The following is a 72,089-nucleotide window of genomic DNA, read 5'->3' as shown; positions in this document are numbered from 1 at the left end:
CACCTCTGTGCTGGGCTGAAGTGGGTGACACACAACTAGCTAGAGGTCAAATACCTGACAACACTCTCACCGGCCCAGAAATCATAAGAGAAACGACCGAGAGGATTGTCCAAATCCGGGAAGGACTAAAAGCTTCAAGAGACAGTCAAAAGAGTTATGCGGACAAAAGACGGAAGCCCTTGGAATTTCAGGTTGGGGACCGAGTGCTATTGAAGTTCTCTCCCTGGAAGGGATTAATACGTTTTGGAAAACGTGGGAAACTAAATCCAAGGTATATCGGACCATTTAAGATCCTTGCCAGGATCGGTCCGGTAGCATAAAAGCTTCGATTACCGCAGGAGCTCAATAATGTGCATCCTACCTTTCATGTGTCAAACTTAAAGAAGTGTTTGTCCGATGAGACCCTCGTCGTCCCTCTGGACGAAATCGAAATCAACGAGAGTCTCCACTTCGTAGAAGAACCAGTAGAAATCATGGATAGGGAAATTAAAAGAACAAAACAAAGTCGCATACCCATTGTAAAGGTCCGCTGGAATGCAAAGCGAGTACCTGAATACACATGGGAGCGCGAAGATCAGATGAAACAAAAATACCCGCATCTTTTCCCTAGTCCATAAATACTTATCTTAGAATAAATTTCGGGACGAAATTCTCTCTAACGGGAGGATGATGTGACAACCCGATATTTCAAGTCAATGTAATGACCTAAATTAAGTATTATAATCTATTTTTGAATTAATAAATAAATAAATAAAAATAGCGTCAGAAATGAAATGTTCAAAAGTCACAATTGGGATACATAAAATGATAGATATCGTGTCAAGCTTTTCAGAAACATAAAGAACACTCAAATCCGAGTTATAACGAAGAAGTTATGATCAATCAAAGATCCGCTTCAAAACCGGTAAAACACTGTTAAGCATAAAACGCAAAATTTCAATAAAATACTTTTTAGCCTTAGGTATCTAAATAAAAGTCGTATATATCATTAAACCGTAAACATACATAAAAAGAACGTCCAAATCTGACTTCGTATGAGGAAGTTATTATTTTTCTAAGTCTCAGGTATAGCAGTAGACAGCTAAAAACTCGAAATAGAGATCGAGCGACTTTTAGCCAACGCAACCTAAACGAGAATTAAAGATCTCGACAATAGTAATACAACGGTAAAAAGACAGACAAAAACAGACATCGGATGAAGAAGTTATGAATTTTTAACGGACTTTTCCTGTCCTGGCCAACTAAAAATAATATAATAAAATTTAAATTCAAAATTAGCCGACGGAGTCTAAACGAGAGTTATAGAGCATAATCTCACCTTCGCGTGGATATAAAGAACGTCGAAAATGGAGCTCGTATGCGAAAAATATGAATTTCTGAAGTTCGAGGCACGCACACCGAGGGGGGAACGCCCCGCGTTCAATTGGGGAACGCCCCACGTTCGGAGCCCAGAGCCTGTCCCGTCGCATGTCAAGTCCGAAGTTCGTAAGCCATGACGCACGGCGGAACGCGCTGCGTTCGTCCAAGGAACGCGCTGCGTTCGGAGGCCAGCCTCACCCTATAAATAGAATGTAAGGCCAGCCGAAGTTGTTTGCTAATTCCTTTCCTTTCACCCCCTTAAACCTTCTTTTGCTTGGCAAGTTATACCCCCGAAGCCCCGGTATCACCGCTAGCATACGACGCAAGTCCCGACGCCCCCGAGATTCCCGAGAAATTTTCCACTTTCCAGTCGAAGTGCTGCCCGAGAAAAGTCACGTTTTCTTCAAATCATCCCACTTACCAGGTGAGTTCATACCCCTATATTTTCACGTTTTTACTATATTTTAGGGGGAAAAATACAAGTGAAACGCAAGAAAAACTTATGTTAAAATACAAATCGTTACATACAGTTTCTAATGCTTTATCTACATTTTGTGTATAAATGTTAAATAAGTAAAATAACGTTATTACAAATGTTATACTTTACATGCAAAGTTGGTAATACACCAAGGTTTATCATTCAAATGAAACACACTTTTGAAAAACTATAATAGGTATAGTTTACGAGATATTCATGATATTTTACACTCTATAAACACTATATAAAGGAAATACTTACATTTACAAGAAAAATGGACTTTTCATACGCAAATCTATTTGATACAAACTTTTCTGAGACATTCGACTTCACGTACTTTCAAGTACACATTTAAAGTCCTGTATTATAAACTATAATCTCTTGTAAGGAGAGCGTGATACTTGTGTATAGATCTATACGGGATTGACAATCCCGCACCTAAACTGTTAGCTACAATTAGACCGGCAGGTCTGGGGTGACAAACGTCATATCATTTCAACGCCTGAAGAATGTTGTTACAGGCAGTCTGGGTCATTAGCACGGTTATAAAACTCACACAAAGTATTAGAACATTTGATTTACGGGGCTATCAAACGTCTTACTTGTTTATATATACATATATAAATCTACTTACACTATTTTAGGTATGGAAAATACTTATGCATTTCGGTTTTCGAATCTTTCAAAACTACTATACATTTATGGAAAATATTGGATTTTCTAAGAAACAAATACAGTTATTTTTACAGAAAAGCATACAATTCTAATACGAAAAAAAACGATTATGAACTCACCAACTTAATTGTTGACACTTTTTCGAAACTACTTGTATTTCTCAGGGATTCAGTAATACAGGTAAACAACAGCTTTTGGGGAAGGGACGCTAAGGCGTCAATTTCAAACTTAATATATCATCATAATGTAATTTCTTTTGAAACATGTAATACTATCAACAATGTAACTTTTTAAATTATATTTATAATGGTTGTGTTTGCTTTCTTTACTATTTACTCAACTGTTATGATATTACATGAAGTCATCCACCCTCGAACGATTCCGCCATTCTGGTTTGGGGGTGCGACAGAGCTGAGTTTATCGCCATACATAATAACGGCTTTGCCGGATGGCAGATTGACCTTATGCCAATTTCCATAAAAAGCTTCGTCGTTATCATTGGCATGGATTGGTTGAGCCCCAATCGTGTTGATATTCTTTGTTACGAAAAAGCCATAAGACTCAATCTGCCATCCGGCGAAGCCCTTATTATATATGGCGATAAACTCAGCTCGAACCTCCGTAACATTTCATGCATCAAGGCTCAGAAATATCTACGAAAGGAGTGTCATACATTCCTAGCCCATGTTGTTAATGAGAAACAGGAAGTTAAAGACCTCGAGAGTATCCCCGAAGTCTGCAACTTTCCTGATGTTTTCCCCGAAGATCTTCCTGAAATCCCTCCCGAGCGCCAAGTCGAGTTTCGTATCGACTTAATTCCCGGAGCTACTCCTGTAGCTAAATCCCCATATCGTCTAGCGCCCGCAGAAATGCAAGAGTTATCCAGCCAGCTCAATGAGCTACTCAGCAAGGGATTCATCAGACCAAGTTCCTCACCCTGGGAACCCCAGCCTTGTTTGTAAAGAAGAAAGATGGATCCTTTCGGATGTGCATAGACTACCGTGAACTGAACAAACTTACCATCAAAAACCGTTATCCCCTACCCACAATCGACGACCTCTTCGATCAACTCCAAGGAGCCAGCTATTTCTCAAAGATAGACCTGAGATCAGGGTACCACCAGTTGCGAGTCCATGAGAATGATATTCCCAAGACAACTTTTCGGACTCGGTATGGTCACTATGAGTTTGTAGTGATGCCCTTTGGTCTAACCAACGCACCCGCTGTATTCATGGATCTGATGAATCGGGTGTGCCGCCCTTTCTTAGACAAGTTTGTAATAGTATTCATTGGTGATATACTTGTCTACTCTCAGAGTGAGGAAGATCATAAACAACACTTGAGATTAGTGCTGGAAATCCTAAGGGCGGAGAAGCTTTATGCAAAGATTTCCAAGTGCGAATTTTGGATCAGAAAAGTAACTTTCCTTGGTCACGTGGTTAGCGAGGAAGGCATATACGTGGACCCTTCCAAAATCAAAGCGATTGAGAATTGGTCAGCACCGAAGACACCCACAGAAATTCGTCAATTCTTGGGTCTCGCTGGCTATTATCATAGGTTTATCCAGAACTTCTCCAGGATTGCTAAGCCCTTAACCGCCCTGACTCAGAAAGGAGTAACCTTTAGTTGGGGAGAAAAGCAAGACACTGCGTTCCAAACGTTGAAGGAGGCCTTATGCAGCGCACCTGTCTTATCCCTGCCAGAAGGGACGGAGGACTTCGTTGTCTTCTGCGATGCATCTAATCAGGGCCTAGTTTGTGTGCTCATGCAACGAGGAAAGGTTATTGTCTATGCCTCGAGACAGCTGAAAGCACATGAAATTAATTATACAACTCACGATTTGGAGTTGGGAGCAGTGGTCTTTGCATTAAAGATTTGGAGACATTATCTATACGGAACCAAGTGTACCATCTTCACCGACCACAAGAGCCTACAACATATCTTCAATCAGAAAGAGTTGAACATGAGGCAACCGCGATGGGTAGAACTACTCAACGATTATGAGTGCGAAATACGCTATCATCCCGGCAAGGCCAATGTGGTAGCTGATGCCCTCAGCCGGAAAGAGCATTCAGGTTGTAGAGTGGAGGCACTGACAATGACCATCCATTCCCATCTATCCGCTCAAATCAGAGAGGCTCAGTTGGAAGCCTTAAAACCAGAAAACATGTCGGATGAAGCTTTGAGGGGAATGGAAAAGAACCTAGAGATCAAAGGTGATGGAGTCTACTATTTCATGGACCGGATTTGGACCCCGAAGTACGGCGGTTACAGGAAGGTTGTCATGAACAAAGCTCACAAGACTAGATACTCCGTTCACCCAGGCTCAGATAAGATGTATCTGGATCTCAAACAACTCTATTGGTGGCCGAACATAAAAGCAGAGATTGATACCTTCGTGGGCAAGTGCCTGACTTGCGCCAAGGTGAAGGTGGATTATCAAAAGCCCTCAGGTCTACTTCAGCATCCAGAAATACCTGAGTGGAAGTGGGAAAGGATTACGTTCGATTTCATCACCAAGTCACCCAAGTCTCCGAGTGGGTACGATACCATCTGGGTAATTGTCGACCGATTGACCAAATCCGCCCACTTCCTGCCAATCAAAGAAAACTTCAAGATGGAGAGACTCACACGAATCTACATTCAAGAGATAGTCCCCCTGCATGGTGTGCCTGTATCCATTATCTCCGATCGGGATAGCAGGTTTACCTCGAGATTTTGGTAGTCACTGCAGAAGGCTCTTGGAACTAAGCTGGATATGAGCACAACTTACCATCCACAGACAGATGGGCGGAGTGAGAGAACCATTCAAACATTGGAAAACATGTTGAGAGCATGCGTCATTGACTTTGGCACATCGTGGGACACACATTTGCCTTTGGTCGAATTTTTCTACAACAACAGCTACCATACCAGCATCAAGGCAGCGCCGTTTGAAGCCCTCTATGGCCGAAAGTGCAGATCCCCTCTGTGCTGCGTTAAGGTGGGCGACATGCAGCTAGCCAAAAGTCAAGTCCATGATAGCACTTTTACAGGCCCAGAAATCATCCGAGAAACTATAGAAATGATCGTACAAATCCGGGAATGACTAAAAGCTTCAAGAGATAGACAAAAGAGCTACGCGGATAAGAGACGAAAACCCTTGGAATTCCAGGTTGGTGACCGCGTCCTGTTGAAGGTCTCACCCTGGAAGGGCATGATATGCTTCGGAAAGCGTGGAAAGCTAAACCCGAGATACATAGGACCATTTGAGATCCTCGCTAGGATCGGTCCCATAGCATACAAACTTCGTTTACCTCGAGAACTTAGCAACGTACATCCCGTCTTTCACGTGTCGAACCTAAAGAAGTGTCTGTCCGATGAGACACTTGCGATACCCCTCGATGAGATCGAACTAGACGAGAGCTTACACTTCGTGGAGGAACCCATAGAAATCATGGATCGGGAAGTCAAACGAACGAAACAAAGTCGCATACCGATAGTGAAGGTCCACTGGAATGCCAAGCGGGGACCTAAATTCACGTGGGAGCGCGAAGATCAGATGAAACATAAGTACCCGCATCTTTTTCCGAGTCCATAATTGTTTTCTACGTTCGAATTTCGGGACGAAATTCCCTCTATCGGGGAGATGATGTGACAACCTGAAATCTTTATCTGTAAATCAAATTCATCCAATAGAAGTCAGAATCGTTTCTATTATCACTTTATTGTATTCAGGGTCGGTTTGAGAGTCTTTAATCCAACTACACTGAAGGGTTGAATGTTGGGAAGCGTTATCTTGGAATCTATAGTTTGCAATCGAGCCTGGAACACCTTCAAAGGGAGTTCACGGCCGCAAACTAGGTTCACGGCCGTAAACCCATGCTTGGGCCGTGAACCACCCTCTATATATATATATATATATATATATATATATATATATATATATATATATATATATATATATATATATATATGTGTGTGTGTGTGTGTGTGTGATTCACACATTTTTCTCCTCATTTCTTCAAGCTCCAGCCATGAACATCCCCATTCTCTCTCAACTATCTCCAACCGTGAACACTCTTAAAGGCCTCAAAACGTAAGTATTCCATCCCTTACTTGTTAATGCTTAGAAATCCCCTTGATTCTAGCCTTGATTCATCACTTTTCATCACCATCTTCATGGTATTCAAGAGTTCACGGCCGTGAACCCTTCATAGGGCCGTGAACCCTTCTTCATGGGCCGTAAACCCTTCATAATGGGCCAAAAACCCTTCAAGTATTCATGTGTTCTTGGGCCGTGAACACATCTTGGGTCGTAAACCCTTCATGTGTTCATGGGCCGTGAACACCTCTTAGGCCGTAAACCGATGGAGGTTTGGCCGTGAACACTTCCTTGTCCTTCATTCTTGATTCTAACACTTCATTGTGAGTGTTTCCTACATCCTGAGGGTGTTTCCTATGATTGTTAGTGGTTTTAGACACTAATTGTAGGCCTATACATGTTAATATGTGCTTAATAGGACCGTATTGTGCTCGGGACTTCACTTAGCATACCAAGCATCTTGTTGTTGTTATTCATCCAAGTCACTCCTAATCAAGTGAGTTCATACCCCTATTTCTTTACAGTTTTAACGTTTTCAGGGGGAATACAAGCCAAACATCATTGATCTTGTGAAATTATACAAAACGGATTTCAAAACACTTAGAACTGATACAATTAACACAACCACACAGTTTTCATACTTTTATCAAATATTCAGATATTTCATCCCTTTTGTATATTGTTGAGCATAAGGGAGGTTTTCAACACAAATCATAGAGTTTTTCAGTGTTTAACATGAATACATTATCGAACATATAAGCTATAATAGGTATAGTTTATGGAACAATTGACTTTTCAATGTACAAACATAGATTCAATGTGATCAAACATATAAGCTATATAGAGCATAGTTTATGAGACATATATTCAGCTAGTTAAATTCAAGAATATATTTTATTCTACATGTAATCGTTAATATAGCATTTTATTAGTGAGCATTCTTCGCGTACTTACTTAAGTACTAACAAAAGTCCTGAGATTATAACCAGAGTCTCCTTACGGGAGAACGTGAGTTTGTATATAGATCTATACGGGATCGACAATCCCGCACCATAACTGTTAGTTGCAGTTAGGCCGGCAGGCCTGGGTGACAAAGTCATTTCGATTCTGACACCTGAAGAACATCGTTCAGGCAATACAATGGTCAAGTATGGTTATAACAACTCATAAATTTGGTACTAAGAATATACGATTAATGTATGAATGGTAATAACTTTAATTAGTTTTATTATAAAGTAATACAACTACTAACCACATTAAAGTTTTTCAGAGCTTTTCAAACTTACTATTCATGCTGGTGATAGCCAGGTTTTTCATGTAAAAAGGGGTTTCTCATTCTAACAAACAATGCACAACACATACAATGGTAATTAGACATATGAATTAATACATTATGAGATTCAGCAACAAAATACACATGTGAGAAAATAATGGATTTTCTTGGAAACATACAAATACATTCATTGATTCATTAACCGGTTTTCCTTACAAAAACATGTTTATGAACTCACCAGCTTTATGTTGATACTCTTTCAAAACTGCTTGTATTCTCAGAAAATCAGTAGACAGGTACCTCAAACAGATTTTGAGAAGACGGAGCGTATAGAGTCACGTCTTTTACTTTTGTTATACTATCAATGTATATATATATATATATATATATATATATGAATCAAACAGATGTAAATGTTTTACTTAATCAATGTAATGGTTGTGTTTACTTTGCTTATTATGATGTAATTGTTGTGATACTACATATGACGTCCTCCACCCCCGAACGTTTTCGCTATTCCGGTTTGGGGGTGTGACAGTATTTCTACCACTTTATAACATTTCACATGAATTTAAAATATCAAGTTAGATAATGACCATTTTGTCCTTCTTCTTCATTTTGTAGGGTTTTAATTCTGACAATTGGTTGGCTAATATTCCTTTCGTGTTATATTCATGTGCATGTGCTATTAAAAGGGCATGATAAGATCATGAACAAGTTAGAGGTATGGTGATATAATGTTTCACATCTATGTTAAGTTTTTATCACTATACATGCATGCTTATTCAAAGATGAGTAATTAAGGACAAATTTTGAAAATGTATATTTATTTCGTGTTCTCGCTGATACTTTTTGGGGTATATTCATATATAGTTAATATTCAGAGAGCTTTGGTGGAGTTGATTTTTGTAGCTTCTTTGTTGCATAATTTTTTATATTGTAATTCATAATTTTGTGTCATCCATTCTCTTATATTATGTATTTGTGTTTACTTCTTTTATGTTATGTAAGAAAGGGTTTATACCTACAAAATCATTTGTATGTTAGTTGAAGTAGGTAACAATGTTATAGCATTGTACTTTCAAAGTACATAGCTATAATTAGAAAAAAAAAGTTTAATAAAATGTCTAACATGTTGTTTTTTTTCTTATTTGTATGTTTCTTCTAATTTGTATGTTTCTTGACTATTAAAAAGATTTGAGGATTTAAGTTCCAATATGTTAATTTTTATCCCATTATTTTTCGATAAAATTAGAAAGTTGGGGTAATTTCTTTGTGGATTTGGTTAACCTGGGTATGCATAGTTTCGTTATGGTGTGTCACATGTTCATGATAAATTGATGTAACTCAATGGCATCAGCTTAACATTATGGGGCTAGTTGAGGTAATTTTGCATGAATATTAAGGCTCCAATTTTCACAGAGGATATGACATGACAACATAATGCCTTGTTGATTAGTATTTTTTTTGGATTTTCTCTCTTTATGTAGCAGATTTACTGGTTTGCTGAACAAAAAACATCGAGTTCTTATTTGCTCAACCTGATGCAGCTCCTAGTGCAAGTGTTGCTTGTTTGTTGAACAAGAAATGTTGGTGATTTACTAAACAATAAATGTTGGACTTATATCCTTTGCATCTTAATGAGTCAAGAACCACTAAATGTTTACTTTTATGTTGGATGAACGAGAGAAGCCATTATACAAAGTTTGAAGTCAATCAAGTTTTATGTTTCTTCCCAACAAGTATTTAGTATAATAATAGTGTAGTTAGTTTAATAATATTACGTTTAGAGTACTTTGACAACATTTAGTTTTTGTTTATATATATTGAAAGTAATGTTTTTAGACAAGTTCAAATAGATGTAATGATATTTTGTTTTTGTTTATTATCTTAATTTTCCTATTATTATTTTATATACCATTTAAAATAAAAATAAAAATTAGATCTAATTTGTTAATATAAATTTTTTGTGTTAAAAAAGTGTTACTGATGAAAATAATATTTATTTTTGCAGTTAAATAATGGCATAAAAATAATGTCACTAAAACCTACAAGTGCATTAGTGGCATAATCGAAAAGTGCCACTAAAACCCAATTAGGCTGCAGCGGCACAACAAAAAAGTGCCACTAAAGGTCTTTAGTGGCAGCGCTTTTACTGACACTTTTTTTGTGCCGCTGATTGCCAGAGGGGTCTTTAGTGGCACTTTTTTGGTTTTTAGTGGCATTTTTTCTGTACCACTAAATGTCATTTTATTTGTCGTGATATCAAAACAAATTTATCTTTTGTATCTTCATTGTTTGTTGTATTTTTAAGTAAAATCGCATCTAAATGTTGGCAATCACATATGAATAAAGTTAATCGGATTTAAATAGTATACAAATTTTATTTACCTTTTTCATTCGTTTTTGTTTTTCGTTTATGTATATGTTTGACTTTTGGTGTTGCTTCTGTAAGGGTAAGTAGTTAATATTAGGACAACATAAGCGAAATGGGAAGCAACGTTTATATTTTAACAGAGAATTTGTGAATAAGTATGAAAAATGAAGAGAATATGTAAAATCATTTATATATCAACCAATAATGGACGATTATTAAAAAAAACTGCAAGTAAATTAACTAATAATGAACGAGGATTACTAAATTTGAAGTAAGCAACCTAGTTGGAAGAATGAACAGTGTGAATACAAAATTTTTAGTTCTAAATCAACTAATAGTTAACGATGATTACGAAAAATTTCATGTAATCAAGTGAGAAGTTTAGAAATGATAACAAATCGTTAAAAATCGAAAAAAAACGATGATTACCTTTCATAGTCAACAGTGACAAAATGGTTTCATTTAGGATTTCGTTGGAAGAAATTTTCTTCGATTTGTTCTTCGTGATACTAATCTATGGTTTTTATTCGAAAACGGTGATTGAATCTATCTGCAAATGGTTTTTGTGTTATGGGGAAACGATGATGTGTTCGAAGAGGGAAATGATGGTTTTGTTGTCGAGATTTGATGTGCGATAAAATTACAAAGTGCCTTGGACGGTTTAATTTTTTGAATTATTTAAAAGTTTGCCACCGTGTTTTTATGTTTTTTAAGTTCATTAAATGATCGGCTGAAAATGATTCTCCTATTCTCAACTTCTTTTTTCAATTGAACCTCTCTCTCTCTCTCTCTCTCTCTCTATATATATATATATATATATATATATATATATATATATATATATATATATATATATCAAGGTTGCAGAAAACGTTAGACGTTAGCTGTAACGCCCCGTTTATTTAAATAAATTAATAAATGTAAGTCTCGGACTAAATTGTGAAGAATGTTAGGAGTTGGGGGTTAAAAGTGTAAGTTTCAGATTAGTTTTGTAAGTATTTATGAAGGCAAGGACTAAATGGTAATTAATGGGACTTCTTTTGAAAAGGTTTTAAATGGCTGGGGGTTAAAGGGTAACTTATGGACTTATTTTGTAAGAAAAAGAAGTTGGAGGGGCTGGTTTCGCTATTATGGGAAAATGTTAAGGGAGTCAGGTATATTAGCCAACTGCCGTCAAACCCAAACCCTAAATGCTCTCATCCTCCAGCCGCCACTCTAACCTCACCCATTTCCGGCATCCATCCTGCCATCGTCGTCCGTTGTTCTGGTCGTTCAAGGGCCCGTCGCCGCCATCCCTGTGCCGTCAAAACGCCTCAGCAGCTTCCTTGTCGGAGCCGTCGCGTGCATCGGAGGATCGCCTAGGCTGCCGGAAACGATGTAGGGCGGTGTTGCTGATATTATCGGACGTTCCTCTCCCTTCTTCTTCTTCTTCTTCTGGTTCGCGTTCGGGTGGTTGCCTCAGCCTACGACCGCCATTGTAGCGCTGTGGATCCGCAGCGTTGCCGTCAAGCGCCGCCATTCCCGTGACTCTTGGTTGTTGAGGTTGTCGTGAACGCAGATCGAAAGGGGTCATCTTCAGTTGTTGCTGCTGTTGCCATTAGCGAAGTCTCAACCCTTCTTCTCCATTTCTCCGGTGTGGCGCCGTAGTCACGACTGTCGCCGCCCGTAGGGCTTGTTCTTGTTGCTCCGGCCAACAGCCACCGCCCCGAGGAAGGTTGCAGTGGACTTTTCAGTTTCTGGGTCGCATGTATGTGTGTAATCTGATGTTGTTGTTCGTTTTGTTGGTGTTTTGCGTGGCTAGAAAACCTAGAGGGCCACCACCACCACCGTGAGGTGGTGGCTACCGCCAAGCGCCACCGTCGGCCACCATGGTGTGGCTGTGTGTGTGTGCTAGTTAGTGGTGTATTAGTTAGTGTGTGTGTGTGTGTGTGTAATTTTGGATAAAAGCCTTGTAACTGTAATTAGCATTGAATAATAAAAATAATAATAACCACCAACGTAAGGTGGTGGCCGCCGCCGTGAGCCGCCATTGACCACCACTACCCGAGGTGGTAGTGGGTGGTGCCCCACAAGCAAACCCTAATGGACCTAGCAAAACCCTAATGGGCTTAAAGATTAATTATGGGCCTATTTGGCCATGGTTGGGTGGAAACCCTAATTAGGGTTTAGAAAACCCTAATTGTGAATATTTGGGCCTTGGGCTTATTGGACCCACTTTTGGGCCATTGAGATTGGATTGTGTAATAAGCCCAATTTCTCCATATCTTTTATCTAGTAAAGTAAAGGACTTAATGGATTAAGTTCTTAATGGGTTAAGTGAGAAACACTTAACCCTAATCGTCATTTTATGTGAAACCCTAATTTCACTTGGGCCGTGAGTTGGGACTTTCGATTGGCCTTGGACTTATTGTATGTATTTTTATGACTAGCTGAGTGTGGGCGGGGCCCGTATCTCATAGTAGCTGAGTGTGGGCGGGGTCCGTATCTCATCATAGCCGAGTGTGGGTGAGGCATGTATCTCGAAGTAGCTGAGCATGGGCGAGGCCCGTACCTCAGAGATAGTGGAGTATGGGCGAGGCCCGTATCTCCTAGACAGTGGAGTGTGGGCGAGGCCCGTATCTCCTAGCTAGCGGAGTGTGGGCGGGGCCCGTATCTCCCAGTTAGCGGAGTGTGGGTGAGGCCCGTATCTCCACGAGTGTGGGCGAGGCCCGTATCTCTTAGTTGCACGCTATGTGTAGATGGTATGTGGTAGTTTGGGGAGACTCACTAAGCTTCGTGCTTACGGTTTGTAGTTTTGGTTTCAGGTACTTCGGTTTTCAAAAGAATAGCTTGGGATGATTGCAGTGCACACACCATTTATTCAGCCTGGGATGTTTATACTCTGATATATATTTGACAGACAATAAGATATTCTTGGGGTACACGATTCATGATTTCTATATGTTGAATGATACATATGGTTTTATTAATGATTTAAAATGAAATTTTTAGACTGTATTTTTGGGATGTTTCAAGTTGGTATCAGAGCCTTGGTTTGAGGGATTCGGGCACGCTTTCGGGTGTGTCTGAACTCAAACTAAGGAAATGGTATAAGGTTTTCAAAAGAAAATCATTTCGAAAAGAAATATGTTAGTAAACAAATATGTTAAGTTACATATTGCAAGGAGTTCTAGTTGTCTTTCGCTAGCTAGTAAACAAATATGTTAAGTTACATATTGCAAGGAGTAAATAATTCCAGAAGGATAGGTCTAGACCTATTTCGCAGCTCTTGTTTGAGTCCAACCGTTGTAGGGTGGGATCTCTCATTCGAAGAATTATCTAGTCTGGGTGATATGTAATAGTATTTGCGAGCTAGTTAGGGGAAGAAAGCAGGCACTTCTTACGCAGCTAATGACGGAGAGTGCGTTGGTGATTACCCTAGGGCAAGCCTAGGAAGAGAGTAGCAGAGACCAGTAGCAGTAGAAGGGACTTGGTCGAGTCAAGGCAGTTCTTGAGGAAAGTACGGATAGATGTGGAAGGTAGTATGGGCCCGTACTACTGAAAGCAAAGGATTCGTACTCGAATCGAGGAAGGCTGAGGCAAGACCAGGAAACTTGTGGTAGATGTGATCCCTCTAGTTATACCAGTGTTTCTGATGAGTGTCATTATGTGTTTCAGAATGGTGGTTTTACGCTCTAGACCAGCAGTCGGCAGTTCAGGTGCCGGAGAGGGATCAGGTTCAGGCTCGGGAGCCGAGCATTTGGATGAGCAGACCAGAGAGTTCATCTCTTCAGAGGTCACGCGTAGCATACTTGAGCAGACTCCTGTGATCTTTGGATCGGTCAAGGAGGGTATTCTTGAGTTGTTGGATGAGAGGTTGAGTGTGTTCTGCACTGAGATGGTGACTATGATGGGGTCACGTACTTTAAAATTCAGGGAGTTCCGGGCTTGTGGAGCTCCAGATTACCATGGGGCCCGAGACCCCATTGCGAGTACCAGATGGTTGGCTGATGTGGCTAACGCTTTCCGCACTAGCAGATGTCCCGAGGGGGACAAGGTCCGACTTGCATCCTGTCTTCTGAAGGGAAGGGCACGTGATTGGTGGGAGGAGGTCGGACATGTCATTGGGGATGATGCAGCCCTTGATGCTATGACCTGGACGGATTTTGTGGCCCGGTTCAGGGCCGAGTTCACACCTGTCATTGAGGTGCAGCAGCTTGCTAGGGAGTTCCAGGATCTCCACCAGACGACTGAGACTGTGGCAGAGATCACTTCCAAGTCTCGGGAGAGAGCTTAGTTGGTACCGCAGTATGCAACATATGAGGAATTGAAGAAGATAAAGTACCAGGACATACTGTAGAATGATAGCAGGTAGATCGCGAGTATCTCGGGGTGCGAGACCCTGAATGATATGACTTCTAGAGCACGAGAGTGAGATATTGACTTGGAGCACATTGGGAAAAGGGAATCAGATCAGTTGTTTATATTAAAGGGTCTCGGGAGGAGACCCAAGTTTTCAAAACAGCTATTGAGAGGCCTGCAGGGCCAGAATCAGTGCAACAATTATGGGATTGGGAGAGTACAGTGTCATCTTGGTTTATTCCAAGACTGAGGAGCAGCACGAGAAGCACCTAAGGGAGGTGCTAGAGACTTTGAGGAGGGAGAGACTTTTTGCAAGGTACTCCAAATATGAGTTCTGGTTGCGCGAGGTGCAATTTCTTGGCCACATTGTCAACCAGAAGGGTGTACTAGTCGATCCGGCTAAGATAGAGGCCGTGATGCAGTGGGAGATTCCGAGGTCTCCAATTGAGATTCGGAGCTTCCTGGGTCTAGCGGGTTATTACCGGAGATTTATTCGGGTTCTTGGAGCTGGTGTGATCTTTTGGACTGACTAGTATTGAAACACTAGCAATGGAAAATGTGGTTTTCAGCAGATTGGGCATAGAATGGTAAGAAGGATTGAGAATCCTTCCAGTATTGTGTGTCGTAAGACGTTAGTTGAATCAAAGTGGGGGAGAATCATCCAAGGATTCAGAAGTAGGAGCAGTTTTGAAACTGGGATAAGTTTCGCGTCCTTGTTTGGAAGGAAGACAGCCCAAGCGGCTGTATGGTTGGAGGATAGTGTGATATGGAAGTTTGGAAAAACTTGCCAATAAGGAGATCGCGTTCCCGTAATGTTTTCTCGCAAGCCTTAGGGAATCAGGTTGGGGATTCCAGTCAGGACATGAGTTCAGCTGAGTGCGGGTCAAGCGTGTGTTCGATCCATTTAGTGTTAGAGTGTTGTAAGTCTGCGGGTGTAGCCGTAGCATTCACTAGCAGCCAGATAGTGTCAGAGTGTTGTAAGTCTGCGGGTGTAGTCGTAGCATTCACTAGCAGCCATATATTATTAGAGTGTTGTAAGTGTGCGGGAGTAGCCGTAGCATTCACTAGCAGCCAGATAATGATAGAGTGGTGTAAGTCTGCGGGTGTAGCCGTAACATTTACTAGATTGGTAGATAGCGTGAGTGCGTTGTTAGGACGCGGAAGGAACAGTAGTACCCACCAGTTCGGGTGTAGTAGTGAGGATATGGAAATCCACAGATTGGATTTCGAAATTACCCAGACGGATTAGACCTGTTTAAGCCAGTGATAAGACTGTAGAAGCGCCACTACAGCTATGAGAGCAAGGAAGCAGTGGACTGCTTAAGGTCATTTATGACATAAGGCTACCAATGGTCATGTAGCAATCACTTTTAGCCTTGGGTTTGGTGACGTCAGGATTCGACGCATGGAACCAATCAGTTAGATCAGAAGGTCGTTAGGGCCATAGTGACAAGATAACTAGTAGCGACTAGTTCCAGAGAAGGATTTCGTTCAGAAGTCGTGTGAGGCGACTAAGTAGGGAGTCCTTTGGCTCCGCGGTCAGGCTAGAACCCGGTATTTCAGATGACTGACGAATGAATTGAGACCAGGAAGGTCTCAATAGATGTTGGAAAACAGCTATGTAGCAGGCAGTTCAGTGTTCCAGGCAGTTCAGTGTTTTAGGCAGTTCAGTGTTTTAGGCAGTTTAGTGTTCAGGCAATTCAGTGTTTCAGGTAGTTCAGTGCTTCAGACAGATCAGTGTCTCAAGCAGTAATGGTATTTTGGGTTTTCATTTATGGTTAGAGTCACAAATAGCTTGGGATATGCTAAGTCACTTACAACAAGATTATCTGAGTCTTGTCCAAGTATAAGTGAATCACAGGGATAAATGGATCTGTGATTCTGTTTTTCTAGTGGGATCCTTGAGATTTCAGGAGAGGAGTGAGCAGATGAGAGACAAGTAGAATGGATTCGGCAATAATGATTCAGTAAGAGTGGTCTGTCAGGGATTTAGACCATCTCGAGACAGTAGATATCAGACAGAGTAGATGTAGACTGTTGCGAGGAATCCGTTCACCAGTGGAATTTAAGGCTTTGCAAGGATTAGGTCATGGCTACCATGAGAAGACTATGGCGTGCCAGGATGGCGACCATCTCACTATAGTGGTTGGGTGTATAAGGAATGGTAAGAAATGATTTCGAGGACGAAATCAAATTTAAGTGGGGGAGAGTTGAAACGCCCCGTTTATTTAAATAAATTAATAAATGTAAGTCTCGGACTAAATTGTGAAGAATGTTAGGAGTTGGGGGTTAAAAGTGTAAGTTTCAGATTAGTTTTGTAAGTATTTATGAAGGCAGGGACTAAATGGTAATTAATGGGACTTCTTTTGAAAAGATTTTAAATGCCTGGGAGTTAAAGGGTAACTTATGGACTTATTTTGTAAGAAAAAGAAGTTGGAGGGGCTGGTTTCGCTATTATGGGAAAATGTTAAGGGAGTCGGGTATATTAGTCAACTGTCGTCAAACCCTAACCCTAAATTCTCTCATCCTCCAGCCGCCACTCTAACCTCACCCATTTTTGGCATCCATCCTGCCATCGTCGTCCGTTGTTCCGGCCGTTCAAGGGCCCGTCGCCGCCATCCCTTCGCCGTCAAAACGCCCCAGCAGCTTCCTTGTCGGAGCCGTCGCGTGCATCGGAGGATCGCCTAGGCTGCCGGAAACGATGTAGGGCGGTGTTGCTGATATTATCGGACATTCCTCTCCCTTCTTCTTCTTCTTCTTCTGGTTCGCGTTCGGGTGGCTGCCTCAGCCTACGACCGCCATTGTAGCGCTGTGGAGCCGCAGCGTTGCCGTCAAGCGCCGCCATTCCCGTGCCTCTTGGCTGTTGAGGTTGTCGTGAACGAAGATCAAAAGGGGTCATCTTCAGTTGTTGCTGTTGTTGCCATTAGCGAAGTCTCAACCCTTCTTCTCCATTTCTCCGGTGTGGCGCCGTAGTCACGACTGCCGCCACCCGTAGGGCTTGTTCTTGTTGCTCCGGCCAACAGCCACCGCCCCGAGGAAGGTTGCAGTGGACTTTTCAGTTTCTGGGTCGCATGTATGTGTGTAATCTGATGTTGTTGTTCATTTTTTTGGTGTTTTGTGTGGCTAGAAAACCTAGAGGGCCACCACCACCACCGTGAGGTGGTGGCTGCCGCCAAGCGCCACCGCCGGCCACCATGGTGTGGTTGTGTGTGTGTGTGTTAGTTAGTGGTGTATTAGTTATTGTGTGTTAGTGTGTGTGTGTATGTGTTATTTATGATAAAAGCCTTGTAACTGTAATTAGCATTGAATAATAAAAATAATAATAACTACCACCGTAAGGTGGTGGCCGCCGCCGTGAGCCGCCATTGACCACCACTACCCGAGGTGGTAGTGCGTGGTGCCCCACAAGCAAACCCTAATGGACCTAGAAAAACCCTAATGGGCTTAAAGATTAATTTTGGGCCTATTGGGCCATGGTTGGGTGGAAACCCTAATTAGGGTTTAGAAAACCCTAATTGTGAGTATTTGGGCCTTGGACTTATTGGACCCACTTTTGGGCCATTGAGATTGGATTGTGTATTAAGCCCAATTTCTCCATATCTTTTATCTAGTAGAGTAAAGGACTTAATGGATTAAGTCCTTAATGGGTTAAGTGAGAAACACTTAACCCTAATCGTCATTTTATGTGAAACCCTAATTTCATTTGGGCCGTGAGTTGGGCCTTTCGATTGGGCTTTGGTAATTGGTTTATTAATGGGTCATCCAAGAATAATCAAATGGACTAGTGTAACTAGTTGGGCTTTAGGGTAAGGCCCATATGAAGGATTGGGCCCAATTTGGAAAATTGGGCCATATGATGGGCTTTAAGCCATAGTTGGACTTTAGGGCCTTTGGATTTGGGCCTTGGGCTTGAATCAAGCCAAGTTAAGGGTAGAGTAGTCTTTTACCCCAAGCATGGACTTATGACTATGAGTTGGAACCCAATTATTAATTGGGTGTTATTTTGATATTGACAGATCGGGAATCTGTCATCCAGCAGCTATGGTTTGTCTGCGGGACTTCAGCAGTGTGGGATTTAGTCAGCGGGACTTCAGCAGTGTGGGATTTAGTTAGCCGGACTTCAGCAGTGTGAGGTGAGTCCTCTTACAGTAGGAACGGGTCTAAGGCACCAAGGCCGGCCCGTATATGTGATACGTTAGTAGTTGAGTGTGGGCAGGGCCCGTATCTCATTATTATCTGAGTATAGATAACAGTCAGATTATTGGATTGCTATACTTGTTGTCTGTGTGATACATGTATGTGTTGTTAGGAATGTGAGTGTGGGCGGGGACCGTATCTCATAGAGTGTGGGCGAGGCCCGTATCTCGTAGTAGCTGAGTGTGGGTGGGGCCCGTATCTCATAGATGGCTGATATGGTACATATGTATATGCTTAGTGATACTTGTTGTTTGTGTAGTACTTCTATGTATTTTTATGACTAGATAAGCGTGAGCGGGGCCCGTATCTCATAGTAGCTGAGTGTGGGCGGGGCCCGTATCTCATCATAGCCGAGTGTGGGCGAGGCCCGTATCTCGAAGTAGATGAGCATGGGCGAGGCCCGTACCTCAGAGATAGTGGAGTGTGGGCGAGGCCCGTATCTCCTAGACAGTGGAGTGTGGGCGAGGCCCGTATCTCCTAGATAGCGGAGTGTGGGCGGGGCCCGTATTTCCCGTTAGCGGAGTGTGGGCGAGGCCCGTATCTCCACGAGTGTGGGTGAGGCCCGTATCTCCTAGTTGCATGCTATGTGTAGATAGTATGTGGTAGTTTGGGGAGACTCACTAAGCTTCGTGCTTACGGTTTTCAGTTTAGGTTTCAGGTACTTCGGTTTTCAAAAGAGGAGCTCGGGATGATTGCAGTGCACACACCATTTATTCAGCCTGGGATGTTTATACTCTGATATATATTTGACAGACAATAAGATATTCTTGGGGTACACGATTCATGATTTCTATATGTTGAATGATACATATGGTTTAATTAATGATTTAAAACAAAAATTTTAGACTGTATTTTTGGGATGTTTCAAGTTGGTATCAGAGCCTTGGTTTGAGGGATTCGGGCACGCTTTCGGGTGTGTCTGAACTCAAACTAAGGAAATGGTATAAGGTTTTCAAAAGAAAATCATTTTCGAAAAGAATTTTTGAAAAAGAAACTTAAAAAGAGAAAAGAGTTTTGAAAAAGAGAAAAGGGTGCGGTGCATGCAATCAGCCGAGCTCAAGTAAGTACTCCCAATTTACCCATACAAGTTTATGTTACGATTATCAGTTTTAGTAGCACAGCATGCTAGATTAGGGCTAAGGATCTAGGAGGATGCCTTATGTGCCTGCTATATGTGTTTCAGCTTTATGAGAACTACATGCTAGTACAGATTAGTCAGGAGGATAGCCTGAGTAGTATATGCTTGATTATGTGCACTTGATGTCCGAATGCTGCTTGCTTTGTGCTTTTAGGAGTTCTAGTTGTCTTTCGCTAGCTAGTAAACAAATATGTTAAGTTACATATTGCAAGGAGTAAATAATTCTAGAAGGATAGGTCTAGACCTATTTCGCAGCTCTTGTTTGAGTCCAACCGTTGTAGGGTGGGATCTCTCATTCGAAGAATTATCTAGTCTGGGTGATATGTAATAGTATTTGCGAGCTAGTTAGGGGAAGAAAGCAGGCACTTCTTACGCAGCTGATGGCGGAGAGTGGGTTGGTGATTACCCTAGGGCAAGCCTAGGAAGAGAGTAGCAGAGATCAGTAGCAGTAGAAGGGACTTGGTGGAGTCAAGGCAGTTCTTGAGGAAAGTACGGATAGATGTGGAAGGTAGTATGGGCCCGTACTACTGAAAGCAGAGGATCCGTACTCGAATCGAGGAAGGCTGAGGCAAGACCAGGAAACTTGTGGTAGATGTGATCCCTCTAGTTATATCAGTGTTTCTGATGAGTGTCATTATGTGTTTCAGAATGGTGGTTTTACGCTCTAGACCAGCAGTCGGCAGTTCAGGTGCCGGAGAGGGATCAGGTTCAGGCTCGGGAGCCGAGCATTTGGATGAGCAGACCAGAGAGTTCATCTCTTCAGAGCTCACGCATTGCATACTTGAGCAGACTCCTGTGATCTTTGGATCGGTCAAGGAGGGTATTCTTGAGTTGTTGGATGAGAGGTTGAGTGCGTTCCGCACTGAGATGGTAACTATGATGGGGTCACGTACTTTGACATTCAGGGAGTTCCGGGCTTGTGGAGCTCCAGATTACCATGGGGCCCGAGACCCCATTGCGAGTACCAGATGGTTGGCTGATGTGGCCAACGCTTTCCGCACTAGCAGATGTCCCGAGGGGGACAAGGTCCGACTTGCATCCTGTCTTCTGAAGGGAAGGGCACGTGATTGGTGGGAGGAGGTCGGACATGTCATTGGGGATGATGCAGCCCTTGATGCTATGACCTGGACGGATTTTGTGGCCCGGTTCAGGGCCGAGTTCACACCTGTCATTGAGGTGCAGCAGCTTGCTAGGGAGTTTCAGGATCTCCACCAGACGACTGAGACTGTGGCAGAGATCACTTCCAAGTCTCGGGAGAGAGCTTAGTTGGTACCGCAGTATGCAACATATGAGGAATTGAAGAAGATAAAGTACCAGGACATACTGTAGAATGATAGCAGGTAGATCGCGAGTATCTCGGGGTGCGAGACCCTGAATGATATGACTTCTAGAGCACGAGAGTGAGATATTGACTTGGAGCACATTGGGAAAAGGGAATCGAATCAGTTGTTTATATTAAAGGGTCTCGGGAGGAGACCCAAGTTTTCAAAACAGCTATTGAGAGGCCTGCAGGGCCAGAATCAGTGCAACAATTGTGGGATTGGGAGAGTACAGTGTCATCTTGGTTTATTCCAAGACTGAGGAGCAGCACGAGAAGCACCTAAGGGAGGTGCTAGAGACTTTGAGGAGGGAGAGACTTTTTTCAAGGTACTCCAAATGTGAGTTCTGGTTGCGCGAGGTGAAATTTCTTGGCCACATTGTCAACCAGAAGGGTGTACTAGTCGATCCGGCTAAGATAGAGGCCGTGATGCAGTGGGAGATTCCGAGGTCTCCAATTGAGATTCGGAGCTTCCTGGGTCTAGCGGGTTATTACCGGAGATTTATTCGGGTTCTTGGAGCTGGTGTGATCTTTTGGACTGACTAGTATTGAAACACTAGCAATGGAAAACGTGGTTTTCAGCAGATTGGGCCTAGAATGGTAAGAAGGATTGAGAATCCTTCCAGTATTGTGTGCCGTAAGACGTTAGTTGAATCAAAGTGGGGGAGAATCATCCAAGGATTCAGAAGTAGGAGCAGTTTTGAAACTGGGATAAGTTTCGCGTCCTTGTTTGGAAGGAAGACAGCCCAAGCGGCTGTATGGTTGGAGGATAGTGTGATATGGAAGTTTGGAAAAACTTGCCAATAAGGAGATCGTGTTCCCGTAATGTTTTCTCGCAAGCCTTAGGGAATCAGGTTGGGGATTCCAGTCAGGACATAAGTTCAGCTGAGTGCGGGTCAAGCGCGTGTTCGATCCAGATAGTGTTAGAGTGTTGTAAGTCTGTGGGTGTAGCCGTAGCATTCACTAGCAGCCAGATAGTGTCAGAGTGTTGTAAGTCTGCGGGTGTAGTCGTAGCATTCATTAGCAGCCATATATTATTAGAGTGTTGTAAGTGTGCGGGAGTAGCCGTAGCATTCACTAGCAGCCAGATAATGATAGAGTGGTGTAAGTCTGCGGGTGTAGCCGTAACATTTACTAGGTTGGTAGATAGCGTGAGTGCGTTGTTAGGACGCGGAAGGAACAGTAGTACCCACCAGTTCGGGTGTAGTAGTGAGGATATGGAAATCCACGGATTGGATTTCGAAATTACCCAGACGGATTAGACCTGTTTAAGCCAGTGATAAGACTGTAGAAGCGCCACTACAGCTATGAGAGCAAGGAAGCAGTGGACTGCTTAAGGTCATTTATGACATAAGGCTACCAATGGTCATTTAGCAATCACTTTTAGCCTTGGGTTTGGTGACGTCAGGATTCGACGCATGGAACCAATCAGTTAGATCAGAAGGCCGTTAGGGCCATAGTGACAAGATAACTAGTAGCGACTAGTTCCAGAGAAGGATTTCGTTCAGAAGTCGTGTGAGGCGACTAAGTAGGGAGTCCTTTGGCTCCGCGGTCGGGCTAGAACCCGGTATTTCAGATGACTGACGAATGAATTGAGACCAGGAAGGTCTCAATAGATGTTGGAAAACAGCTATGTAGCAGGCAGTTCAGTGTTCCAGGCAGTTCAGTGTTTTAGGCAGTTCAGTGTTTTAGGCAGTTTAGTGTTCAGGCAATTCAGTGTTTCAGGTAGTTCAGTGCTTCAGACAGATCAGTGTCTCAAGCAGTAATGGTATTTTGGGTTTTCATTTATGGTTAGAGTCACAAATAGCTTGGGATATGCTAAGTCACTTACAACAAGATTATCTGAGTCTTGTCCAAGTATAAGTGAATCACAAGGATAAATGGATCTGTGATTCTGTTTTTCTAGTGGGATCCTTGAGATTTCAGGAGAGGAGTGAGCAGATGAGAGACAAGTAGAATGGATTCGGAAATAATGATTCAGTAAGAGTGGTCTGTCAGGGATTTAGACCATCTCGAGACAGTAGATATCAGACAGAGTAGATGTAGACTGTTGCGAGGAATCCGTTCACCAGTGGAATTTAAGGCTTTGCAAGGATTAGGTCATGGCTACCATGAGAAGACTATCGCGTGCCAGGATGGCGACCATCTCACTATAGTGGTTGGGTGTATAAGGAATGGTAAGAAATGATTTCGAGGACGAAATCAAATTTAAGTGGGGGAGAGTTGAAACGCCCCGTTTATTTAAATAAATTAATAAATGTAAGTCTCGGACTAAATTGTGAAGAATGTTAGGAGTTGGGGGTTAAAAGTGTAAGTTTCAGATTAGTTTTGTAAGTATTTATGAAGGCAGGGACTAAATGGTAATTAATGGGACTTCTTTTGAAAAGATTTTAAATGCCTGGGAGTTAAAGGGTAACTTATGGACTTATTTTGTAAGAAAAAGAAGTTGGAGGGGCTGGTTTCGCTATTATGGGAAAATGTTAAGGGAGTCGGGTATATTAGCCAACTGTCGTCAAACCCTAACCCTAAATTCTCTCATCCTCCAGCCGCCACTCTAACCTCACCCATTTCTGGCATCCATCCTGCCATCGTCGTCCGTTGTTCCGGCCGTTCAAGGGCCCGTCGCCGCCATCCCTTCGCCGTCAAAACGCCCCAGCAGCTTCCTTGTCGGAGCCGTCGCGTGCATCGGAGGATCGCCAAGGTTGCCGGAAACGATGTAGGGCGGTGTTGCTGATATTATCGGACGTTCCTCTCCCTTCTTCTTCTTCTTCTGGTTCGCGTTCGGGTGGCTGCCTCAGCCTACGACCGCCATTGTAGCGCTGTGGAGCCGCAACGTTGCCGTCAAGCGCCGCCATTCCCGTGCCTCTTGGCTGTTGAGGTTGTCGTGAACGAAGATCAAAAGGGGTCATCTTCAGTTGGTGCTGCTGTTGCCATTAGCGAAGTCTCAACCCTTCTTCTCCATTTCTCCGGTGTGGCGCCGTAGTCATGACTGTCGCCGCCCGTAGGGCTTGTTCTTGTTGCTCCGGCCAACAACCACCGCCCCGAGGAAGGTTGCAGTGGACTTTTCAGTTTCTGGGTCGCATGTATGTGTGTAATCTGATGTTGTTGTTCATTTTTTTGGTGTTTTGCGTGGCTAGAAAACCTAGAGGGCCACCACCACCACCGTGAGGTGGTGGCTGCCGCCAAGCGCCACCGCCGGCCACCATGGTGTGGCTGTGTGTGTGTGTGTGTTAGTTAGTGGTGTATTAGTTATTGTGTGTTAGTGTGTGTGTATGTGTTATTTATGATAAAAGCCTTGTAACTGTAATTAGCATTGAATAATAAAAATAATAATAACCACCACCGTAAGGTGGTGGCCGCCGCCGTGAGCCGCCATTGACCACCACTACCCGAGGTGGTAGTGGGTGGTGCCCCACAAGCAAACCCTAATGGACCTAGCAAAACCCTAATGGGCTTAAAGATTAATTTTGGGCCTATTGGGCCATGGTTGGGTGGAAACCCTAATTAGGGTTTAGAAAACCCTAATTGTGAGTATTTGGGCCTTGGACTTATTGGACCCACTTTTGGGCCATTGAGATTGGATTGTGTATTAAGCCCAATTTCTCCATATCTTTTATCTAGTAGAGTAAAGGACTTAATGGATTAAGTCCTTAATGGGTTAAGTGAGAAACACTTAACCCTAATCATCATTTTATGTGAAACCCTAATTTCATTTGGGCCGTGAGTTGGGCCTTTCGATTGGGCTTTGGTAATTGGTTTATTAATGGGCCATCCAAGAATAATCAAATGGACTAGTGTAACTAGTTGGGCTTTAGGGTAAGGCCCATATGAAGGATTGGGCCCAATTTGGAAAATTGGGCCATATGATGGGCTTTAAGCCATAGTTGGACTTTAGGGCCTTTGGATTTGGGCCTTGGGCTTGAATCAAGCCAAGTTAAGGGTAGAGTAGTCTTTTACCCCAAGCATGGACTTATGACTATGAGTTGGAACCCAATTATTAATTGGGTGTTATTTTGATATTGACAGATCGGGAATCTGTCATCCAGCAGCTATGGTTTGTCTGCGGGACTTCAGCAGTGTGGGATTTAGTCAGCGGGACTTCAGCAGTGTGGGATTTAGTTAGCCGGACTTCAGCAGTGTGAGGTGAGTCCTCTTACAGTAGGAACGGGTCTAAGGCACCAAGGCCGGCCCGTATATGTGATACGTTAGTAGTTGAGTGTGGGCAGGGCCCGTATCTCATTATTATCTGAGTATAGATAACAGTCAGATTATTGGATTGCTATACTTGTTGTCTGTGTGATACATGTATGTGTTGTTAGGAATGTGAGTGTGGGCGGGGACCGTATCTCATAGAGTGTGGGCGAGGCCCGTATCTCGTAGTAGCTGAGTGTGGGTGGGGCCCGTATCTCATAGATGGCTGATATGGTACATATGTATATGCTTAGTGATACTTGTTGTTTGTGTAGTACTTCTATGTATTTTTATGACTAGATAAGCGTGAGCGGGGCCCGTATCTCATAGTAGCTGAGTGTGGGCGGGGCCCGTATCTCATCATAGCCGAGTGTGGGCGAGGCCCGTATCTCGAAGTAGATGAGCATGGGCGAGGCCCGTACCTCAGAGATAGTGGAGTGTGGGCGAGGCCCGTATCTCCTAGACAGTGGAGTGTGGGCGAGGCCCGTATCTCCTAGATAGCGGAGTGTGGGCGGGGCCCGTATTTCCCGTTAGCGGAGTGTGGGCGAGGCCCGTATCTCCACGAGTGTGGGTGAGGCCCGTATCTCCTAGTTGCATGCTATGTGTAGATAGTATGTGGTAGTTTGGGGAGACTCACTAAGCTTCGTGCTTACGGTTTTCAGTTTAGGTTTCAGGTACTTCGGTTTTCAAAAGAGGAGCTCGGGATGATTGCAGTGCACACACCATTTATTCAGCCTGGGATGTTTATACTCTGATATATATTTGACAGACAATAAGATATTCTTGGGGTACACGATTCATGATTTCTATATGTTGAATGATACATATGGTTTAATTAATGATTTAAAACAAAATTTTTAGACTGTATTTTTGGGATGTTCCAAGTTGGTATCAGAGCCTTGGTTTGAGGGATTCGGGCACGCTTTCGGGTGTGTCTGAACTCAAACTAAGGAAATGGTATAAGGTTTTCAAAAGAAAATCATTTTCGAAAAGAATTTTTGAAAAAGAAACTTAAAAAGAGAAAAGAGTTTTGAAAAAGAGAAAAGGGTGCGGTGCATGCAATCAGCCGAGCTCAAGTAAGTACTCCCAATTTACCCATACAAGTTTATGTTACGATTATCAGTTTTAGTAGCACAGCATGCTAGATTAGGGCTAAGGATCTAGGAGGATGCCTTATGTGCCTGCTATATGTGTTTCAGCTTTATGAGAACTACATGCTAGTACATATTAGTTAGGAGGATAGCCTGAGTAGTATATGCTTGATTATGTGCACTTGATGTCCGAATGCTGCTTGCTTTGTGCTTTTAGGAGTTCTAGTTGTCTTTCGCTAGCTAGTAAACAAATATGTTAAGTTACATATTGCAAGGAGTAAATAATTCCAGAAGGATAGGTCTAGACCTATTTCGCAGCTCTTGTTTGAGTCCAACCGTTGTAGGGTGGGATCTCTCATTAGAAGAATTATCTAGTCTGGGTTATATGTAATAGTATTTGCGAGCTAGTTAGGGGAAGAAAGCAGGCACTTCTTACGCAGCTAATGACGGAGAGTGCGTTGGTGATTACCCTAGGGCAAGCCTAGGAAGAGAGTAGCAGAGACCAGTAGCAGTAGAAGGGACTTGGTGGAGTCAAGGCAGTTCTTGAGGAAAGTACGGATAGATGTGGAAGGTAGTATGGGCCCGTACTACTGAAAGCAAAGGATCCGTACTCGAATCGAGGAAGGCTGAGGCAAGACCAGGAAACTTGTGGTAGATGTGATCCCTCTAGTTATATCAGTGTTTCTGATGAGTGTCATTATGTGTTTCAGAATGGTGGTTTTACGCTCTAGACCAGCAGTCGGCAGTTCAGGTGCCGGAGAGGGATCAGGTTCAGGCTCGGGAGCCGAGCATTTGGATGAGCAGACCAGAGAGTTCATCTCTTCAGAGGTCACGCGTAGCATACTTGAGCAGACTCCTGTGATCTTTGGATCGGTCAAGGAGGGTATTCTTGAGTTGTTGGATGAGAGGTTGAGTGTGTTCCGCACTGAGATGGTGACTATGATGGGGTCACGTACTTTAAAATTCAGGGAGTTCCGGGCTTGTGGAGCTCCAGATTACCATGGGGCCCGAGACCCCATTGCGAGTACCAGATGGTTGGCTGATGTGGCCAACGCTTTCCGCACTAGCAGATGTCCCGAGGGGGACAAGGTCCGACTTGCATCCTGTCTTCTGAAGGGAAGGGCACGTGATTGGTGGGAGGAGGTCGGACATGTGATTGGGGATGATGCAGCCCTTGATGCTATGACCTGGACGGATTTTGTGGCCCGGTTCAGGGCCGAGTTCGCACCTGTCATTGACGTGCAGCAGCTTGTTAGGGAGTTCTAGGATCTCCACCAGACGACTGAGACTGTGGCAGAGATCACTGCCAAGTCTCGGGAGAGAGCTTAGTTGGTACCGCAGTATGCAGCAGATGAGGAATTGAAGAAGATAAAGTACCAGGACATACTGTAGAATGATAGCAGGGAGATCGCGAGTATCTCGGGGTGCGAGACCCTGAATGATATGACTTCTAGAGCACGAGAGTGAGATATTGACTTGGAGCACATTGGGAAAAGGGAATCAGATCAGTCGTTTATATTAAAGGGTCTCGGGAGGAGACCCAAGTTTTCAGTACAGCTCTTGAGAGGCCTGCAGGGCCAGAATCAGTGCAGCAATTGTGGGATTGGGAGAGTACAGTGTCATCTTGGTTTATTCCAAGACTGAGGAGCAGCACGAGAAGCACCTAAGGGAGGTGCTAGAGACTTTGAGGAGGGAGAGACTTTTTGCAAGGTACTCCAAATGTGAGTTCTGGTTGCGCGAGGTGCAATTTCTTGGGCACATTGTCAACCAGAAGGGTGTACTAGTCGATCCGGCTAAAATAGAGGCTGTGATGCAGTGGGAGATTCTGAAGTCTTCAATTGAGATTCAGAGCTTCCTGGGTCTAGCGGGTTATTACCGGAGATTTATTCGGGTTCTTGGAGGTGGTGTGATCTTTTGGACTAACTAGTATTGAAACACTAGCAATGGAAAACGTGGTTTTCAGCAGATTGGGCATAGAATGGTAATAAGGATTGAGAATCCTTCCAGTATTGTGTGCCGTAAGACGTTAGTTGAATCAAAGTGGGGGAGAATCATCCAAGGATTCAGAAGTAGGAGCAGTTTTGAAACTGGGATAAGTTTCGCATCCTTGTTTGGAAGGAAGACAGCCCAAGCGGCTGTATGGTTGGAGGATAGTGTGAGATGGAAGTTTGGAAAAACTTGCCAATAAGGAGATCGCGTTCCCGTAATGTTTGCTAGCAAGCCTTAGGGAATCAGGTTGGGGATTTCAGTCAGGACATGAGTTCAGCATTTAATATACATATAATTAATACTAAATTCAAATTGGTACATTCTAGCACACAATAGATGTGAGAAACATTTGAACCTACCTCTCTCTCTCTCTCTCTCTATATATATATATATATATATATATATATATATATATATATATATATATATATATATATATATATATATATATATATATATATAGTAGTTTATAACCCGTGAGAACCACGGTTATAAAATTAATTAAACTTTCAAATTGAAAAATCAAAATTATTAATCAATATTTTAAATAATTGTTACTTAAGGGATATTTTTTTAGTTATATAAAATTATAATCGTTGATTTAAATAAACACGTGAAGTTGTATCACCTTATAATCTGTATTAATTTTATTTTATTTTTTAATCTAATGTTATTAATTTAATATAATTAGAGTGAGTAAATTTAAAATTTGAAATTTAAACTAGAAAATCAATTATTAATTTAATTTATCTAGAGTGAGAAATTTAAAATTTGAAATTTGAAATAGATAATTAATATGTTGACAAGTGGCATGATATGTGTCATATAATATTAATTAGGAGTTGTAATACTATGACACCTGTCAATAGAAGAATAAAGTTATTCTTTTATTAAAATAGGAATATATATATATATATATATATATATATATATATATATATATATATATATATAGGGCTAGGTTAAAGTGTTTCTTACATTTATTGTGTGCTAGAATGCACCAATAGGAATTTAGTAAATTTAATTATTATTCAATTAAATAAAGATAAATATTAAATGATTTCCATAATTCTATGTATATTAAATGATATCCATAATTATAATTTTGTCTTTATGGAAACTAATTAAATTCGTCATTAATGTTAGCAATAACATTCTTTCAGAATGAATTCGTATCTAGGTTTTTATGTCAACAATAACATTCTTTCAGGTCTCACTCAATTAAAAGTACAATAAAGTTGTATGGAATATGAAGAATGAGAGTGTATTCTACTAGAATATACTCTCGTTCTGCTAGAATACACTCTTATTATTCTATATGTGAATTCATTCTGAAAGAATACTATTATTGACATTAATGACGAATTTAATTAATTTCCATAAAAAAGAATTATAAGTATGGATATCATTTAATATATATTTAATGTTTACTAAATTCTTATTGGTGCATTCTAGCACACAATAGATGTGAGAAACATTTGAACCTACCTCTCTCTCTCTCTCTCTCTCTCTCTCTATATATATATATATATATATATATATATATATATATATATATATATATATATATATATATATATATATATATATATATATATATATATATATAGGGAAGAGTTATTTGGAAAACAAAAAAACCCTAAAAATCATAAAAATGCATAAAAAAAATACTTAGAGATTACAAAACTTTTTTTTTAATTTTTTTACAAAAAAATCGCAGGTTTTTTAATAAAATCGCTGAAAAAAAAATCAATTTTTTTTAAAAAAAGTTTTTTTAAAAAATTTCAAAAAAAAAAACTTTTTTCAAAAAAAAATCAGCGAATTTATTTAAAAACATGCGATTTTTTCATAAAAAGAATTCAAAAAAAAGTATTGTGATCTCTAAGTATTTCTTTTATGCATTTTTATGATTTTTAGGGTTTTTTGTTTTCCATAGAACCTAAACCTATATATATATATATATATATATATATATATATATATATATATATATATATATATATATATATATATATATATATATATATATATGTAGCTAGGTTCATTTGTTTAAAGTAATTATTGTGTTATTGTATGCATAAATGTGGGCCAATCAAATTTTAAAATAAAAATAAATAATTAAATTAATAAATAAGGGTAAATAGGTAATTTGATAATTAGTTTCCACAAATAATATCCTATAATTATGGTAATTTGATATTAATCACGTATATTTATAGATGATAATTTTAGGGTTTCAATTTTCCAATTGACTTCTACCCAGAGCCAAGATCAAAATCCCGATTTCTCGATTGGTCACTCCAATTCGTGACCAACACCTCAGATTGGTCAGAGCAATTGACACAAGAAACTGAACCAGTACATGAAGAAGATGCAACTAACGAAGACGAAGAAGAGGAAGCAGAATCATATTCAGAACCACCTGAAGAGGCAAAGCTTTTTGTCGGTAACTTACCCTACGATTTTGACAGCGAGAAATAGGCTAATCTCTTCAATTCTGCTGGAGTAGTAGATATCGCCGAGGTATTAATCGATTGACTTTTCAGTAATTTCTTAATTAATTTCGTATGTTGCATCGTGTGTTTACAATGGCCGATTTGATGTCTGGTTTTAGGTTATATACAACAGGGATACATAACAAAGTAGAGGATTTGGGTTTGTGACAATGAGCACAGTAGAAGAAGCTGAGAAAGTTGTGGAGAAGTTCAATGGCTATGTAAACTTAATTTTCTTCTCCATCTATCCATCTTAATTACTACATATTCACATTAATCTGTAATATTGTTATGAACAAAAACAAGATTTGAGTGGAAGGGCTCTTACTGTAAATAAGGCTGCACCAAGAGGTTCACAACCAGAAAAACGAGTGGTGGGGACTTCTTTCAAGATCTACGTGGGTAACCTAGCATGGCAGGTGGATAGTGAACGTCTGGAGCAGGCGTTTAATGAACATGGGAAAGTGGTCGATGCAAGGGTGATTTATGATCGTGAAAGTGGAAAATCATGTGGGTTTTTGTCAGCTTCGTGACATTCGTCTCTGTTACTGTTTTATTTTAATTACTTCAAACTTATATTTTCCACATTTCAGATCAGTATCTACATGATAATCTGTAAGATAACATGAACGTTTTTTCATGAATCCATTAAGATTAATTCAATTTCTCATAAGTTGAAAGCTTTACCATACATACAGTTGAAGTTCCAAGATTTTGATTTTTGTTCAATTTCTTGTTTTCATACATTGCAACTGCAACAAGACTACAACCCTTCATTCATCTCTAGTTTCTTGAACTCTTGGTAACTTGAATTTGTTTCTTCATTCATCTCTAGTTTCTTTAATTTGTTTCATTCTTTTTGATTTAACACTTTATTTATGTGGACAGTGCAGGATCTTGACAAGGTTGAATTCTGAAAAGGTATCAAGTTTGTTTTTGTAGATGATTCAATGGTTGATATTGGTGAGATTCCAATTCTATTGGAATGGAATCACGAATTCCAATTCTGTTGGAATAGAATCACGAATTCTAATTCTGTTGGAATCATAGAAGTTGATGCTTGAAAAACGGACCACAAAATTGAAACGGACCACATTATTCTTTTAGAATGTATTAGTCGTTGTTAGATTTTGATGTAATTCTTAACAATTGTTACCCGTATTCTATAAGAAATAATGTATTTTTTGTTTTTATTCTTCAATTGATTGTTCAAGGATTTGTTATTCTACAAGAAGTTTTTAAATTCATGATCAAGAAATAGGTTCAAGAATATTTTTATTATTTATGGTTCAAGAATATTTTTATTTTTGAATATACTCATAAACATATTCTGTCAGAATGTCCGAATTAAAAAAATTATAATATGTAAAATCGGATTTTTAAAATTAATAGAATCTATGATCCCTTAAAAAATGCAATTTTTCTTTATTAAATCTATATTAATTGACTAAATTACCCTTGTAATTAATTAAGATGATATTTTCAATTATATTTAATTCAATAATATATATTAATCACTTTCTTAAAATAAGTAAATTTGATTGGCACACATTTATGCATATAATAACACAATAATTACTTTGAATAGAATAACCTAGGCCTATATATATATATATATATATATATATATATATATATATATATATATATATATATATATATATATATATATATATATATATATATATATATATATTAATAATAAAAAGTAGAATTTCTGAACTTGTACTTATGTTGTCCCATTAAATTGAGATTTCTTTACTTCGTAAAGAAGTCATGTATAATTTCATGCTACTTAAGCTCTATAATCGATCTCGAATTCGCTTAATTTGTGCGTTTATCAAAATGACTCAAATAGTTTTGCAGTAAATTTTAATCTTAATGTAGTACAATCGACTTAAGATCAATTTTTACTCGACCTATTTACGACTCTCTTTATGCATTAACTTAATTATACCTCTTAAAACCTCCTATGAATTCAACCACACCTCCTAGGATCCTTAGTTTCTACATCTTAATCCCTAAAATGAGATTTAGGTTTCCTAAATGTAAGACATATGTTTTTATTTGTGTTTTCGACAAAAGTAATTGTAAATTTTTGAAATTTATGAAATAACATAATTTATAAAATTTAAAAGGTAAAATTTCTTAAAATCTATTTGAAGTAGCTTTTGAATTTAAAGTTTTTTGTTTTAATTAAAAGATTTAAGCTCGTAAATCCAATTGGATTTTTTTTAATCCATTTTTTTTCTCAAAAGCTAAAAACTAACATCTTTCAAAAACTTGTTGTTAAATATAACCTTAATCACAAACATAAGATACAAACTCATGAAATCTATTTTATCATATGATAAAATTATGGTCACCAAAGGAATCGAGATGATATAGTCAAGTTCGACCGAAACATCCTTTTATTTTTTCTATACATTAATAATGAATTAACAAAGGTGTGGTACATTTGCCACTTAAAGAATGAAATCTATTATCGAAAGTAGTATAACTTTGTTACATGAATGTTGATTCAGTCGGAGTCTGTTTCCAAAAGTTTCTTGTTTATGACGAAAGGTTTGACATTTTCAGCATCATCAAACCTTTTAACATAGTAATGAAGTCTGTCTATCATCAATCCAAGAAATAAGCAGAAACCTGCGTTATATAAATCATATCATTATCAATTTGTGTGTAGGGCAAATAACTTAGGCGATGCTTCATTTTTTACGTTATAAACTTAATGGGGACATGACACTTTAATTGGTAACCTATATATATATATATATATATATATATATATATATATATATATATATATATATATATATATATATATGTGTGTGTGTGTGTGTGTTTTCTTTTGATTTATGATATCTTTGATAAAATTAGCCATTAGCCGAAAGCTATAACTTTTATTTGTATATAAAATAAATGTTCGGCAAAAATAGTTTTAAGCTTTTGAAAAATATAAAATTATGTACAGTATAAAAAATAAAAGTTAAAAGATCTTAATGCTACTTGGACTAACTTTTGGATTTTGAATGTTTTTTTTATAAATAAAAGCTTTAAGTTTGTACACCCAAATTTAGTTTTTTTTCTTTATTTTGAGTTTTTATTTTTTAAATCTAAAAGCTAAAGGCACACGAAAGATCACAAAAGCTCGTTGCAGAACATACCCTTAATAAAGAAATGATCGAGTTAATATAAAAACACAGGGTAAATAGAATTTCTCATTAAGTCTCAACTTTTGAAAAAATTTCCCTCGTTTTATTTTTCCTTCAATTTCATCAAGTGTGTTATCTCTTTCTTGAATACATTTTAAAACATCAGTTTTCCAAATAACACCATACATTTAACACTAAATGGTAAAAAAAAGGTCTTAACCAATAAAAAGGAACAACATACCCATTAGCGATGCGTCAAGAATATGATTTGCCAAAAGAACCTGGTCTGTTGGATTAACGGCTCCAGTCTCAATCGAGCGTTTTTGAATCCTCATTATACTATACAAGCAAGACATCAGGATCAGAAACAAGGTTGTTGCAACAGTTGAAATCACGGGACCTCTACTTTCCTTTAAACAATCCAAAACAATCATCACTAGTTTCCTTAGAGGTGTCCTAAATAATAAGATCATGATCACTCCCATTTCGGCTATTAAGAACACACACAATAGAGGAGTCATTTTCTTGTTTTTCACCAATTTTTTGATGTCAAATCGGAGGTAATATAATTAAAGAAGTAAAGAAAGAATAACTAGAAAATGGACAAATGGTTATGGGGTTACCTTCCATTGTTGTAAATAGTAAACTTGTAGTGTTCCAACTTCATCCTAAACTTACACCTCAATGAAAGAATCACATTCTACCCTCAAGAGTTAAGCTTCCATTTTGCAGGTTGCTTTGAAAATTGATAACAGTTTTAACTCTTATGAATATAAATTCGCTGCATATCCATGTGAATCGCGATATGATGAAAATTCCAGAATTCCGTTATCACGTTTCATCTCTATTCATAATAAAAACAAAACTAAAGTGTCTTTAGCATATTGTTAAACGTACACCACTTATAAAAGAGCAATTTCAATACATTTATGTTGAAAATAAGTCAATTGGGTTAATATCATATTAAAGAATCAAAATGATAAAAATTGAAAGACTAAAAAAAGGTAAAAAGATATGGTGAAATGGTTTAGAAGTCAAAAAATGTATGTAGGTGGTTACAACCTTCGAAGTTATTTTAGTTTAAATAATTAGATCATATATTTTTATTATAGTAAGTGTTGTTATAAATTTAATATCTATTTAATTAAAGAAAGGCAAAGAAAGTGATTACAGTCAGATTTGTCCTAAAATTTTACAGCTTTGACTTGCTCAAATGTTTGACCGCCAATTTTGACTCCTATAAGCATAGATTTCAATCTACCAAACAACAAAACTATCATCTTATATGGTGTGATCTATATCACGGAATGCAAATTCATCAAGTGAATCAATTGCTCATTCGCAAACTACAGCTTTAAGTGTAATTACAGACCAATCAATTAAGTAGAAAATGAATGATTATAACAGAAGGTAAAACTTGATTATACTTTTATGGTTAATTTTACAAAAGGTAAAAAAAACTCACATAAAAGGATCCAAAAATAATCAAAAATTGGCAAATCCAGGAAGAAAAGAAAGGACAAAAGAAAGGGGAATGGTTTTATTTGCAACTCAAGCAATCTTCTCCCTTCTTTTTCATTTACTTTACATTCGTTAAGACTTCACTATATCATGACAAACTGCAAGATCGTTTACTTTTAATTAATTTTTTTTCTTAATTTTATGCTAATCTTTTGTGGGTATATTTATAAAAATCTCGGATCCGCATTACATATATGTATAATTCCTCCTTTTTTTTAGTCCTTATGTTTATGATTACTCTAAAAATCGATCCAATTTAAGTGAACTAAAATTGAGCAAGGTCAATTAAAAAAGAGTTAATATCATTAAATAGGTAACAAACTAATTATTATTATTTTTAAAAAACACCAATGTTTTAAACAATTGTACTATAAGAAGCTAAGGAGTTTGAATTTTTTTGTTCACAAAAATAAAAGTATTTTATGAAAAAAATGTTTAACTTTCTTAACTTCTAATAGGGCACAATTGTACTATAAGAAGCTAAGGAGTTTGAACTTTTTGTTTACAAAATATCATGAAAATAAAAGTATTTTGTGAACAGAATCTTTCAGTTGCTTAACTTCTAACTTCTAATAGGGGTGTTCGGCTTTTGAGAGCGTTTGATAGCTTCTAGCTTCTAGCGTTTGACAAAACGTTCCGTTTTGAACAGAAAGTCTCGTTTTGCACTACATGCTTCTAAAGTTTAGTTTAAACAAAACGCTTCAAATCCAAATACTACTTCACATACCGTTTAACAAAATGCTACCAGCTAGAAACTACCCGTAACCCACTGCAAGCTACAAGTTACCTGCTATCAACTATTTTTACCGAACACGCTCATAATCATTTATAAAACAATGTTGTTTTTTACCATCTCAAACAGAATTTCTTAGATGCACTTCTTAAACATCAAAATATTGGATTTGTTCAGCCTAATTTTTAAATTTCATATTTACCTTCATAAACTTTCAAAAGATCATATATGTTCTTCTTCTTTATATATATATATATATATATATATATATATATATATATATATATATATATATATTCAATAGAGGGATTAATATAATGTGTTGTGTTTGTTAAGATGACAAAATTCCAACAATTTAGAAGTAAACGGTCCACCAATTTAGACATGAGGACAATATGGTCAACTTTTTAGTTATTATAATTATTTTCAGACATAAAAAATGATTATAAACTATTAAAAATATTGTAAAAAACAATTTGAACAAATATGATATTTGAAAGTTTATAAAGAGTAAATATATTGTTTATAGAGTCCAACGGGTCATGCATTCTAATGTCATATCTCCTAGATCCACAAATGTTGTTTTCAAAAGAATTGGTTTTGCCATCCAGAAAAAGCTAGCGGCGCAGCTTGTTGTCCGTTTGCCTTCAATCGATATCTATTGAACTATATTATGAAAAGTCAAAGATTAAATATATTATTTATAAATTAAGCTGTGCAAATATAATATTTTGATATTTAATAAAGTCATATATGAAATTTTTCCCAAATAGGTCATTATCCATTTGCGGCCTTAACCCTCTATAAAACTCTCACGGATTTGATTAGTTTCATACTCGATAACCTCGAGCTCAAAACTAATGACCTTAAATTTGTATGTTATATTAAGATGTACAATAAGCATTAAAAAAAAAGAAGAAAAAAAACATCACTTCTAAACAGTACAAGATGGACATTAATTATAAACATGTTAAATACAAGTTTGACATTCAAAATCAACATAAATACCCGTTCATGGGTCTCATGGGCCTAGTTATTTACGCATACTGCCACCTGGCAATGTTTGTTCATACTCTTAATATCCGGGTTAATTTGTAAACCTGAGCGCTTCTACTTGGCAATGGTACTTCTAAGCAATTACGCATTCCATCAACCCTGCAAAACAATATAATTACAACATTAGTCCATGTGGTATGTCAAAAGTTATGTATTTATGTATAGATTTTAGTTTGTTGCATAAATGGTCCCTAAAGTGCATTTCGTTGCATGTTTGATCCCTGGCTTAAACGGGCGTTAAAAAAAATCTGTTAAATTAAGTACATGACAAAATGAGGGCAAAATAGTCAATTTACGTGGAAAAAAAATGTCACTGCCTTACCTTCTACTTATGGTTTTCCTAACGTACTCATCAGGCCCTATTGATCCTTGACCACTGTACTTTTTCTCATCGGTATTCAGAATAACCTGTCACATAAATAAAATAAAAATCACAATGACAATGAAGAGAAACAGTGAAACACAAAAGGTATTAAAAAAAAAAAGTATAGCTTACCTGATACTCTCCAGCTTCTTCTACGCCTACATTGTATTTTTCATACGAATTTGTGGGATGAAAGTTGAAAATAAAGAGAAATGGGCCACGTAAATATGATATCACCTGTTTTCAATGTAAGAATTCGGTTTAGTATCCAATATTGATAGTGATAAAACTTGAAATTATTAGAACATAAACAAAATCGCCTCACCATATTAGTGTCATTGATATGATGAATATTTGGAAGCCATCTTGAAACTATTCTTTCTGAATTTTCCAAGTTCATCATGTCCTATAAAAGAAATCAGCGGGAAAAATGATATAGGCTTCTTTGATTAGATGGAATGGAATGACAGAAAGAATCATAAAATTTCTAATGGAATAAAAAATTCCATCATACCAAACACTACCTTAAAGTTGTATTTAGTTGAAGAAAAAAAGTTACCTTATCGAAAGAAAGCAAATCTTGATGAACCCCTTCTTTAGCAAGTAAATCCCAATTCCGATTAGCAAGTGAGAAGGAAAAATCATTACTTGACATTGGGAATTCCACCCTCTACCAAAACATAATCACAACCATTATTATAAATTTTCATTTTCTAGGGTTTTTGAACTGATTTAAAAAATAAATAATTAAATAATTAAATAATCTAACCTTCGGATGCCCAAATTCATTGCCCATAAAATTTAGATAAGCACGACCACCAATTGTGTACGTAATTAACCTAATCATCTAAATAACAACACGTGTAACCATCAAAACATACATTATTAATTACCCCATGTTATCTTTTTTTTTTTTTTTACAGTTTGTAATTACTAATTACTAAACTAACCTTATGAAGAGAACAGCCTCTAAGTAACGACTCATTCATGACCGATGATTGACCATATAATATTTCGGCAAAAGATCGCCCTCCGGATATTGACTGAAAAAAAATTATATGAAAAAAAAAGGCAAATGACAAAGAAAGCGAAGGAAATTTATAAGTTAGAAATTTACCTGATTGTGGTTTTCAGCATATAAAAGCATCTTATCGGGACTTTTACTAATCTCAACAAGGGTGTTCACAATCTGGAACGAGGTTTAAATTTAATAAAAAAAGTGAACGAAATCTCTAGAAGTTATAAAAGGTAGAAATAGGTTAGAAGTGCGAACCTTACTCATGCTCCAATTAGAGTCTTGAACATTTTCAAGAAACGATAACCACATCTCTGAAGCACGAGGGTTTACAAAGTAATCAAACCCTAATCCACCTTGAGAAGTAGGCTCACATAACCCAGGATAAAGCGTAGCCTAAAAAATCGATCAAAAATTTTATGTTTTTTTGTAACCAATATCCATAAAACATGAAACGTGTTACTTACATCTTCCGCTATGGTTATTATTTTAGGATGAAGAGTATGCAAAATTTCGTTTGCCAATATGAGGTATAATATCGCGTCCCTATCAACATATTGATTATAAAACCTGAAACAATCGAAACAAAAGATTAGCCAACCAAATAAATATTATAAGAATACTAAACTTATATCATTATAAAAAAATAAAAATAAAAATAAAAAAAGTTAAAAACATTAGGGTAATGGATACTTACTCCTCCATATCACCCGTAAATGAGGCAAAACCGTTGTGTGTATACATCATTGAAGCAAGAGAATGAAAATTAAAACCATCAACATGGTATTCTACAACCCACCTACAAAATGTTATAAATACATTAAGGGATTTGTTGTTTATGTATCAAGTAAAAAAGAAATAGCACCTAAATCACAAGAAATACTTGACTATTACCAATTTAGATTCGAGAGCAGATAATGAAGAACATCAAGATCTTCATATTTGAACATTCTTGTACCCCAAAACTTATGTTGTCCTCGCTTACCTAATGAAGAACATCAAGAAAATATGGATACAAAGATGAGTATGTAATAAATTCCCATTTATCCAAAAGGTTTAAACGTGTTACCAGTGTGAAAATAGCAATCATTTGATCCATCAAAGAGCGACAATCCAACCATCTCATCAGCAGCCGAGTAAGAATGAACAATGTCCATGAAAACAAGCAATCCAAGTCCTAGTTCATAAAAATGATTTTAAAAAAAAAATACATAAATGGTTAATTGACATAATCTAGAATCAATTCTAATGTTTTATCACCATGTGCTTCATCAACAAGGCGCTTGAAATCTTCGGGTGTCCCATATCGACTACTGACTGCAAACATATTCGTTACCTATATTGACACTAGTAGTTGAAATAATTTGATAGTTTTATATAATTGAAAATTAAAAAAGTTAAATGGAAATATGGAAAAAGATAAGTGGAAGATGGAACTCACTCTATATCCAACTGTGAAATAGTCTTTATGTTCGGGAATCCCAATTAATTGTATCGCATTGTATCCGGCTTCTTTAACATAAGGGAGAACCTTCTCAATGAACTCATTGAAGGAGGCAATCTTTGGGTCAGAACCACTAATACCAATATGTGCTTCATATATACGCAAAGACTTTGAAACTTTTGGTTTCTTATGTTTCCATTTATATGCATCTTCAGGAGGTGGTTCCCAATGTATTGCATAACCTTGATTTCCTTCCACCTCTAAAATAATAATCAAGTCCCAACAAGAAAATATATCAAGAAACACAACCATTTATTCCTAGTTTGTTATGCAGGACAGGACACGACACGACACGACAAGACAAGACAGGACATGACATGACATGACAGGACAGAACAGAATAGGTTGTACTGCTTGACATGCATTGAACTAGGACCGACAGTATTGTCGATAAGAAAAAAAATATTTATTGTCACACACAAAAAGTGGAACAATATTATAATAAGGAAGAAATGGAAAGCAAATTGCTATTTCTTGCATTTAGCCCAAAGGTATACAATACCTGGATTAACATAAGTAGCCCAAGCTGGAATCCGTTCTAAAGGCCCATTAGGGGTATTAAGATAAACCCTATACTTGCTTCCATGAGGTATAGCAGGAGCATACTTTTTCTCCCAAGCTTTTCTTCCTTTACGTGTCTCAATCCAATATGCAATAGGTGGTTTTTTAGCGCGAAATTTGGCTTTTGAAACAGGATCATCGATCACATTAAAAATATCGTACTCTTTTCCACTATCGATCACATCGTAACATGGCAAATTACTAGGAGGATCATCTTTATGTTCTTCTTTCCACTTCTTGTATCTAGTTTCCGCATCTGGTATTTCTTCTAATTCCTCTTCCGTTTGAGGCCCATTTGGCCCAAAAATTTCTTCGTATAACTTTGCGATGATTTCGAATCGGGATTTTATGAACCGATCTTCACCGGGTTCCCAATATTCATCGTTTGCTTTTTGGAAAATTTCTTCGGCTGTGACACCCGTGTCGCCTTTGTCGTAATCATCGGTGTAATTGTATTGTTGGAAGTAGAGTTCGTCTGGTTGTTCTTCGTCTCTTACTTTGTCTTCAAGGATGACAAACCAGTACCCGTAATCATCGTGACCAAAATGCCCCTCGCGTGCGGAGTTTTCGGTTGGTGACCAGTCGTTGAAATCTCCGACAATTGCACAGTAGCGTGCGCCTGATTTGATTTCAAAAATTAGAAGAAGAAACGATTGAATTTGGATTATTATGTTGATATGAAGCAAAACCTGGAGCCCATTCCATGAAATCCACTCGATGTTGTAAGTTGCGATGCATTCCTAACAATTCGAATCTATTGGGAAGAATATAAGAGAATCAATCAAGCAAATGAAGTAAAGAAATCTTCCATAACTGAGGAAAGATAAGTAATTTTGTAGTTTTCTCAATACGATGTATAGAAAGATGAAAAACAAAGATTAAGCAATGTAAGACTAACCCAGAAGCCATGTCTCTGAAATCAATGTGGCGTTTCAAGATCTCGTCTTTTAGGTCCTTATAAGATTTGTATCTGTGATTCATAACATATATAACCCAATTAAAATAATGACCAAAAATCAAGAAAGAAGATTTTGCGATCAACAATAAGAACGGACTTGTTTTACACTAATTAACGAAAACCCTCAACTGAAAGCATAGATAAAAATAAGAAAAGGATTGAAATTTTAGATAACATTTTAAAGTTTTCCCACAATCAAGAAGCGAAATTAGTTTGAAATTTCCAGGGGTAATTCTTTACATACCTTTCACGGAGGTAAAGTGCGAAACCTTTGTGTGTAATTCCAGATTTTGAGAGAAACCCAACAGGGTCGATTCCTTTTTCGCCGGATTCTGAGTTCTTGGACTGCCGCTGCCGCTGTTTCGGCGGAGGCGGAGGCGGCTGCCCGGGAGATATTGAACACCTCCATTTCTTGGAAGGAAATACGACGGTTCGCCGGTGATTGATGTTCGGATTACTAGGAGAGCAGTCGTTTGATGGCGGGAGACGAAATAAAGTGAGCAGTGAGAGTGATGAAGTCATTAGATAAGAGCGAAAGGGAGGGAGGAATTGGGGTTTTGGGTTTAACAGACAACGTTATGACCAGGAAATATATGCCCGTTAACTATAAGTTTGTTACGTTTATACCCTTTAACTTACGTATAGTTACAAAAAACTGCCAAACTACAGAGTAATTACAATATACCCCCCTTGAATAATATCTTTTTTTTATTAAAAAGTATCTCTTACATCTAACAAATTTCATTTTGGATGGAGTAAATTACACGGTCTTTGGGGTAATTTATGTGTTAGGTCCCTAACTTATTTTTGTAACTCAGGAGGTCCCTACTATTTGTTTTTTCACGCGTTTGGTCTGTACTGTTAGTTTTTGTTACGCGTTTGGTCATTGTTTTACCTAAAAAGATTATTATTTAAATGTGAAAAAATGGTGAGGTAGGTAAGGTAAAATGAGGAGTGGAGTTGGGTTATTTCCCGTCGACGATACAAACTTCCAACAATTTTACTGCATTGAGTTAAATCAATTATTTGCACCCTCCTTATTTAATTGATACAACTAGAAGTAAAAAAAAAAACAATTGATCAGAAGGAAGAAAGCAATCGGTGTTTGAAACTAATTTTGTGAAATAGATAACCGATTGATATTAAGGAAAAAACAATTAGAGTTTGAAGTCGATTTTGTGAAATCAACGTACCATCTAGCAATGTCGTTCCCATCGGTTTTCAAAATCAGCAGCCGAATCGGTACAAGATTGAAAACGTTGGCAATGAAGTGGTGATTTTGAACCATGGACTTGATAATGTGAAGCAGTGATGATGAATTGAAATCAATAGGGTTTAGAAGATGATAAATATAAAAAATCTGTAACTGGTCCATGATTTAAGGAAAATATATATAAATATAGAATTAATTTTTTTGTTATTAAAATAACTATATGTTGATTGGTCCAAAATTGGTTATACATTCACAAAATATAGATATGATGGAGGCTAAGAAAATACCCTAAAACATGAATCCTTACCTTTAAATACCTTGAAAACCCTAAAAATTTGTGGGCTTGGGTTACACAATTCTCACGTCGTGAGAATATACTTCTCACCTCGTGAGAACAGCTTTTCACGCAATTTCATTCCAACTTCAAACAATCATAACTTTTTCGTTTCTACTATGTTTTTGGCGATCTTTATATGCACGTAAAGGTATTAACAAGCCCCACAACCCTATCTAATTATTTTTGACTTAATACACGTAGAACTAAAACCATAATCCATGCAAGAAGCCCAAAATATTACTTTTCCAAGCACAAATTGAAGGCTTTAATCACTTAACCAACATTATCATCATCCAATAAGGTCTAAACCTAATTCCCTTAATGCCCAAGGCCTTTACTCAATCCATTTATAGTCCACTGATATGTGCATATTTAGTCATATATTTTGTCTAATATCTTAATACTTTTTGGCTATTTTGTCTTAAATATTGAACAAAAGGTACTTAATTATGTTAAAATTCTATTTTCAGCCTAAAAGACGTGCTCGAGTTAAAAAGGAAGCGGGACTAGTGATGGGAAGTTCGGGAATTAAAGTTAGAAGAAATTAAGCTAAAAAGGCGAAGAACTCGGCGAGTTGGTCCTCAACTCGACGAGTTGATGAGAAGATTCGCGAACCATTAGGTGCCTTACCATACACGTGATTTAAGTGATGGACTCCTCGAGTCAGTCTATGGACTCGACGAGTTGCCCCTGTTTTCAGAAAACTGTATAAAGGACATTATTGCCCGAGACCCAAAGTTTTGGGGGGGGGGGGTTTGCGACTAATTGGCGATTAGAAGTATTCCTGGAGCTCTGGAATTCGAGATTTCACCTTAGAGACCAATTTGGAAGAGATCAAAAGGCAACACACGTTCTCTTGTCTTAATATTTTGCATTAATTATGTTGTTATCACTAGATTTTGTTTTTGAGATGTTAATTGCTTTAGATATGAGCTAAAAACTCATCACTTCTATTTAGGGTAGATTAACTTGTAAATATGGTTTGATTTTATGGTATGGATTAATTGATTTGGTGAAATTGTCTTGTTAAGTTTGTTAAAGACCCTTATGTGTTGATAATAATTATTTTCTGTTAATTATCAAGTCTATTAAGTTGCATGAACATCTCCTTAATTGTTTGCTTCATATGATTTTTGTGAAAACAACATTGTATGCCTAGTATTTGTGAGCATGCACCTAGGATTAACTAGAAAATAAGTACATTAATGTGTAAGCATGTATGATGAACAACCATACATGAGTTGATTGAATTGCCAGATTTAATTAGCTAATATTACAAGTCTTACTTGATCTGAATCACAATACTAGGAAACTTGTTAGTTTAACCAATTGGCCACTGTTTGAATTAATTTGTTTGCTAAGGATTAGTAATATTGAACATGAATCTAATCACATTAATCGGTAACCAATGATAAATTAATCCATTACACTTGCCATAAAATCAACCATAGGAACAAGTGAGTCAAACCTAAACAGAAGTCTCTTTTATTATTGAATCTAGTTACATCCTATTTGCTTTAGTTGTTAATTGTCTTAATTTGAGTGTTAGATAATTGTTTAAGTTTCTAGTCTTGCAAAACTATAGAAAGCCTTTCTCTTTATTACTTGTTTTTATTTAGATAATTCTAGTAGTTAGTTTAATTGTTACTGTTCCCTGTGTTCGATACCCTGTTTGCTTGAACTATATTGCTAATCGATAGGTACATTGCCTTTCATGTGTTTATTTGTGTTTGAAGTAGTAGAATTAAAACTAGTGCATTTTACACACATCAAGTTTTTGGCGCCGTTTCCGGGGAACGATTTTAAATAGTTATTTTAATTGCTAGTGTTATCGATCCTTTATGTAAGATTTATCTTGCACAAAGTTACCATTTTCGTTAATTAGTTATTTAGTTTAAGTTCTAGTTTTTTCGTTTTTAGCTTTCTGTTTTAGCCTTGAACTCGTCGAGTCCAGTCGAAGCAACTCGACGAGTCCATCGCGTTTTTTATTTTTGTTTTTACTTCGTTTTGTTCTTTTTACGCGTGTTTTTCTGTTTTCTTTTAGGTATTCTATGACCCGTGGATCAATTACATCTTTGGTCCCCCCACTTGAAGACTCGAAATCAGCTTTAAGGAAGAACAAGGATAAAACCGTTGAAGAAACCAACCCGCCAAAGAAGTCACCTTTCAAAGACCTTAAATCAGTCTTTGGAAAGAAGAAAGGAAAGAACGTGGGTGAGTTTAGTAGTCGGAAGAGCGAAGAGAGTAAGATAGAAAGTTTTGAACACAATCCTAATCCAAAAGAGACCGACTACGACACAGAATCCAAAGAAGAAAGCGACCTAGGAAGCGAACCCGATAACACCATGGCTAACATCGCAGATATCACCATGGGCGAATACAAGAAAAGGATGTGTGACGATACCGGGTCGGGACTCGTGCAACCCGCGATTCCAGCAACTGCTACATTCGAGCTAAAAGGCCACATACTCGCCCAACTCAATGACATCCCATTCTACGCGAAAGATCACGAAGACGCATACAAGCGTATCGACGAGGTCAACGACAAAGCCGACTACTTCAATATCCTTAATGTACCTCGCGGGACTGTTTTGCTTCGTATGCTACCAGTCACATTTGAGGGTGCCGTGAAAGATTGGTTGAAATCACTCCCTCCAGAATCCATCACCACATGGGCTAAAACGCGTGAAGAATTTATTGCTCAATTTTGCCCTCCCTAAAAAATAGCAAAGTTGAAGAAAGCTATTGCCAATTTCGAGCAGCAAGCAGACGAGTCACTCTATGAGGCGTGGGAAAGATACAAAGGTTTGTTGAGGAACTACCCCATAATGATCTAAACATTCAGCAAGAAGTCTCCATTTTCTATGATGGAGTGAACGTGACAACTAGGCAGCTCCTTGACTCCCAAGGACCACTCACGAAGAAAGCACCCATGATCATAAAGGTGCTAATTGAAGAATTCTTTAAGCACTCTAGGGAATATCATAACCCAAGGAATGACTCAACTCGAGGGGCGGTGAACTTAGTTTCCGATAATATGGCGGCAGTAATGGCTAAGTTGGATAGTTTGGACCAAAGAATTACAAAGATGGATCAATCCATCCATGCCATCCGGGTGGGATGTGAGAATTATAGCGGGCCTCACCTTACTAAAGATTGTGATCTAGACGAGCATGGGAACCGGAAAGTGCAAGTATGTTACTCTAGTGGCGATAGATATGATGAGGATTGGCGAAAACCGAAAAAGGAGTGGCTACCATACGATGAGTACAAGAAGGCAAAGGAGGAGAAATATAGGATGAAGACCAGAGGGTTCTATCAAAAGGAGGAGCCGGCGCAAGAAAAGAAAATGGACTTTGAAGATATGCTCACAAAATTTGCAGCCGCATCCGAGAAAAGGCACAATGAAACCGATGTTGCAATAAGAGAACAACAAGAAATGATGAAAGAGCAATAAGCATTGATGAGAAATCAGCAACCCTCTATCATTAACATTGAAAAATAGCTAGGCCAACTTGCACTACAAATCAATCAAAGAGCACCGGGTGAACTTCCAAGTAATATCGAGAAGAATCTGAGAGGCGCTCAAATCAACATTGTCACGACTAGAAGTGGAAAGATAGTTACCCCTCTGACCCCTATCATGAATGAAGATCCAAAAGAGGTGCAGGAGAAACATCAAGAAGATCCGAAATCACATACAGTCGACACAACTCGTCGAGTTCCAGACTTGAACTCGACGAGTCCACGGTCTGAACAGAAAAATACTCCTCCTTTAAAACTGTATCAACCTCCCTTGCCATTTCCAGACCGAGCTAGACAAGAGAACCAGAATGAAGATTATCAAAAGTTCTTGGAACACATCAAAACCCTCCATATCAATATTCCTTACATAGAAGCGGTTGCACAAATGCCTAAGTACGCAAAATTCTTGAAGGAACTACTCACAAATAGGAAGAAGTTAGAAGAGGTGTCCACGGTGGTGCTTAATGAAAATTGTTCAGACGCAGTGTTGAACAAATTGCCAAAGAAGATGGGTGACCCGGGTAGTTTAACTTTTCCATGCCAATTCGAGAACCTAGCCACTAGTTATGCATTGGCGGATTCGGGGGCGAGTGTTAATCTTATGCCATACTCTTTCTTTAAGAAGTTGAACCTTCCGGAGCCGAGACCGATTCGAATGGCAATTCATCTAGCAAACAAAAGGGTGACATTTCCAAGGGGGATATGTGATGATCTATTAGTTAAAGTTGATAAATTCGTATTTCTCGCGGACTTCATAGTGCTAGACATGGAAGAGGACCACCAAGTGCCAATCATTCTTGGAAGACCTTTCCTAAACACCGCAAGCGCCATAGTGGGCATAAGAGAATCCAAACTTACCCTTTGAGTGGGACACGAGTCAATCACTTTTGGAGTTGATAAAGCCATGAAGCATTCTAAGTATAGTGATGACACGGCCTTTTCGATAGACGTCTTGGAAGAGCTAATGGAAGAATGGAAAGAAGACAAGTCACTCGAATTCACTTATACCCTTGAAGTTGACTTTGATGCTGAAAGAGACTTGGAGGAGATTGGAAGAATGCTTGAAGAAAGTGAATACGAAGAAATCATAAAAAGTTCCAAAAAATCAACTCGACGAGTTGAAGACATAAACTCGACGGGTCCGCTTGAAAATCCGCGATCATACGTAAAAACTGGGCACAACTCGACGAGTCTGGTATCTGGACTCGACGTGTTCAGTGTTCAAAACTCAGATTTAGAGCTGAAAACTTTGCCAACACATATAGAATATGCATTTTTGGAAGAGGGTAATCAAAAACCTGTAATTAGATCTTCTGACCTCACCAAATCTGAAAAAGAGGAGTTAGTCCAAGTTTTGAAGAAAAGGAAAAATGCCATCGCGTGGAAAATTACCGATATTAAAGGAATAAGCCCTTCTTACTGCTCTCACAAGATCAACCTTGAAGAAGGTGCAAAGCCGGTAGTGCAACATCAAAGGTGTCTAAACCCGAACATGCAAGAGGTGGTCAAGAAGGAGGTTGTCAAGCTCTTAGATGTCGGGATCATATATTCGATTTCCGATAGTCCATGGGTTAGTCCCGTTCAAGTGGTGCCACAGAAAGGAGGGATGACAGTCGCGGCAAACGAGAAAAACGAGCTCATACCTACAGGAACGGTAACCGGTTGGCGGGTGTGCATCGATTACCGAAAGCTAAACGATGCCACTTGCAAAGACCACTTCCCTCTCCCTTTTATTGATCAAATGCTTGAGAGATTATCGGGTCATAGCTATTATTGTTTTTTAGATTGGTTTTCAGGTTATTTTCAAATACCTATTGACCCAATTGATCAAGAGAAGACAACTTTCACTTGCCCAAGTGAAACATTTGCCTATCAACGCATGCTTTTTGGGTTATGAAATGCACCGACAACCTTTCAACGATGCATGACGCCGATATTCCACGACATGGTGGAAAAATTCATGGATGATTTTTCTGTTTTTGGCTCTTCTTTTCATGATTGTCTTACTAACCTTGACTTGAGGTTTGCTAGGTGTGAAAAGACCAATTTGGTCTTAAATTGGAAAAAAGTGTCATTTTATGGTGAAAGAAGACATTGTTTTAGGCCATAAAGTATCCAAAGCGGGGATAGAGGTGGATCGGGAAAAAATTGATACCATTGCTAAATTATCCCCACCAACTAATGTGAAGGGCGTTAGGAGTTTCTTAGGTCATGCGGGTTTTTACCGCCGCTTTATTAAAGATTTTTCTAAAATAACTAGACCTTTAACTCAATTACTTTTAAAAGATGCACCTTTTATTTTTTCTAAAGAATGTCTAGCTGCTTTTGAAATTTTGAAAGAAAAATTAACTAATGCCCCGATCATTATAGACCCGAATTGGAACTTACCATTTGAGATAATGTGCGATGCAAGCGACTATGCTTTAAGAGTTGTAACTGGCCAAAGGGTTGACAAGCACTTTTAACCCATTTACTATGCAAGAAAGACCCTAAATCCAACCCATGAAAACTACACCACAACCGAAAAAGAGTTATTAGCCGTGGTGTATGCCTTTGACAAATTTCGTCCATACTTAATTTTGTCCAAAACTACTGTTTTTACTGACCACTTTGATATAAAGTATTTGTTTGCCAAGCAGGATGCAAAGCCAAGGTTGATCTGATGGGTGCTTTTACTTCAAGAATTTGACACCGAGATCAAGGACAAGAAAGGAATGGAAAATGTAGCTGCTGACCATCTTTCTAGATTAGAAAATCTAGAAAGGGAGGTGATGGATGACAAGGGCATTGAAGGTAACTTCCCGGAGGAGTACTTGATGGTAATTATGGGGGAAGAACCATGGTATGCAGACATTGCAAATTTCTTGGCTGGCGATTTTCTCCCAAAAGGACTCACTCATCAACAGAAGAAGAAGCTCTTTTCAGAAATTAAATATTTATTTCTAGGATGAGCCATATCTTTTTAGGAGTTGTGCGGATGAGATCATAACGAGATGCGTTTTTGGCAAGGAAATCCGAGACATATTAGAGCATTGCCACAATGGACCGGCAGGAGGACATCATGGGGTACAATTCACTGCTAAGAAAGTATTTTATGTGGGGTTCTATTGGCCTACAATTTTCAAAGATGATGCCACCTATGTGAGAGAGTGCGATGCTTGCCAAAGAACGGGTAATATTTCTGCAAGAAATGAAATGCCTCAAAGGAACATCCAAGTGTGTGAAATATTTGATGTGTGAGGTGTGGATTTCATGGGACCATTTCCTTCATCCAAAGGTAATAAATACATACTTGTGGCAGTGGATTATGTGTCAAAATAGGCAAAAGCGCAAGCATTACCAACCAATGATGCAAGGGTTGTGGTGAAGTTCCTAAAAAATTATTTTCTAGATTTTGAGTGCCCAAAGCGTTAATTAGTGATAGAGGAACCCAATTTTCTAATGACCAACTAGAAAAAGTGTTGCAAAAATATGGTGTACGCCATAGATTTTCAACACTGTACCATCCACAAACAAATGGGCAAACCGAGGTCACAAATAGGGCAATCAAAAGAATAATGGAAAGATCGGTAGGTAGCAATAGAAAAGATTGGGCGGACAAATTGGATGATGCACTTTGGGCATTTAAGACCGCATTCAAAACACCCATTGGAACCACACCCTATAGATTGGTTTATGGTAAAAATTGTCATTTACCCGTGGAGCTTGAACATAAAGCCTATTGGGCTTTAAAAACATGCAATTTTGAGCCAAATGAGTTGCGTGCCAATCGACTTTTGCAAATGAATGCTTTGGAAGAATTAAGGAACGAGTCTTACACTAACTCGTTGATCTACAAAGACAAGACAAAAAGATGGCATGATGCAAGGTTGAAGGGTAATAAGGAATTTGAAGCTAATCAAAAGGTTCTCTTGTACAATTCAAGACTCAAATTATTTCCGGGAAAAATGCGCACTCGTTGGTCCGGGCCTTTTACAATCAAGCATGTGTATCCGTACGGGGTAATTAAGTTGTGAAGCAAAGATGGGTCAAGCTTTAAAGTGAATGGGCATAGGGTCAAGAAATATGAAGAGGGCATACTAAATGAAGAACTACTTGACGACGGAATGAACTTACAGAAAGCCACTGCAACGTAGAGCGGGAAGGAGTCCAGCTAAAGACTCCAAAAAAAGAAGCGCTTACGGGAGGCAACCCGCTGTTTGAGTTTGCTTTCTTTTTACCCTTTTCTTTTCATTTTGATTTTTTAGTTTCATTTTCTTTATTTTGTGTGTTCTAAAGGATTTTTAGTTCAAATCTTCTTTTTAAGCTTAAAATGTTTGCTTGAGGACAAGCAAAGTTTGAGTGTGGGGTGTGGTGAAATTTATTTTTAAAAGAACAAATTTTTTTCGAACAGAGGATACAACTCGTCGAGTCCAGTCGACCTGACTCGACGAGTCCATCTAGAAATACGCGATATAATGTACGTCTCTACTCGACGAGTCGGGGACCCCCAACTCGACGAGTAGGTTTTATTAACGATTTTTTTAAAACTCTGTAAATTAGGGTTTTTACCCTAAAAAGTAAAACTTTCATTTTCACAGTCGTCACCCTCCCCCATTCGACCAGGAGTTCTCTCAAGCAAAGATTTCCAATTTTTGTGACTTTCTCTTCCAATTTGCTCAAAAGGTAACATTTTTCGTGCATAATTTTGTTAAACTTTTGATCTTTAGTAGTTTAGAAGCTGGAATTTGTTAAAAAAACCGATTTTTGGTTTTGACATAAATTTTAGGGTTTTGATTTTGGTTAAATTAGAGTGTTTGGGCTGAAATTTTTTGTGAATTAGTGCTTGGATTTTCACCCCAAACAAACCCCTAGAGCGAATTTTGGATTTACATGGCAAATTTGGTTCAAATCAGAAGTATGTCCGCGATCTGTTCATGGACTCGACGAGTCCGTTCATGAACTCGACAAGTCCATGTTTCAGTTTCCAGATTTTTATGCTTTTAACAAGTTTTGTGGTTTGTGTGTTTGTTTTCCTTGTGTTTGATTTGCAGGAAATGTTCAGAAGTAGGGGTCAGAGCTCTAGAAGAGACCAAGGGGACTTCCCTTGGTTCAACTTTCCAGAAATTGGATCCAAGGCTAATTTGACTAGATGGAAAAAGAGGCTTGAAACACTTAAGAAAAAGGAATTTTATGTACCGAATGAACTAAATTGGACGTGGATTGAGCAAGTGGGTTTGGCGGATTCTTTGAGCCCATACTTAAGTAAAGTCTTCATGCAAGATGGAGTTCAAATCACGTGTGACTGGTGGAAGAGATTATTCCAGATGCAAGAACCGGTGTAGAGGGAGCTTTGTTTAGAGTTCTTTTCCACCGTGACATTCTGCGGAGGAGACGACTATTATAACCTGAAGGCCTTGACCTTTTATCTCGGTGTTGAATACCGGGAATGTAGCATGGCGGACTTGGGATGGAGAATGGGTCTATATGACCAATCTTTGGTCATGACGGAGGCATTTGGTACATTCTTGGATAGTTGCCATAGAGTTTTTCCGGAAGGGACAAATTTGGGAAATTTTTGGAACACGATAGCAAACAACGCCTACATACCTTCCACGACACAAGAAGGGAGCATTCGGTTCCCGATTCACCGCTTGATTCACCGCCTCATTGCTAGTACAATAAACATGAGGAAGGATGACGACAAGGTGCCAAGCCTTGATGTATTCTTTTTATGGTGCATAATCATGCCAAACACCTTTTGCAATATTCCCTATTGTTTGGAAAGGTATTTGGGTGAAGGGGCGGTGAAGGAGAGAAAAACTTCTAAAATTAATGGGGGTATGTTTGTGACCAAGTTAGCAAGGTCATATGGCATTATTGAGAGGGGAGCCGCGAGTGTTCTAACCATGATACCCACACCTCCATTCAATCATATTCTTTTTAGGAGGGCAAAAATAGTGGAGGATTATGGTGGTGGTAGCTTTGCCATTCCGAGTGATGATGAGGTAGTAGCACCCAAACAACTGGGTAGGAGGGTGAGGCCGAGGCAAGATCATGCATATGAAGACCCACCGATAATCCCGGTGGATGAAGAGCTGCCAATGGATTGGTATAGTCTGGAATCGAGGCAATATCAAGACGATCTTGGGCGGAGCATGAACTACAACCACATGACACTCTCCCACTTGATGAGCCATTTGAACATACCACGAATGGATGGCCCCGAGTACCCGTACGTTAGGAGTTGGGAAGAGCGGGTGAATGCAAGAAGAAGTGGTGCGGGTGGAAGCGGTCATGGAGGGGCCGATGAAGAAGATGAAAACCGATCATCCTTTTTGATTTTTATTTGTGTGTTTATTTAAGACAATGTTTGTTTAGTTTGGTTTGTTTTTATTTTTGTTTTGCTTGGTTTATGTTTGAACAAGTAGTAATTAGGATTTTTTTATTTTGTTTTCCTCTTCTATTACTTGTGTGTTGTTTTTTATCTTTTCAGCATTAGGTTGAGGGATTGAGTGCGTAAATAGAGCGTAAGGGAATAATGCGAGAAGTCGAGTCTAGACAAGAAGATAGGAGAATTGAGTCCGATATCGAGTCCGACAATTAGAGCGGTTAAAGAGTGTATTTTACTGAAGAAAAATAAGGGAGAATATTGCTTTAATACTCTCCTTAAACACCATAAACGGACCTGAAGCAGAAAGCATTTTTGTCCATACAGCGATGACTCGTCGAGTCCATATCCTGAACTCGACGAGTCCAAGTGAAAAATCGCGATTTTATGCCAACATCACGCTTCAACTCGGCGAGTCCCCACATGAACTCGACGACTTGACCTTTCTCTTACCTTCAAGTTGATGATATGATTTCATTTGATGCGGCAATTGGCTGTACTTTTGAAGATTATTTCCCGAGCATTTCCGAGAGTTTTTTCCTAAATATTTGGAGATGTACCACACAAGATTTGACACCCAAGGCATGGATGAGTTGTTCCCATGCCTAAAAGTCAATTGAAGATGGAGCTTTAAATGAAGAATATCAACCTCGCAGCTACTATCCCAGGGAAGTTTGTTCCAATTCCCTCTTTACTTTTATGTTTTCTTTATCATGCATAACATGCAATGGGGACATTGCATGAATTAAGTGTGGGGTAGGGGGTTGGTTATATTAGTGAAATTAGAATCATAATTGTAGTTGATTTTTTTTTTAATTTTTTTTGCATAAAATTGCTTGGACTTAATTTAGGAAATTTTGGTAAAAACAATTAGGATTCCATGCTAGTATTGTGTTTGATGATTCTTTGAAGATCTAAATGTTCAGTTGAGCCTATACACGTTATAATGCATTTGTGGCCCCATTTTATCCTAGTGAAATAATGGGACAAAAACATAGGCTCGCTTAGTTTGATGGATGCAATATATTTAGCATCGTGTACCATAAATGTATCCAGGAAAACTTAAGTAGTCATTGCACATAAGACTAATACCTTAACCAATAAAGGATGAAGTTAAGATCCTTGCTTAAGCATGTAGGGTTTGAGTGAAAAAAAAAGTGAGGAACATGTAAAAAAAGAGAGAGAAATTACCAAAAAGTTAAAGAGTTTTGGAGCAGTTAAAGTATAAAGTACGAAGATCAAAATTCGAAAGAAATTCAAAAGTTGAAGATACCAAAAACCAAACAAAGAAGGTGGTGAATTCAAAGAGATCAAAGATCAAATAAGTGAAGAATTCAAGAGCTCCATTATGGTATCAAGGATGTAATTTTTCTAGAATTTATGTATGCTTGGTTGTTTAACCAAAAATGACTTGAGGTTAAGAAAGTTTTTTGTGGATGGATTCGGAGGGATGCATAAAATGAGCATTGTTCAAAAGAAATGGGCGAGTGTTTATGAGGATTGTAAGTATTTAGGATTAGGGGGGTCTTTAGGAAAAAAAATTTAGACACAAATGCATGTGTTGCGGTCTTGGCATAATGGTTGGGTTTGATTGGGATTGTCTTATGTGATGCTAGTGTGCTAAAATTCAGTTTTACTTGGGGGCAAGAAAAAGTCAAGTGTGGGGTATTTTGATATGTGCATATTTAGTCATATATTTTGTCTAATATCTTAATACTTTTTGGCTATTTTGTCTCAAATATTGAACAAAAGGTACTTAATTATGTTAAAATTATATTTTCAGCCTAAAAGACGTGCTCGAGTTAAAAAGGAAGCGAGAATAGTGATCGGAAGTTCGGGAATTAAAGTTAGAAGAAATTAAGCTAAAAAGGTGAAGAACTCGGCGAGTTGGTCTCAACTCGACGAGTTGATGAGAAGATTCGCGAACCATCAGGTGCCTTACCGTACACGGGATTTAAGTGATGGACGAGCCGAGTCGGTCTATGGACTCGACGAGTTGCCCCTGTTTTCAGAAAACTATATAAAGGACATTATTGCCCGAGACCTAAAGTTTTGGGGGGGGGGGTTGCGACTAATTGGCGATTAGAAGTATTCCTGGAGCTCTGGAATTCAAGATTTCACCTTAGAGATCAAAAGGCAACACACATTCTCTTGTCTTAGTCTTTTGCATTAATTATGTTGCTATCACTAGATTTCGTTTTTCAGATGTTAATTGCTTTAGATATGAGCTAAAAACTCATCACTTCTGTTTAGGGTAGATTAACTTGTAAATATGGTTTGATTTTGTGGTATGGATTAATTGATTTGGTGAAATTGTCTTGTTAAGCTTGTTAAAGACCCTTATGCGTTGATAATAATTGTATTTTGTTAATTATCAAGTCTATTAAGTTGTATGAACATCTCCTTAATTGCTTGCTTCATATGATTTTTGCGAAAACAACAATGTATGCCTAGTATTAGTGAACATGAACCTAGGATTAACTAGAAAATAAGTACATTAATGTGTACGCATGTATGATGAACATGTTGGATTTGGTGTCTAAGGCCATAACTATAATTGGTATGTACTTGACCCGAGAGTAGCATGGTCCATTTGGGTTGCATTCACCAGAAATATCTGATAGGATGGATAATTGAGAAAGAGGTTATGTATGATTTACTAATATATTATAGGTATAATATATTAATTACGAAATCATATTATTTGATTAGTATTGATCAAGAATTAATTTGGAATTAATTTAGTGATCAAAAGAGACTAATTGAATTAACGGGGACTGATTATGCAAATTAGTAATACATATGGTTTCGGCTATTGATCCATGATGGGCTAAGTTTATGTGAGAGTGCATGAAGAGTTAGTCCACATAGGTTATTGATCATAAGCCTAAGTGTAAGAATTAGGGTTACATGTGACTCTTGGAATTCTAACACTATATATGTAACCCCTTAGACCCAAAATCGGATGCACAAGTGTTATAGCAAGGGTATAGCCGATTTTAGGGTGTTCCAAACCTCTCTCTCAAGTTCTCCAATTGTTGGTGGTGTTTTGTGAAGCATTTGAGGCATCACACTTGAGGTGCTAAGCTCTTAAAGGCCAAGTAATACAAGCTACATAAAGAGGTAATCATCTAACTAGTTTTTATGATTCATATATCAAGTTGTATGCTAGATAGGCTTCATGCTTTGGATAAATGAAATCTGCATGTATAACTAGAGGAAACTTAGATCCAAAGCATTAGGGTTGAATGTGCATCATAGGGATGTTATAGTGCTCAAAACCCTTCAATGGTATTAGAGCCTAGGGTAGTTTTCTGTTATATTGATGCATGGTTGATTGTTCTAAGTTGAAGCAAAATAAAAAAATTATTTCTGCTAGACTGAACTCGACGAGTTCATGATGAACTCAACGAGTTCATTAGCTGACTCGACGAGTTGCACTGTCTGGTGGCAGATTTTCGAGTTTTTTTTGGCATAAATTGGATTAGGATCATTACCACAAACTGTTTTGAATCATAAAATCTGTTTTTTCTGATATGGTAGTGATTATCCTGATCCAATTAAAATATAATTGTCAAAATTTCAAGATTATTGTTAGTTTATATGATAGGCTAATTGTTTGTAAATTTTTTGATTTGATATTATCTTGCCTTATGAGTTAATTAGGTCAATGATAAATTATATGATAATTTTATTAGTTAAACTTGATCTAAATGTTTTTGAAGAGTTTCATAACCTGTCCTCAAGTTATGGAACATGAAAAGTCTCATTCATTAAACATTAAACTCATAAGTTATGGAAACCAAAAGTTTTGAAGAGTTACAAAACTTGCCCTCAAGTTTTGGAATTTGTAAAGTCTCACTTATGAAACATTTAATTCCAAACCTTAGAGTTTTAAAAGTTTAAAATTCAGCCATTATATATATATATATATATATATATATATATATATATATATATATATATATATATATATATATATAAGACAAGTCAGTCTTACCGTTAGTAGGCCTCATTCACGAAGCCGGTCTATAAGGGGGTATAAGGAAATTGCCTATAAAATAGCGATTGAATGGGTGTCCACTCTCACCCGCCGCTTCCTTGACTGGTGGAGGGTCGTTAGCCGAACGGGTAGGATAGGACATTAATTCTCGTTAAAAGTATAATGATAATTATAAAGTAACTAAATGTTTTTATAAAATTCTCAATCTTAGTTACTTTAGGAAAAATGTGAAAATGATGCTATTCCATGAAATTGCACTTTGCACCTTGCCAAGTCGTTAGTGGAGCGTGTGTGGTTAACCGACACATTAACTTGGACTAGTAAGGGTGGCAAAGGGTAGCTTGATGTTTGTCATGGATTAATGGAGCGTGTGTGGTTAACCGACACATTGATTAAGTGATAAATGACATCGAGTGTACCAAGCACATTTGCATGGTTATTCACACCTTGTTTGTGATCCTCGGTATCCCAGTCACAAACTTGAAGGGAATAATCGATATTTAAACATGCCATTGAAAAGTTCAATGAATCTCAAAAGAATCTAGGAATTTCAATTCTTTTAAAACTTAATAATCAATTTCGTTTTTCATGGTGAAAATTGGTAAATCGTCATTTACCTACCTTCAAATATTTTGCAATTGGATTACGGCATCCCTCTTCCGAATTGTAAAATATTGTGTTGGTTCCTAGCCTTAATATTTCATTTGGGTGTTATATTAAGGATTCTTATCTAATCTAAACTTTGTCTTTCTTTTTTAGATGTCTTCCAACACCGCTTCTGGCTAAAACCCTTCTGGCTCTTTCTCCCTCATGAACATGTGTGGGAGGGTCATCTTTGATGGTTCAAATTTCAATGATTAGATTCAGAACATTAGGATGGTCACTCATTACGAGGAGAAGGAATATATCCTAGATAAAGAGCTTAAGGAGATTGATGAAGCAACCGCTACTCCTGAAGAAGTTGCTGAATATAGGACTCATGAGAAGGACGCCACAAAGGTGTCATGTATCATGTTAGCCACTATGACAGCTGAACTTCAAAAAGTCCTATGAGGACTACTACCCTTTCGAGATGCACCAAGACTTGATGGAAAGATATCATCAAAGTGCTCGACAATAAAGGTATGAAATCATTGCCTCCATGATTACAAAAAAATGAAGGATTGAGAGTTCATCACGGCCCACTTACAAAAGATGCAAAGGTTTGTGGACCGCTTGCTGAAGTTGAATGTTAACTTCGATGAAGAGTTGGCCATTAATATTATCCTACTATGACTGTTGGACAATAAGTATGACTATGTTCCATGTATTTGTCCGCATGATATCTTGAAGAACAGAGGATTATATGATCCCTTATCTAAATGGCGTGTTAGAGTTCGACAGCGGCTTTTAAGAGCTACAATTGCTAGTCGGTTTTTAAGTCGTACTTGCAGTTATAGTTATTAGACTTATCTGTCACAACTAGCATTTTAGGGCTAGGAAATTCTGTCCATGTGCAAACAACTTCTTGTGTAATCTTTTAACCCTACTTTTGATATAAGCCAAATTTCATCAATATACAAGTTTGTTCAGTCAAAGATTAACAATTTAAGTCGAAAATTTCTCGTGAAAGCTCTAAACCTAATTCAATACGTTGCACTCACTCAACTCTAGGTTTTAACCCTAATTTCCCGGTTTAAACCTCTTTATGGACTAGGACTCTCTTATTGGACCTAAGTTCATTAAGTAATAGTATTTAGGCCTTATTGGGTCGATGACCTCTAAATTTGTTTCCTATGGGCTGAAAACCCATTTATTTAACCTTATTGGGCCGCAAACCTGTATGTGGGCCCACATGGATCGAAAAAAAAATCTTTATTTGGGCCATAGTTGGACCAAAAACTATTCATCAAAATAGTTTTGGGCCATGAACCTCCAACTGTGCCTTATTGGGCCATGAGGATTTAATTGGAAACTTAATAGGGTCAATACTCTTCATGGACCCTTCATTGGGCCACCATGCCGATAAAAGTGGGCCTTTTTTGTCATTATCGGAGCAATGTTTATAGTGAACTGGTATATCTAATCATTATCGGAGCAATGTGACAGATTGGTATCAGAGCAATGTTTATAGTGAACTGGCATATCTAATCATACAAGATATGCAACTATAAATACATTGGGACTAAAATACTCTGAACAAAATAAATTACATACCTATGTGTGCATATTAGAATATTATCAAGAGAAGAAACTATACAAGTTTATAGAGGAATTGAACATCGTGGTTAAACCCGGGCAGTTATGTAATCGCATTGGGGGTAAATATAGTCTGATCAACTATATTTATTCAAAATACGACCGACGTGTGCTTAGGAGTGATCGTGGTAGGAAACGAATCTAAAACTTACCAACCTTGTATCCAAAAGTTTTAAGGAACCAAACCTAAATAACTAAAATACTATAGGAGTATTTTAGGAAATAATATAACCGTCACACGTACACTTTCTACACTATTCTCACACCTCCATTCTCGCGCATGCACCGTGGCTGAGTTTCAGTAAGGCGACCTCTACTACCAGGCCCTAGTGGCCCACAGGTGGATTGATGAAGAACCAGAAGTGGTTCAAGGGGGAGACCCAGGGATAGGACCCGAAGAATATCAAGAAACGGACTATGAGGATGAGAGATCTGATGAGGAGACATATGAGGAAGAGGGCATTGGAGAAATTCCTAGTGAACCCCACCCTTCGGAAGTAATACCGGATCAACACATGGCACAAGAAGACGCCACTGACCGACTACACTCCTTAGAGGAGGAGGTAGCCACTCTCAGGCAACAACTCTTTGCAGCCGAAGCTAGTGCAGTTCAAGCTGTGCAAAGGGAAGCTGAGATCACTCGGGAGATGAGTGAATTGGCTGAACTTCTGGTGCGTCATTTCGGCATCTGAGTACCACCACCACTATCGATAGGCTCTCTTTTCATGTACTATTGTATGTAGGACCGACTTTATGATTAAGTGACTACACTACTCATAGAGTCGTTATGTTGGTAGATTTCATTTGCTCTATGTACGGTACACCTTTTTAAAGGCAAATTTTCATGTATTGTACTACGAAGTTTATCCTTAATGAAACAGTTTGTGTTTTATTTGTGATGTTCTTATCTGCTATGAGTTCTATTTTTATTATTTCTTGATACTGTATGATTTCACTTATAAGCACAAATCGAATCGTCGAAACAACCATTAAGTGCTCATCATCCTTCTGTTCCATGACAGAAGATGCCTCGAAAGTACGTTCGTAGAAACAACAACACGCATCCGCCACCACCGCCTCCACTGGAGGTAAACTCTGCTGCATTCCAGGCAGCAGTATCGGCTGCAGTCACTGCAGCATTGGCTCACATACACAATGGAAACAATGGAGGCGGAAATGGCCAGAGAACAAGAAGCTCCAACCATGGAATGAATCAAGGGCCTACAAAAGTATGCACTTACAAAGATTTATCTAATGCAAAACCCCGAACATTCAACAGAACCGGTGGGGTAATAACTTTAAAGCATTGGATTGAAAAGATCGAGTCAGTTTTCGAAATATGTGAATGCCCTGAAGAGAGTAAGGTGAAATTCGCAGCCTGTACGTTTGTCGATCAATCATTATCATGGTGGAACGGACACGTTGAGGCATTAACACTTCCGGTTGCAAATTCCATGCCGTAGGAAGAACTCAAGGAGATGTTGTTGGCGGAATACTGTCCCCGTGGGGAAATATAGAAGCTGGAACAGGAGTTATGGAATCTAACAATGCAAAACTCTGATATTGAAGCTTATATCGCTAGGTTCAGCGAGCTAGCACTTTTATGCCCGGGGATGATAACCTCAGAGGGAAAGAAAATCGAACGTTTCATTTGGGGGTTAACTCCTCCAATTCAGGGGAACGTAATTGCGGCAAACCCTGAAACTTTCGACAGTGCAAAGCGTCTAGCTCAGAAGCTTTATGATCATGGAAACAAGAAAGGTGCCAAAGCTACAGAGACTGAAGCCAAGAAGGAAGGAGGTGACAAGAAAAACTAGGAGAATAAACAAAAGGGGCGACAAAATCAAGGACCATCCAAGAAGCAGCAAACTGTAGCAGTCCACACTGCAACCGCTCAAGTCGCACCAGCTCCAGTCTCTCCAGCCTCAACCACACCAACTCCTACGAAGCCTTACGCTGGTACTTTGCCTAAGTGTGGTAAATACAACTATCACCACAAAAACGCTTTCCGAGACATGCAATGTACCAACTGCAACCGCAAAGGACACACTGCCCGGTACTGTAGGTCTCAGCCTCAACAAAATCAGCAACCCAACAACAACAATGTCGGAACCAGTCAGACCTGCTATGGATGTGGAGATACTGGTCATTTTAAACGCAACTGTTCAAAAACCAACACTCAGGGTGCAGGAGTATCAGGCAGGGTCCTAACTTTGGGACAGGGGGAGGCGGTGCAAGACCCGACGGTTGTCACTGGTACGTTTCCCCTCAACAACACTTACGCATGCATTTTGTTCGATATTAGGGCTGAGCGAAGTTTTGTGAGTCATAAATTCAAACACCTACTAAATCAACAACCCCAGAAGCTAAGCGAAGCCTTCACGGTGGAGATGGCTAATGGGAAAATGAAACAACCAAAGACATTTTCATAGGGTGCACTCTAACACTAAATAACTACTCCTTTCAAATCAACTTGATGCCTGTAAATATTAGAAGTTTTGATGTGATCATCGGCATGGTGGGGTTCATTGTGCCAAAAATGTCATATTTAACATAATTGGGCCTTTTTTTGTCATTATCGGTTTTATTGGGTCAAAAGACTCATTCTTGATAAAAGTGGGCCTTTTTTTGTCATTTTTGGAAATTTTGGGCTAAAACGGTTATTTTGATGCAAATGGACCATTTACGATAATTCCTTATTTAAATTGGGCTTTATGTGCCAATTTCATTTAAATTGGGCCTTTTTTGACAAACCTTATGTGAATCGGGCCGTTAGTGAAAATTCTAATACACTCGAAATTTTCACGATACTTTGGGATAACGACAAGTTTTCCACGAAAACATCAAATATTTTGACACTTTCGATAAAAACAATTATATTTTTATCGCTAATGGTTGTAGTCAAAATACACACTTGAAACATTATTTACAGCGTTGAATAATTGGATACTCTATTCGTGTAAATTTAGTTAAGGCTCTTGTGAGACACTCCTTCACTCGTACCTCCCTAGTGTACATAGTAAGTCCTATAGTTATAACCAGAGTCTCCTGGAGGGAGAGCGAAAATTTGTGTATAGATCTATACGGGGTTGACACCCCACACCTGAGCTGCTCGCTACAGCTAGACATGCCAGTCTAGGGTGACAAATGTCTTACCGTAATCGACGCCTGAAGAACGTCATGACAGGCATATCAGTCATATCAAGTATGGTTATAGCGACTCACATAGAGAATAAAAAAAAAAAATTACGGAATACACATACTATACTCATGATACAAAGTACGAACTATACAGTTACTATTTACGTTTAAACTTTCACCTCTCGGGTCTTAGGGTTAAGATCACACTTTTTCATTATACATAAAATATAGAGTTTTCTGGGGAACTCTCTTTATACATTATCAAACAAGATCACACATGCTCTAATACTAGATTTGAAACAAAACTCACAAATCAAATTTTCAGAAAATATAAGATATACTGGTGTTTACAAACTACTACAAAAACTTTTCATACAAACTTGCTTATGAACTCACCAACATTTTTATATGTTGACGTTTTTCAAAATGACTTGTATTCTCAGGAACACTTTAAAACAGGTTGGTCGATAAGTAATGAAGATTTTTGTTGTATTTTTGTTTCTCACCATACTTGATGTTTTCGATGTATTGTTATAAACAAATACAATGATGTAAAAACTATGATGGTTGGTATACTTTATGTATGGTGATGATGTTGTCTTTGATTCATTTATATACACTGTGATGATATTACAAAATGAAGTCACCCGTCCCCGGACGTTTCCGTCGTCTGGTTCGGGGGTGTGACATTATCCAAATGGGAGACCGTTGGATCAGGTGTCTAAGGCCATAACTATAATTGGTATGTACTTGACCCGAGAGTAGCATGGTCCATTTGGGTTGCATTCACCAGAAATATCTGATAGGATGGATAATTGAGAAAGAGGTTATGTATGATTTACTAATATATTATAGGTATAATATATTAATTACGAAATCATATTATTTGATTAGTATTGATCAAGAATTAATTTGGAATTAATTTAGTGATCAAAAGAGACTAATTGAATTAACGGGGACTGATTATGCAAATTAGTAATACATATGGTTTGGGGTATTGATCCATGATGGGCTAAGTTTATGAGAGAGTCCATGAAGAGTTAGTCCACATGGGTTATGGATCATAAGCCTAAGTGTAAGAATTAGGGTTACATGTGACTCTTGGAATTCTAACACTATATATGTAACCCCTTAGACCCAAAATCGGATGCACAAGTGTTATAGCAAGAGTATAGCCGATTTTAGGGTGTTCCAAACTTCTCTCTCAAGTTCTCCAATTGTTGGTGGTGTTTTGTGAAGCATTTGAGGCATCACACTTGAGGTGCTAAGCTCTTAAAGGCCAAGTAATACAAGCTACATAAAGAGGTAATCATCTAACTAGTTTTTATGATTCATATATCAAGTTGTATGCTAGATAGGCTTCATGCTTTGGATAAATTAAATTTACATGTATAACTAGAGAGAACTTAGATCCAAAGCATTAGGGTTGTATGTGCACCGTAGGGATGTTATAGTGCTGAAAACCCCTTAGAACAACCATACATGAGTTGATTGAATTGCCAGATTTAATTAGCTAATATTACAAGTCTTACTTGATCCGAATCAAAATACTAGAAAACTTGTTAGTTTAACCAATTGGCCACTATTTGAATTAATTTGTTTGCTAAGGATTAGTAATAGTGAACATGAATCTAATCACATTAATCGGTAGCCAATGATAAATTAATCCATTGCACTTGCCATAAAATCAACCATACGAACAAGTGAGTCAAACCTGAACAAAAGTCTCTTTTATTATTGAATCTAGTTACTTCCTATTTGCTTTAGTTGTTAATTGTCTTAATTTTGAGTGTTAGATAATTTTTTAAGTTTCTAGTATTGCAAAACTAGAGAAAACCCGTCTTTTTATTACTTGTTTTTATTTAGATAATTCTAGTAGTTAGTTTAATTGTTACCGTTCCTTGTGTTCGATACCCTGCTTGCTTAAACTATATTGCTAATCGATAGGTACACTGCCTTTCGTGTGTTTATTTGTGTTTGAAGTATTAGGATTAAAACTAGTGCATTTTACACACATCATCCACAATCCCAAAATGAGAAACTTCTCGAAACAGGATGTTACAACTCTCCTCCACTTAAACTGGATTTCATCCTCGAAATCCATCTTGGTTAGGATCTCTGAAAACAACGCTAACATATTCCATAAGTTGCCTATAACCATTTCGAAATCAAGGCATCTCATAAAGAAAAATCAAGAGACTACTTGGAAACCCACAGCTTGCAAAAAACAACTCAATAACTTGAAAAATACTCAACCGCAACAACTATCTTTCTCTCCCTAACTGAAAAACCCAACTTATAGTGAAAACCACTCAAACCAGGAACTCTCAAAACTACAACCACAAACCAAATCCATAAATATACTCCCCGCAATCGGGAACCCATCAGTCTAAACATTAGAAACCAAACCCTAAGACTGATGATCATCCATTCTTCGTACCTACCCCTAGTTCCCAGACTAGGAACACCACTAAATCAAGAAGAAAGATTACTCAAAACATCTCGGTCGTGAATTCCACCTAATCCAAAGTCCATAAATTATGCCCAAAAACCTTAAATACACACTTGACTTCATAACATGTCATCACCAACCTGCTTCTCCCATGAGCATAAAGATGGTCAATCAAAGAATCTCACATTGCATCCAAATTCCTCATCAGCTCAAGTGTACATCCACCTGACAAATCACTCGAGACGTTTACAACGAATCTACATGACTTGAGATTTCAGAACTGATACCCAAAACTGGTAACCAAACTCCTGATAAACAGATCGTAAGTAAATGGGGTTCATAATGCAAACATTTAGCAAGAGACTTCTGATGCTCAACTAATACTCCCAACAAACTTTTATTGTCTATGTGGTCCAAACTAGCTGGTCATTGGGTCTTCCGACTCCCAACAATGCACTACCACCTAAACATGCCTATAAGATTAACGATCTGAGACCTAAGAGTCTCAATCAAATGACTACCGGGTCCCACCCATATGAATTATACATCCACTAGTTCACGATACATCGTGACACATCCTAACCACTAAAAAGTTAAGCTCCCAGTACTACGTCGATATTGTCGTCATTCCACCATTGGCCTAAAGACTCACAACCAACACCAAAAAGGGCCTAAAGATACTCAACCATCAACCCACCAACTTGAAGAAAACCAATCAACATCCCTCTTAACAATAACCAAACACAACATGAGCCAAACCCTTCTATAACGCATAATTCCTTTCACAGAACTGGCTGCTACCAACGCAAAATCAGACGAAAACATAGGTCACACACAACTAGAGAATGAGATATGAGGTTGTACTCTTGTTCCAGTTCAAAAGCTATAAACGAAATAAGAACCATGCCAATAATTCGAACCAAGTTTTCTCATGCTATCTTACTCAATCCAAATACACCTCCTCCTCATTACCATATTTGATGAACTACCATAATGTACACCTCCAAGGGAAACACATAACCAACCCTGGATCTACTGCATTCCTTCTTTATCGCAACCCTTACCTAAAGGGTGAGGTACTAGTAGATCTAACCGAAATGACAAACTTCAACCGCTAACAGAAACACCCTCATAAACGACCGATACAAGATCCAACACCTCGATTAAAACCGAACAGAACCCACCAATATGTAACTAGCTCGATAAAACTTCCAAATTATTCAAAATTGCTGTCAAAACCCTGTTCAAGTCAAAACAGATACCAACCTTGCCGAAACGACATGCTAAAATTGGATTCTACGTATATCCCAAGCCACACCTAAAAAAAACTAAACAACGCCGCTCCGACGTCCGAATTCCCAATAACCAAGGACATCTGCCACACCCGAGCCTGCTATAAACAATACTTCCATAAATAGCAATTGAGGGTACCCATAACCAGAAACAAAAATATACAATGTGAAAAATTTGATGATAGGTTAATGCATCCACTGAACTTTAACTGATACAACTCAAAACTTTTGAAGAACCTAAGCTATTGACAACGAACGAAATGACCAACGATCAAGAATGCATTGACAACTAATCCAATGACCCAATACACTACTGAACAGAACCCATGTGGAACTAAACATACCAAACTCTGAAGCTGATTTACCGATCAACAAGTGCCCAGCTTAGACTATAGATAACAATCTATACAACGAGCCGACATATCCCTCAACAACCGATACTCAACCTGAGCGACCCAAACACATCTTTACCTATTTATTGGCATTCCCGAAATGAACCATGGTCTACAATGAGCTTCTTGTCCAAAGCTGATGGGTTTTGAGTATAACAAACAATCTTATCTGTGCATGCAACCCTAAATAATTTGATCTATGTTTTCTCTAATTGAACATACAAATTGAACAACAAAGTAGAAACCCTAGTACACTAGTATATAATCAAAATACACAATTAGGGTTATGAAAATCATACCTCAATTTTTATGTAGTAATAACAATGAAAACCTTGTGTTGTTGAAGCCTTGAGAGCAAGCGCCACAAGTGCCGCGCCTCTAATGGTTCACACCCAACACTAGCAAATGAAGTTGATGAAGAAATAGGCGAGGATATGGAATATTCGGCCAGGTCTTCCAAGGGAATAGATAGCCGAAAATCATAGGTTTATGCCCTATTTATAATGCAGTCTGGAAACCCTAGATAAGCCCAAATCCAAAATTATCTTAAACCGTGTAATTATCCACTTTCTGTTTGAACAATTACAATTCAGTCCCTCCACTTTTAATTAATTCTTTTAATCTAGAAATTAATTCCAATTAATTTCTGATTAAATATTAATTAAATATTACTATTTCTAATTAATATATTATTCTCATAATATATTAACAAATCAATTATTTCAATTTATTAATCAAATAATAAATTCAACCTCTCTCTCCAAAATCATATGTCCAGTTGCTAGTTTTGAGGGCAACCCAAAAGGATTGTGCTACTATCAATTTAAGTATATACCAATTATAGTTATGGGCTTAGACACATAATCCAACAGTCTCCCACTTGGATAAGTCTAATAACTCTAGTTGCCAGTATAACTTCAAAAACTGATTAGCAAATTGTAGCTCTCAAAGCTGCTGTCGAACTCTGACATAATCGTATAGACATGAGACATGGATTATAATCAATCTCATTGTCCAAGATTTTTGTTTCCCGATTTCTGATTTATGACGACTAAAATCAGACTACTAATTGAATACATCAATTCAATCCATTCTTGGCCAAGTGCTTTAGATATCGACATCAAATCATTGAGGGGCCCACATATCGCTTTTCCCGTTAGGGCAAAAGGAACGGATAAACTTTGACTTATATCCTTGCATTATTTACTCATCAAATCACGCACACCAATACGTTTAATAACATCAAGTTACTGATGCGTTTACGTATTATCAATGCACAACTGACTTGTAAACAACAACTCATATATCTACATTTCAAGAATATAAGATATTATTGTCTCAGAATTATTCATGATAAAATCCGTGAAGTAATTATTTGAGCGTAGGTTAATGCAATACTCAAAATCCCCATTTTCCAAGTACTCATGAACATTGCAACAAACAATTGCTATGTCTAATCCCCATAGACAATCTACAATTCAATTCATGACGGTCTTAATTCGCTACTTACTTCCAAAAGTACGAGCGACTATGGATATTTGAATAATTCAATTATTCGGGAAGTAAAACATGCAAAGTGAAACACAATAATAACCTAATTAACTATGGTCTCAAAACTTTTGAATATACATAAAACTCTTATTATTTAATCACCATATTAATTAGACTTTATTCATTGTATAATGTTTCGAGTAATCAACTAAACACTTGAATTAAACATCAGTCATGCCATGTTATAAACATGCATACTATGTTTCTCTATGGTCCTTTCTTTATGAACAGATCGATATGACAGTATTCCAATGATGCTCATTTCACAATTTCGAATTCTTGTTACTGCTAAATGTTTTAGAGTTCAACCTTATATGTAATGTCCTTTTGTGACGTCGAGGCTTCAAAGTCATAGAGACTTTGCCAACGATATTACAAAATGTTCCATTTAAACTTGGTTATTTAAAACAATTCCATGGTAACGAAGTCTCAAATTCAAGATGCACTCCTTGAACATATTCCTTGCATTAAAGTTTCTAACTCACATGTAGATTTCAATAATTAACTCCTATTATCAAAACATTTCCATATTCCCATATGACCATATATTCTGCATAAGAAACACCTCCACCCAAAATTATGTCAATATGGTCCGTCCAACATAATACTATACTTCTAACTGTCCACAAGCAACCAATCTTTAGTAAACCCCAGACTCTTTTTGACAGTTTGTTTAACAACTTTAGTCACACCAAGTTTTAGTATTTTTTTCCTCTCAATGCCCTAGGCATTTGGAAAAATCAGAACAAATGAATATTATAGCATATGTAATCAATCCTTTATCTGAAGCATATGAGACTTGATTCATAATGTCTTACATAAAGACTTGATATCTGATCAGTCTTTTGCCATAATATTTCCATATATTGAATTTTCTATGTTGAATCATTTCAACACAATATTCATATATGTCTATGACTAAGTTTTACTAAACTATGCAATCTAAACTTTTAGATTTGAAAGGAAGTATGAGTGTCCTTTCCCTTAAATCCTTTTATAGCGAAACAATTTCCAAACTTTGCATATTTGAAATATTTGTATCCTACAATTAGTATTGCCAACTTACATCACTTAGCATAACAATTATACTCCCACTAGCTTTGACATGTACCCAGAAATCAACTGGACTTCTAGAAATAAATAAATTTTGACTTCCTTACTAAAGTGCAGATTTCTAATACATTATGCTTTGACAAATATTTATCTAGACTTCTCGATCTTATACACCTACATTAGATAGTATATGTGTGTGTTTAAACCCTTTCAGAGCTTATAGGTATAAATCTTGAACGTCCAAACAGTTTCTTTCCATTTCTCACAATTCGAACTATGAAAAGGGATGTTGTAATCATATTGCGAATTTGAGAATGCAATTATCACAATTACTAACCATAATGATATTTATCAAATCATTAAAATCTACTAGCGAAAGTATTTCCTCATAATCATTTTCATGAATTAGAACGAAACCTTTGCCACCAAGATTTTATGGTGTATATGTTCCCATCCATGTGAATCTATCATTACTAACCTACAATCATAAGATAAGGTCGATGACAAAACCAAAATCAAATTTAGTTTTCCTTTCATGGACTGAACTTTGCTTATTCTTAATTTCTTGCCTTCTAGTAGCATAAGGGCATACCAATGCTTCCATGTCGTTAAGCAGCTCACCCATATTGATCAATGTACTTTCACTGACCAATGTGTTCTGCCTTTTACAGTTAAGCAAGAACCATAGAACTCATAAGCATTGCCAACTCAACTGGAAGATGCACAGAAACAAGAATGTGTCAACTTAACACGATAGATCATTCATCCTCAGGTCGTGTGCTAGTGATAACTAAAAGGTTTATTCTTGATTGACTCTTGAAACTCTTCAAGATTATTAAGACTCCCACTGACTTCTTGACATATAAGTTTCTCGAACAAATATTCAAAAGTTAGTGTGGATTCCTGACAATAAACACTTCATGAATAGGTCTTAGTTCATCCTTTGTTTTTAAACCAAAACATCACAACTTCCAATTCCAATGTGCTAGAGTAAGAAAACATTATTACTCCACATTTCATGAGGTGTTATAAACCTGCTTAGTAAGTTTCAAGATACGATATGAAGTAACTAGAGTATGACTCTAAAACTTGATTGGAAACGAAGTATGACTCATCTCTTGATTGAACTATTTCAACAATATCTGATTCCTCTTCTTAGTCATATAATTGCCCTAAGATGTTCTTCGAGGATCAATTGAGATGTAGTTCCACAATCATTAAGATGATCACAAAACACGATACTAAAGTACCCTCATTTCCTTTCAGATGGGAGAAACCTTTATCTATCTGCCTAACAGATTCTTCTTATTCGTTCTGCAACTCTTTGAACCTTTTCAAAGCATTGGAATTATGCTTAATCTTATAAACACAACCATGTTTACTGAACCATCAGTAAATCATGACGAATAGAGTTTTTCATTCTTTATAGTAGATCTGAATCGTCCATATCAATGGACTAGTGTAACATCCAAAAATATGGTCCCAAATGTTTCACTTTAATAATAGATAAAACAGTAATTATCAATGACATCCAAACATATACATAAACCATTGTATCAATTTCTGTAAAATCAGAGTAAAATATCCAAGGTGTAAACATATGGTGTGTGCTCTGCAATCACCCTGAGCTCTTCCTTTCGAAAACCAAAGTACCTGAAACATAAACTGAAAACCGTAAGCACAAAGCTTAGTGAGTTTCCCCCAAACTACCACATACCACACACATCATACACATAGGTGATATGGGCCTTGCTCACACTCGAGGAGATACGGGCCCCGCCCATACTTGGATAACGGGCCCCGCCCTATGAGATATAGGCCCCGTCCACACTCGGTGAGATACAGGCCCTACCCACACTCAGCTAAATAAGAGATACGGGCCCCGCCCACGCTCTATGAGATACAGGTCCCGCCCACACTCTATGAGATACGGGCCCCACCCACCCTCAACTAATCGCAAGATACGGGCCCCGCCCACACTCAAATAACAGTGAGATACGGGCACCGCCCACACTCAGCTAACTAAGAGATACGGGCCCCGCCCATACTCAACTAATCACGAGATACGAACCCCGCCCACACTCGAATAATAGTGAGATACGGGCCCCACCCACACTCACATACATAAACAAACACATACAAGTGTCACACAGACAACAAGTACACAACATACCAAACATACCAATAACAACACTCAAATTATGATGAGATACGGGCCCCTCCCACACTCAGCTAGTGATGAGATACATGCCCCACCCACACTCGAATAATGATGAGATACGGTCCCCACCCACACTCGAATAACGATGAGATACAGGCCCTTCCCACACTCACATACATATAATACCTAACACGTGCAAGAGTCACGTAAACGACAAGCATACCAAGCATAACAAACCACGGGCCGACATTGGTGCCTTCGACTCGTTAAACCCAATAGGGAAACTCACATCGCACTGCAGACGATCCCTGGCTGCTAGCTGACAGATTCCCGAACTGTCAACATCAAAATAAAACCAATTAACAATTGGGTTCCAATGCATAACCATAACTCCATACTTGGGGTAAAAAGACCATTTTACCCCTAACCTAGCTTGGTCCAAAACCAAGGCCCACACTCACACTCTGAAGGCCCAAAAGTCAAATAAT

General features: G+C 38.2%; 2 protein-coding genes and 1 pseudogene across 2 annotated transcripts; 2 read left to right on the top strand and 1 right to left on the bottom strand.

Moving 5' to 3' along the window:
- The first annotated feature begins 25,653 nt into the window (after positions 1-25,653).
- LOC145140295 (RNA-binding protein CP31B, chloroplastic-like) lies at positions 25,654-31,539 on the top strand (annotated as a pseudogene).
- Positions 31,540-37,343: 5,804 nt separating this feature from the next.
- EMB2729 (Alpha amylase family protein) lies at positions 37,344-42,442 on the bottom strand. The gene is made up of 19 exons (XM_079072753.1): positions 42,118-42,442; positions 41,814-41,885; positions 41,605-41,669; positions 40,857-41,534; positions 40,292-40,554; positions 40,111-40,186; positions 39,920-40,027; positions 39,745-39,835; positions 39,548-39,649; positions 39,318-39,420; positions 39,109-39,246; positions 38,953-39,024; positions 38,786-38,878; positions 38,605-38,682; positions 38,395-38,505; positions 38,161-38,241; positions 37,968-38,072; positions 37,794-37,879; positions 37,344-37,570 (listed from the first exon to the last, which is right to left on the bottom strand). Exons 1-19 carry the CDS (start codon positions 42,393-42,395, stop codon positions 37,483-37,485), a joined length of 2,688 nt encoding a protein of 895 aa, XP_078928879.1. The 5' UTR covers positions 42,396-42,442; the 3' UTR covers positions 37,344-37,482.
- Positions 42,443-47,066: 4,624 nt separating this feature from the next.
- On the top strand, positions 47,067-47,813 carry LOC145140293 (uncharacterized). The gene has a single exon (XM_079073829.1). The coding sequence runs from the start codon at positions 47,067-47,069 to the stop codon at positions 47,811-47,813; it is 747 nt and encodes a 248-aa protein (XP_078929955.1).
- The last annotated feature ends 24,276 nt before the right edge of the window (positions 47,814-72,089 follow it).

The sequence above is a fragment of the Lactuca virosa genome, chromosome 9 (genome assembly GCF_052849685.1).
Source record: "Lactuca virosa cultivar CGN04683 chromosome 9, Lactuca_virosa_CGN04683_v6, whole genome shotgun sequence".
NCBI classification, from domain to species: Eukaryota; Viridiplantae; Streptophyta; class Magnoliopsida; order Asterales; family Asteraceae; genus Lactuca; species Lactuca virosa.
The sequence above is the reverse complement of the archived record's forward strand: the minus strand, read 5'-3'. Positions and strand labels throughout refer to the sequence as shown.

What these genes read in the sequence shown, in the direction of transcription:
- LOC145140293 (XM_079073829.1), top strand. Translation starts at nt 47,067, where the DNA reads ATGAATGAAGATCCAAAAGAGGTGCAGGAGAAACATCAAGAAGATCCG.
- EMB2729 (XM_079072753.1), bottom strand. Translation starts at nt 42,395, where the DNA reads ATGACTTCATCACTCTCACTGCTCACTTTATTTCGTCTCCCGCCATCA. An exon ending in TGATTGCTATTTTCACACTG is followed by an intron (nt 39,836 to 39,919) that starts GTAACACGTTTA and finishes GTTCTTCATTAG; the next exon opens with GTAAGCGAGGACAACATAAG. An exon ending in ATATCAATGACACTAATATG is followed by an intron (nt 38,073 to 38,160) that starts GTGAGGCGATTT and finishes CATTGAAAACAG; the next exon opens with GTGATATCATATTTACGTGG.